This window comes from Phoenix dactylifera, chromosome 8 (assembly GCF_051530095.1).
Source record: "Phoenix dactylifera cultivar Ajwa chromosome 8, Ajwa_hap1_PhDact_Kaust_v1.1, whole genome shotgun sequence".
Classification (NCBI taxonomy): domain Eukaryota; kingdom Viridiplantae; phylum Streptophyta; class Magnoliopsida; order Arecales; family Arecaceae; genus Phoenix; species Phoenix dactylifera.
The window spans coordinates 32,898,763-32,961,600 of NC_143197.1; the positions used below are offsets into that span (position 1 = coordinate 32,898,763).

The 62,838-nt window shown below is 39.0% G+C and overlaps 5 protein-coding genes across 34 annotated transcripts; 3 read left to right on the top strand and 2 right to left on the bottom strand.

Moving 5' to 3' along the window:
- The first annotated feature begins 1,262 nt into the window (after positions 1 to 1,262).
- LOC103704095 (phosphatidylinositol:ceramide inositolphosphotransferase-like) lies at positions 1,263 to 13,690 on the top strand. 6 transcript variants are annotated; one of them, XR_015968470.2, is made up of 13 exons: positions 1,268 to 1,922; positions 2,049 to 2,138; positions 7,423 to 7,509; positions 7,630 to 7,698; positions 9,829 to 9,909; positions 9,989 to 10,060; positions 10,185 to 10,245; positions 10,335 to 10,437; positions 10,597 to 10,692; positions 10,770 to 10,816; positions 10,933 to 11,170; positions 11,779 to 11,956; positions 12,945 to 13,690. XR_015968470.2 is itself a non-coding variant. In XM_008787244.6 (12 exons), exons 1-12 carry the CDS (start codon positions 1,890 to 1,892, stop codon positions 11,857 to 11,859), a joined length of 945 nt encoding a protein of 314 aa, XP_008785466.3. In that variant the 5' UTR covers positions 1,263 to 1,889; the 3' UTR covers positions 11,860 to 12,118. The 6 variants fall into 6 exon arrangements, 3 of the variants coding, with proteins under 3 accessions (XP_008785466.3, XP_088559852.2, XP_088559851.2); XR_003385043.4 differs by having other exon boundaries at positions 10,933 to 11,057; XM_008787244.6 differs by lacking the exon at positions 12,945 to 13,690 and having other exon boundaries at positions 1,263 to 1,922; positions 10,933 to 11,057; positions 11,779 to 12,118.
- LOC120110321 (uncharacterized) lies at positions 12,671 to 25,258 on the bottom strand. 22 transcript variants are annotated; one of them, XM_088703738.2, is made up of 8 exons: positions 24,711 to 25,258; positions 23,942 to 24,371; positions 20,236 to 21,945; positions 19,626 to 19,760; positions 18,860 to 18,913; positions 18,408 to 18,551; positions 13,455 to 13,474; positions 12,671 to 13,390 (listed from the first exon to the last, which is right to left on the bottom strand). In XM_088703738.2, exons 1-3 carry the CDS (start codon positions 24,748 to 24,750, stop codon positions 21,723 to 21,725), a joined length of 693 nt encoding a protein of 230 aa, XP_088559864.2. In that variant the 5' UTR covers positions 24,751 to 25,258; the 3' UTR covers positions 12,671 to 13,390; positions 13,455 to 13,474; positions 18,408 to 18,551; positions 18,860 to 18,913; positions 19,626 to 19,760; positions 20,236 to 21,722. The 22 variants fall into 22 exon arrangements, with proteins under 22 accessions (XP_088559864.2, XP_088559859.2, XP_088559860.2 ...); XM_088703733.2 differs by lacking the exon at positions 13,455 to 13,474 and having other exon boundaries at positions 12,671 to 13,110; positions 13,190 to 13,390; positions 18,326 to 18,551; XM_088703734.2 differs by having other exon boundaries at positions 18,326 to 18,551.
- A 2,664-nt stretch (positions 25,259 to 27,922) lies between these two features.
- On the bottom strand, positions 27,923 to 36,782 carry LOC103704090 (transcription factor MYB1-like). 4 transcript variants are annotated; one of them, XM_088703751.2, is made up of 3 exons: positions 36,295 to 36,782; positions 30,737 to 31,443; positions 27,923 to 28,139 (listed from the first exon to the last, which is right to left on the bottom strand). In XM_088703751.2, the coding sequence occupies exons 1-3, from the start codon at positions 36,701 to 36,703 to the stop codon at positions 28,125 to 28,127; spliced, it is 1,131 nt and encodes a 376-aa protein (XP_088559877.2). In that variant the 5' UTR covers positions 36,704 to 36,782; the 3' UTR covers positions 27,923 to 28,124. The 4 variants fall into 4 exon arrangements, with proteins under 4 accessions (XP_088559877.2, XP_088559878.1, XP_088559876.2 ...); XM_088703752.2 differs by having other exon boundaries at positions 31,067 to 31,443; positions 36,295 to 36,781; XM_088703750.2 differs by lacking the exon at positions 27,923 to 28,139 and adding an exon at positions 28,350 to 29,144.
- An 8,066-nt stretch (positions 36,783 to 44,848) lies between these two features.
- LOC103704089 (laccase-24-like) lies at positions 44,849 to 48,381 on the top strand. Its single transcript, XM_008787240.3, has 6 exons — positions 44,849 to 45,085; positions 45,752 to 45,903; positions 46,038 to 46,285; positions 46,440 to 46,568; positions 46,978 to 47,931; positions 48,026 to 48,381. The coding sequence occupies exons 1-6, from the start codon at positions 44,999 to 45,001 to the stop codon at positions 48,154 to 48,156; spliced, it is 1,701 nt and encodes a 566-aa protein (XP_008785462.3). The 5' UTR covers positions 44,849 to 44,998; the 3' UTR covers positions 48,157 to 48,381.
- Positions 48,382 to 55,762: 7,381 nt separating this feature from the next.
- LOC103704087 (laccase-24-like) lies at positions 55,763 to 59,488 on the top strand. The gene is made up of 6 exons (XM_008787239.6): positions 55,763 to 56,292; positions 56,911 to 57,062; positions 57,193 to 57,440; positions 57,555 to 57,683; positions 57,933 to 58,907; positions 59,123 to 59,488. Exons 1-6 carry the CDS (start codon positions 56,056 to 56,058, stop codon positions 59,251 to 59,253), a joined length of 1,872 nt encoding a protein of 623 aa, XP_008785461.2. The 5' UTR covers positions 55,763 to 56,055; the 3' UTR covers positions 59,254 to 59,488.
- The last annotated feature ends 3,350 nt before the right edge of the window (positions 59,489 to 62,838 follow it).

Consider the following 62,838-nt stretch of genomic DNA (forward strand, 5'->3'; position numbering starts at 1 on the left):
TTTATCTCCTATAGTCCTATGTAACCCAAACTCTTAAAGTTGGTCACAAAAAGTAGTATTTCGAGAGTGAAGCCACCTACACTACAGTGAGGAGTCCAGCAATAACTACATCTTATTCACTCATTTGGCCCAAAATCTTGAACTAGTGGCTGTAAACTGAAATCTATATCTTATTTGGAAAGCTTTTTTTTTTTTTTTTTGCTAAGGTGGTAGCTCAGTGGAACTGGACGTAGTCTTCTAACCGCAGGATTTCAAGTTTGAATCGCCCCGCACGTCGATTAAAATGTGGTGACACTGCTTAGACTTGGGATTCAGAAGCGCTTATTGATCCGCGAGAATGGGCTTGTCCCTTCCTCCCACCTATCCTTTTTTTATTAAAAAAAAAAGCGTCTTTTTGCACCACACCCCGTTTAGGCTCTCCCACAAATATTACCAAACAAAGCATATGCCTGATGGACAAATAATTGGAAAGTTCCGCCGACCATGCCTCCCAGCAGCAGCTAGATTCCAGGAATCCCGGGATGTTGACAACCCAAACGATATTGAAATTTGAATTTGAAAAGGGAAAACCTCAGCTATTTTTCTTATTAAGAAAAATAAAGAAGAAGAAGAAAAGATGGGACGCGTGGGCGACATGATTGGCCGGCTTGATTCCCAGCCATGACCGTGGGCCCGTGGCAACATTTCCGTTGCCCTGCAGGTAACGTAACCGCAGTACGGGCAAGGTGGGGGTCATCCAAGTTGGGTGCACCTCACAAGAGCCAGCCCAAACATCTGGGCCTATTAAACTGTAGGCCGAGGCCCATTTTATTTTTATTTTTTTATTTTTCATGTTGGCTGCTCACACTAGCCTCGGATGAATATTGCCATCAGAGTTCAAAAAGAGAATACACCTCAGAGGTGGGGGAACAGATACATAACAGGTGCAGAAAATTTTTTTTAGAATGATGAGCAGCAAAAGAGATGACCTACTTTCAAGCTCTGGAGGCCTATTTTTTAGATAATCGGTCTCACGTGGAATAATAACTGACCTAATGATTCTAATTGTTGTTTAACCACTGGGAGAATGTGGTTCGGTTGAGCCAGACAACTCAAATGATCTGGAGTCTGGACCCTCCATCAGCTGGGTGTTACCGAATCCGAAGATAGAAAATGGTCCAACCCGTGCCACCGAATTCGAATATTGAAATGGCGAAGGCGGAGAGGCGACGGACACCCTGGCCCGAGGCGTTGGTTTAAAAATGCCAGTTTTTTATTAGGACGGGAGGCCGAAAAGCAGAGAGAGAGGGGGAGAGAAAAAGTAGTCTCTCCTTTCGTTGGTTCCTTTTTACCTCAAACAGCGAATGGGACAAAAGCCGTCGCCTCTGCCTCCACGAGGTCGCGTTAAGGAAGGGCGACTGCTGCCCCCGTTCTCCCACCCTCCGCGGCGTCGATCCGTGTCAACACCGCGTTCTCGAATCTAGATAGAGAGAGAGAGAGAGAGAGAGAGAGGACCCGTGTCCCTCCTCTTCTTCTTCTGCGTCTTTATCTTTTTCGTTTTCCTTTTTTCTTGTGTGTAAATAGGATTAGAAAGGGAATTCTATTTAATTTCGTCAGCCTTTAAAGACCCCGGTCAGACTCGGTCTCCTTCGAGCTCTCGATCTTGATCTTGATTGGAGAAAGAAAGACTGCCGCCGCCGCCGCCGCCGCCGCCGGGATCTTGATTTCGATTCTGATTGAGAATTTGGTTCCGTTTCCGCCTCCGATCGGTCGCTGGTGCGGGGTTTAGAGGATCTTGATAGAAGTTGGCGAAAGAAGTGAGACAGATCGCCTGAGAAGGGGCGGAGGGATGTCGGGAATGATCGCGGGGTGCTGAAAGATTATGGAAGTGGTTTACCTTGGTGGCGGAGATGACGCTTTACATTGCTCGCGAGGCTTCCAAGGTCTCCTCCTCTCCCTCTTTGTCTTTTCTTCCCTCCCATGTATCTTCGTTAGTCCATTCTTGCTTGTTTTTTGCACTTGTTTTGATTCTTTCAATGTATTTTGTGGTGGTTGCTGTTTGATTGCAGCTATGGCGGAAGGTTTGCATGGAGATTTCTGTGGAACTCCAGCTTCTGCTGGAGAAGTGGAAGCTTCTGCTTGCAGGACTCGTTTTCCAGGTATTCTTGGCGTGATCTCTATGGTTATAATCAATTCATAATCGGGGTTCTTTAAAAACTTGAGAAACCAGAGTTGTTCTGGAGAATTTGTGGATGATTCCTTATTCCTTGATGGGCTATTTAATTGATAGGGCTTTTAAGGTTTTAAATGATGTATTGATCATTTTATTTTGTGTTTTGATACATGGATGTTCTTTCTATGTCTGCATGCTTCTTAAATTGCTTGCTGGTACACATATGATGCTGTGTCAGCTGTAGTTCATCTTCTGGAATCTGCACCACTTGTTCTGGATTCATGTTACCATCAGTCTGTAGCCGTTTGGAGGATTGTTTGGGAGGATGGGTAAATCTAATATCGGTCTTTTAAATTGCACAATGTCTTCTCCTGATTGGTCACAACGGTGTCGTTTTCTTGGAAGCTGTTAAATTGAAATTCCAGCTCTGAGATTGCGAACTGTCATATTCGACACTCATTATAATAGTAAAATAGGACTATAAGCAGTACATTTGGCATTTTCCATTTGTTCTAACACACTTGGCTGTTTGAATTGAAACTTCAGATTATCATATGTTTTCATAAGTTGTCATTTATAAACTGATGCTGTTCTTGGCCAACTTGTCATCGGAGCAAGTGGATAGTGTAAACAAGTAAAAGATCTCTTTTAGGAAACTACCGATCTCTTTTGAACCAATTTAAAACTTACTAAATCTTAAGCAAAGAAATATATGAGTTGCTTGCATACTCTACATTCTATTCTTTGTTAGAATCATGCAGGGAAAGTTATCAGATAACCATTTGGTTGTTATGAAAGTTTAGAAGGTATAAGAAGCTTCTTTTGGAGTTTATCCTGTCCAAAAGGTTAATATGTGAGGAGGGAGGATAAATTTAACTTATACTTCGTCTGAGGTCTGTTAGGGGCCTTTATCTACATTTGTACATTATTTTAATCATTGTTGCAATGTTAGGATTAATGCTGGACCTGTAAGGGCCAAAATTTGAAAATAAATCGTGCATGTCTGTTTGATGTAGGACTCAAGTAAATGACAGAACCATCGCCAGAAGTATGGTAATATATGTACAAAATGGAGGATACGAGACAAACTAAATCAGTTTTCAATAGTGCAGATGATTAGAACGTCTTCAATTGACCAATCACTTTACAGGGCTTGTTATTGTTACATCTTCCATTGTGTTTGTCATTGTTTATTATTGATCATAAGTTGATCCTAGAAAACTTTGGTTGGCTAGAATCCTAGCCAAATATGAGCAGACTTGACGGACTCTAGCCAATACGAGGTTTCATTAGTGGGGTTTTTTCGCTGCACTATACTTTTTCACTCTTGAATGATACTAATAAGATGCTGTGGATAGTTATATTTCTGATGATGGACTCCATGCATTAGACTTGTATTTAGTATTTACTGATGACTCTGGGTTTCATTTACCTTTATGTTCTTCTCTCTTGCTTCCAAAAATTTATATAAAACAGGTCTATTTTTTCTTTGCATTATTAAATCATTCAGAATGAATTTCATCATTTGTATCATATCAACAAGTCTCTCCGTCATGACTCATGAGTGTGAATGAGAGATTCTTTTTTTTCTTTCTTGAATAACCTTATGAATGTTCATGGATTGTCTTAGGGGTTTTCAATGTCACAAAGAGCAGAACTCTCATGAAGAATACAATGATGAGCATCTTCAAGTGGACAAATGATCATTAAGATTTTAGCTCTTATAAGGATGATTCCTATGAAGCCCAAGCTGAAGAACCAATTTCATAATGATCATTGCAGATTTGATGTATGAGTATTTAATCTAAGATTTGGTTCTTGAATTGATCGGTCATTGAAAGGTCTAGTTGTTTAAAGATCTTCAAGATTGAAGCTCCTTCGTTCATGTTCAAACAGTACAATGATTGTTTACAATTGATGCTTGAATCAATATTAAGCCAAATGATTAAAATCAATCAAAGCCAAGATTTTACAATCTTATATTACAACATCATGACTGGTCAAATTGAATAACTGGATATGAGTTGGTGGCTAATGGGAAGATATTAAGATAGGATCAATGCAATGTTAGCACATTAACATAATTAGGATTCAAGGTGGAGCTATAGATTTGGGTTTATTTAGGCCCTATTTAGGAGAGCTTTTGGAGGGCGAAAAAAATACTTTCTGGCTCTCCGAAAGCACTTTTAAATAAAATAGGGATGTTTGGTAAAAAATTTGGAAAGTTGTTTTAGATTTTTCAGAAAGCTAAAAATATCTTTTTGAGAGAAGCTCCATTTTGAAGCTTTTCGGAAAAGCACTTTTAGGCCCGATCGGAAAGCTGTTTTTTTACCAAAATATCCGTGATAAAATATAACAATTTTTCTAATAATTATAATATTTTATACCTTTATTATTGTATTATACTATAAATATAATATTATATTATGTTATATCATAATACATTAATATGTTATGTTAAATAATTTAATATTATGTTATATTATGAAAATTAATTTATGCTAATAATTATAATATTTTATACGTTTATTATTGGATTATACTATAAATATAATATTATATTACATTATAGCATAATACATTGATATGTTATGTTAAATAATTTAATATTGTATTAAATTATTATGCTATAGTATATAATATTATATTACTATATTATAATAATATTATATTACATTACAGTAATATTATACTATATCATATATTTATGTATTAATACACATTATATTTTATTATGCTCTATTGTATAATACTATACTATGTCCTTTATGGTCATTTTGTCATATCAAAAGTATTTTCTCAGTTTGTTTACCAAACACATATTAAAGTGCCACGACACTTTAGAAATGTAGTTACCAAACAACAAACAGCTTTTTATAAAAGCTCTACTTTCAAAAGCTCTACTACCAACAGCTCCCCCAAACAGGGCCTTAGTCAATTTGGAATTTCTGTTGCCCTTCTCTTTCTCCCCCCTTCCTTCCATTAATAAGTCATCTGGAAAGAAACTGTACATGACTAGATAATTTAAGGTTCAACATATGTATTTGAGATCCACACATATTTAGAAGACAGAGAGCATGATAGGATTTTTTTTGGGGGCAATTTTTGCGAACAAAAGGCTATGAACACATCATTTGACAATAAGGCTGTAGATAAGGTTGTTTTCTTCTTGTCCTCTATAGTTTGGAATTGTCTATCTAGAAATCCTTTTGGATAATGTGCTTCATTTCTACTTTATGCATGGTGGCCTTTGTGGAGCGGGTCTTAGGTTACCTGGATTGGGGAATTATCTATTTTGATTAATAATGGATTCAATCAATTTGTCCCTCTTTCTTCCTTGAGTATGACATTTAGTCCTGTTGTTGATTCAATTGTCATCACTAAATCAATATAAAAGCAATCAAAATCATGGTTACCATTGACATTCAATGACAAAGTTATCAACATATAGCATCATCTTCCTTTCTTAGAACGGCAATGTTGCTTCATTATATCTTAAAAGGTTGCTATCATCATGGATATAACTTTGACTAGGATGACTATCTTTCTCGATGTTCTTTCTTGTACAACAACCTATCAAATCCATCTCTTTTTGAGAACTCGGGGCCCCCAATGCTAGTCACGTTCTCTTATTATGGCAACTTGTCTATCTTGCCCCCTCAAAATAAAATTCTCATGTGTTTTGCAACCTGTGGCTCTCCTCTCATATCTAGTATTCCCCCGCCTCACCCCCCACCCCCACAAGAGAGAGAGAGAGAGAGATTGTGTGTGTGGGAAGAGATACACATGCAACCCCTCTTGTCAAGTGTAGATGTTCCAAAAGTGGGTAGCTTGGAGAAAGGGATCAAGTTATCAGATGATTTTAAACTCATTAATCAACTTGAGTGTGAACTCTAGCCTGGATATTAATTTGTTTTGGATATGAGGTTAGATCTTCAACATCTTATTGGGTTTTAATTTGTTTGAGGCCCAATCTGTCCTGTTGGGTTTGGGTGCAGGCCTAGTATGATCTGGACCAATTTTACAGCCCCACTCATAGTGGATGTGGAAAAGTATCCAGTGGCTCAATTTATAAGTGAATTTTATCCATGTTCCTTCCCAGCTAGGGGTACTTAACCATTAAGAAAAGTCTTCATTTCTTGTTTGCTGACCAATTTCTGGATGGAGAGAAAAATCCTTCGAACTATAAAAGTTCATCAAAATCCTGTTCACTACTAGTACAAGTTGTATATGGTCTCTTCCACCATTGTTGATGACTTATTACCTGTATTCTTTCAGGACCTCTCCTTTGTTCAGGCCTTCTGTTGCAGACACTGTACATGGTTGCGCCGTTTCTAATTGCTGTTTTTACTTTGTTTGTTAGTTAACTCTAGTTCTACATGCACACTATATACTAGACTGTGCTTAACTTCAGCAGGAACCCCACCTTTTTTTTACAGCATCATCATTTTTTTATGCATATCTTCTGCTCATGTAACGTCCTCACCTTGCTCCTTAATTCATAGAACAAAGTGGGTCTTATAGTTGGATTATATGTAAATTTTCATGTGGCTTTCCGATGTGGCTTTTGTCTATTGAAATGATTGTTGTAATATTGCCAACTGCCAAGTCTTGTTGATAGACATACCAGAAATCAATCTATATCAAAATATTTTTTTCTTTATTTTGAACTAACTTCAGAATTTCAAGCATTAATGTCTTCTATGTCATTGCTGTAATTGAGGGAAAAAAGAATTTCATTTTTGCAACCATAGTGCTATTGGATTTTGATTCACCTAGATAAATATCTGTGTTGAGGTTGTTACTTTTGTTGTAAATATTTGGCAAGTTGGTTAAATTATCATCTTTCTGATGGTGCAATTTAGTGTCGTGGTATGATATTGTTATTAGAGTGCTGCTTCCCAGCACGACTCCTATCCCGACTCAGCATACCAGTCCCATGTGGCAGTACGGGATTGGTGCAGGATATGGGGGTCATGTGGGTGACTGGCAGGCCCGTGTTCCAGCCCACCAAGCACCACATGCTGGGGCTGGATCAAGGATAGAAGTGGTGTGATGAAGCTTTTTCCTTGTTGTTAAGTTCATATGGTTTTCTTTGTCATGTGGGCAGGTAATTTTTGTACGTTTATTTCTTTGACTTGCAATTTCTGTTCTTATATTTTTTCATCTTAATTTAATGTCTTTAAAATTTGTCATGTATTTACTCATAATCTTTTTGACTAAGGCATAAATAATTTGAAGACTTATGCTATGATTTCGTATATCACTAGTATTTTCATGGATTGGCTGCTCGAGGAGTTCATTATCTGCATCGTCCTGGACCAACTCTTCAAGATCTTGGATTCATGGTTCTTCCGGTGTGTATACTATGTGTAGTCTTCTGCTTAAGCTTATTAAATATAATTTTTCCAAGAAGCATAATTTTGTTTTGTCATTGAAGTGATGTTTTTGTTGCCTTCTGTTATATGTAATTTTAGGAACTTGGGAAAGAAAGAGGTTACATCAGTGAAAGTGTATTCACTGGCATCTTCTTGTCTTTTGTGCTGGTATGGTCTCTCATTTGGTTTTTATCTGGTCATGAAGTTTTTTGTTGATACTATTTGCTGCAGTGAGGTTATTGTTTGACTTCTTTTTTCTTTGTGGTTATAGAACAATTGTTCTTAGTTCAATTATTTGAAACAAAATCACATTTGTTCAGTGTCTCTTTTGCTTTGGTCTTAAGTTTTCTGCTACTTCTGTAAGAGACTGTGCATGTGCTTTTTTCATTTTTATTACTTTTGAGTCAAGTACATTCTTGTAGCTTCTGGGCGTTATTTTGTATTGAATCAAGGACCAACTTCCAATATTCCTAGTTATTTCTACTATGCAACAAGACTTATAAGTTTAAAGGCATTACCAAAATCATTGCTGCGGCAAAGGCGAAGAGCAAAATAATATCAAATGTGAGAAATGTCTTACATGATTTGGCTAGAGCATTAATATATGTTTCTATCGAGTATCTTCAGTTCTATATTACTGATAATTGCTTATTTGATATCCTATTTCTAAACTATGAATAGGCAGGAGGTACACACTAAATAGTATTTGTCTGCATGGCTGATGTACGCGTGTGAGGCTTTACATTTCTACAAACATGCTCTTCTTTTAATAGATACACGCGTCCATATTGACTGTGTGCCTAGGAGAGAGAGAAATTATATAAGCTGAATGGACAATATGGTTGTCATTTGTCAATTTCCCTCCAAACAATCTTAAGTGATGAATCATAAACATCAAATGCTTCTTCCTCTTATAAATAATACGCATATGCCCATCATTAGTAATATTTGTATGTATCTGCATATGTTTAGCAGGTCTTGACGTATTTGGAATTAAGAAAACCGGTGAGATTGGGACAAAAGTGAGAAGCATATCTGCGGAAACATATCAAAAAAGGATCTATAAAGCTGTTGAGGCTACATATATAGATGTGTATGCAGGGGTATGTAGTGCCATGCAGGTAATATTTAGATGAGAAGATTGTAAGAGAAGTTTCAAAAAAGAGATTAACATTAGATGGCTTTATCCTCTTGTGTGGAAGCAGTGGAGGTATGCAGTGCAAGCTTAATACTGCTGTATAATGATAGGAACCGAACAAGATTACCAGTATTCTGGTGACAGCATGTCAATTTCCTTTCTGAATGAAATGATCAAAAAGTCTCAAGAAAGAAAATGTCAGCTTAGATTTATTTTGGTGGCATTTTGTTTGTGGTGAAGTTAAGATGGAGGTATGGTTCATCTCAAAGAAAGTGAAAAGACGTACATTTTAGTGCTTCTAGCAGTCGTTACACAATAAATGGGTTCATCACTCGATCCAGCAACCTTTTGTTTCTTGGTTTTAGACTATTGTCTTGGAGTGTCACCAAGAAGGATTCAGTAACCAGTCATACAATAATGAATAGCAGAGTCAATCTGCAGTCCCAAGGCTACCAGCTGATGAGACCAATGAAACAGTTAAACCACGGTGGCAAGGTCCCTACCAAAGCCTTAAAATGTGTTCTACTGCATGAAGGTGACAAACCCACGACACAGTGCTGAGGAAGAAACAAGATAATTATCTGATACGCAAAGGTATGATAGTAAAAGATGTTAGTAATGCTGTGAAATCCCAGGGTCTTTGATGATATATTTGTTTTTGCTAAAAATAATTAAGAATTATCTGTGTGGAAATAGGTCTCCATTTAGCGATATTGAGACACTAAAAAATGGAGGTTTGGCTATATAGATATACCTAGAAAGATATTCGAGCATAAAATTCAAGACACTTCCAATTCTATAAATTAGTTCCAGTTGCCTATATATCTCTTCTTAAAACATCTTCAAAATTAGACTTGAATGGAAGCTTCTGTTTCTTCAACATCTTACAATTTGACATAGTAATTCTGCCAGAATCAGGGAAGTTCATATAGTTGTGACTGGCATAACTTTATTACAGTTGTTGCCATCCTTTTACCACAGTTTCCTCTAGTTTATAGTTCTTGTTGGCTGTAATTTATGCCTTGTTTTGTTTTTGTACCCCCCTTAACCATGTTTGTTTTCTTATCTCTCCCATATGGGAGTGCTTATTTTTATCCAATGCTGGAGTATATCAGTTATGAATTTTGGGTAGTTGTGACATGGTCTTTCTTCTGGTGCAGTGGACGTTTCATCCTTTCATATATCACAGCAAACGCTTCTACACTGTTCTACTCTGGCGCAGAGTGTTGGCATTTTTAGTTGTAAGCTCATGTATCTTTTTGCTGTTTCTTTTTGTGTCCTGGTCATGCTGTGATGTGATGTGGAATATGCCCCAAGCAGGCTTCTCAGGTTTTACGGATCATTACATTTTATTCCACCCAACTTCCTGGTCCAAATTATCACTGTCGCGAGGTGAAAATCTGTACAGCATAATTATCAATGATTAATTAGCATTTCACTTTGGATAAACCTTTTAGTTCATAAAATTTAGCACTGAAACAGTGTTACTTTCAATGTTCTTTTGCATTCCATTCAGGGTTCAGAGCTTGCTAGACTGCCCAGACCAGACAGTGTATTTGAAGTGCTTCTCATTAACTGTAATTATCCCTTTTTTGGGTTTTGACCTATTACAATTAAATGCACTATCTATTATCTATATGTTTGCTTGGTTTGTTTTTGTTTGCAGTCCCACAGGGAGTCATTTATGGTTGTGGTGATTTGATATTTTCATCACACATGATATTTACACTGGTTTTTGTGCGTACATATCAAAAGTATGGCTCTAAAAGGTAAAGGATTGGTATCAAATTAATCATGGTTGGATTGATCTCCTGTGATCAGAATCGAATATTTTGCTGTGTGTTATCATGTGCATTGGGATTAAGCATGTTCACAATTCCCGCTACATGTGATATGCAAATATCAAAATTGTCTTGATGTTCTTGCAGGTTTGTCAAGCTGCTCGCCTGGTTGCTGGCTATCATTCAGAGTCTACTCATAATAGCTTCACGCAAGCATTACACAGTAGATGTTGCCGTTGCATGGTAGAATATGTGATCATGGTGATATTTATTTCTGGCAGCATGCTTGTTTATGTTTTAATTTGTTTGGCATGTTTTAGGTATACTGTAAATTTGGTGGTATTCTTTGTTGACAAGAAACTACCAGGTAAGTTCTTTTATTCTTTTTCTTTCTTTCTTTTCTTTGCTTTTTTGCTTTTTTGGGACAATTTTGTTTTATGCTTCATCATTGAAATTGTAGTTGTCGTTATTGTCATCTTATAGAAATGCCAGATCGAACTGGTGGATCCCCACCATTGTTGCCCTTGAGTGTCAAAGATAAGGACAGCAGGGCCAAAGAAGAGAACCACAAGCTGTTAAATGGGAATTCAGCAGAGACTGCTGATTGGGTATGAATCACTTAAATTAATGCGCCGCTCTTTTGTTGCTGAGGAATTATTGGTCTCACATGGTCAAATAATGAGCTGATGTTAGCTAAACAAAATCAGATTTCTTTCATTAGGTTTGCGCGCTCTTTTTCTGTATATAATTCCAGTTTGAATTTCATTTATGGGTTTTTTATTTGTTGGTCGCTGCTCTTTGTGATTACTGTTGCACTTGAAGATCTGTTCTGCTGTTTCCTGTTTATGCTAACTCCAGTCTAGGACACAGAATATTGCCTTTATAGAATGGGATTCTTTTGGGAGGCTGTTGAAATGGAAAACAATGTGTAGGATTAAACACTGAGAATTCTGAATATAGTGCCTCAGATTTATGGAAAAATGTGTTAAAGACCTAGAGCAACATTTATAGTGGAGCATTTCCGACCATGTAGCATCAGTTATCTTGCTGTTAGATGGACCAGAAGGAGGTGGGTTACCTATTGTATTTATGGAAACTTGCAACGGTGCATTATGATTATTATTGTGTTTGTTCATTTCTTTTTGTTTTGACATATAAATGAGTTTGTGGAAGGGTTACTATGATATGGGATAAGATGGTGCTACATTACCAATAAGTTTGTGCATTTTGAGCATAATCTGTTAATTTGCATAATATCTTTATTATATTTATTGATATTGTGTGATATACTCATGACTTTTTTGTATATAATCTGTATTTTTTCCCCAGAGACAAAGACCGCAACTAAATGGTAAGCTTGTGGAAAATGGGAACCATGTCCATTCTGAAGCAACGTTGAATGGAACATAGATGATGTAATGGCTAGGCAGCATGGGTGCTTATTAGTCCATAACCTCGTAGGAAGCAGAATTTTGCTTTGGCCGGTAACAGTTTTGCTTGTTTCATGGTAATTATGCCTACATATCATTTAGTTTTGTTCATTTAGATTCCTTAGGTAATTTTTAAAGCTGTTAAAGAAGTTTGTTCTTATCTTGGTCAGTTGGTGTAGCAATACGCATGGTTGGATATGTTCTTTAATCATATAACCTTGTTATATGTTCTCTTGTAAGTGTGGTGTTTCCCTATTTAAATCTAGAACATGGAAAATACTGCACTTGATCTTTACCCAAAAGGCCGAGAAAGGTATAAAGCTAGAAAATGGCAAATATTCTCTCTTTAAAACTGGTTGAGAGGTTATGGCATTTGAGGTTTCAATTCCGTGCATGACTGAATTTCATTGTGCCTCCTATTTCTAAGGAACTTTAGGTGGTGTCACATGCATTCTGATGTTGCATGAAGATGAATGCGTCTAGGCTGATTTTGTTCCGTGAGTGATCATTAGTCTCTGTGCGTACGCATCTTATTTGGTTCTCCAACAAGCTAACGTGTAGCTTGTTAGCTGACCCTGTGAAACTAAGCGTTAAAGCCCATGAAGAGCTTTAACCATTGGTCAAGGATATTTTCTGCTAGCTACATATTTATGGATTTGTTTTATTGAATACAAGGTTAAATAATATTTCAGCATCCGTTATCTTTGAGAGGTCCATCGATGCTGATCGGTGGTGGATTTGGACGTTGGGCGAACGATAGATTATACTGTTAGCGTGCACAAAATATTGCATTTTTGTGGGCTAAAGAGTTTTTTTTTTATTGGGAAGAGAGTTGCCCTGCATGAGAGCAACAGATCAACATGTACAACCGCAAGATACTGAAGAGAAATTATTGCCCCACTAAGTGTGGCCGTGCAGCAATCACGCTGCTGGTTGCACCAAAATGTGCATTTGATGAAGCCGTAATTGGCTGCATGCAAGCAGTGTAGACAATAATTTTTTTCTTGTCTTCGAGCCAGTTTGAGCAGTAACTCCCAGTAACAGATTTGTTTCCATGCCCTCTAGTTCCGTGCTGGGGAGAAGACGATGCAATTAATGTCCTACATCTAAAACATTCATGGGGCACAGGAGAAGCCTTGTGTGGAGCAACTTGTGATAGCTTTGGTACGTGTGTGTCGGAGCAGCAACAAGTGGGAAGCACGCCTAGCGCGATTGTCGAAGAAGCAAGTACCTTGACGAGGCACCCACCGCACCGTTAGATGACATACATAGCATTAACTCCTCTGGATTCATAGAGTCCGAGAACTTACCTACATCTGCTGCATTGACTGCCATCGTAGGTGGTTCCCACGCCGCACAGGCTGCACAGTTCGTAAAGGAGGAATGTTACAAACGCTTACTTGAACTCACTTTGTCCAGACCACCTACACACCATCCTCGCTAACATGCAGGCTCCAAAAAGAGTTAGTCTCTTGTCGTGGGCCGTTGTGAGCAGCTCTCAACCTGCTACCCTGTTCGAGAAGAAATACTTCACGTACATGTCTGCATTGATAAATACACTAGTAGTATGCGCACCTTTTCTCGATATTGTTGCTCTGCAGTTCAACATAAATCATGTAAATGAATTTTGCTCGCACTGAGAAACGAGACCTCGTGCGACATGTATAATAAATTTTTTTTTGGTGTTCCTCTTGTATTTGAGAAATTAAAAGAGAGCATTTTCCTTTTTAATTCAAGCCATGTATGGTCGCACTTGCTTGCTTTTCAGCGACACAATGACTTTTAAAGGCATGGGATTTTGGTTGTTTCTACTGCTGTTTGTTATTTGCATGCTTTGCAAAGAGCTATTTAGCTCAAGAAAAAAATGAGTATATTAATTATCCGAAAGCCAATGCTAATTAATAATGGATTGATAGCTCCACGACATTTTAGGCTCACTGGTACAAAAAATGAACAAATATTCAAGTGCGAATGCAGAAAAATATACGTTAAGAACATAATTTCAGACATGACTTTCTGAAGCACAAATAAGTCATAACAATGCAACATCAAAGATCGTATTACGATGCAGGCATAAGTTATATGTCAAAAGGACTCTCAATGTCCAACCCATTACATAAAGGCATATATTGGTTAAGACCTATATGACAGTAAAAGTGCTGAATGTAAGAAATACCATCAGCAAAGTAAGCAACCTGATATATTCAAGCTTTAGAAATTATTTTCTGGAGTAAGCTAAATGTATAACTTTCAGATATTTAATATTTAAAAATAAGGAATAAAAACATGGTTAACAAGATAATTCCCACCTTGTTATTGAAGGCGGGCATGTGGCCCCTACACACCAAGCCTCTTTTCAGATTAAACACATGGCATTTTGACCCTTATCAAGAAAAATAATTTCATGTCCCCAAATTTCTCATGCAATGTGCTCACTAAACCTTTTATAATTTGGCTTCGCTAAAACTTGGGAATAAAAAGGTAGCCCAGTATATGAGACTCCCATCATTGCAGAATCTGCGGAGGGTCAGATATACTCAACCTTATCCCCGCATGGGGAGAGGTTGTTTTTGTGTTTTGAACCCATGACCTTTGAGTCACAATGGAACAATCTTACCATTAAACCAAGGCTTAGTCTCATGCTCTAAAATTTGGAAATATACAAGGGAAATATGAGACCCTACCATGTATTTTCGGAAAACCTTCATATTTCCAAATTACAAGTACATATGACCGCTTGCTGCTTTTGTTCCTTATATCATTTCCAACACCCAGTTTCTAACATGGTAACTATAGTTCAGTTCCTTTTTTTGTTAAAGAATAAAGGAAAAGAGAAGGGGGACAAACTTTTATTTGATGACTAGTCACAATGCTAATACATGACAATTATTGTTTGCTAAACAATTCAATCCATCAAACACACACAAACAACTACTTTCACGTGCCTTCTATTTGAAAGTGCACTTTATAAGTCTATCTCTTGTTAATAACCAGTAAGATACAAAAGGTAACAATACTAACATAAAACCCCAATCTGTTAAGGAGGACATCACATAAATCATGGATTGGACCTATAGAACACACCCCTCCCCCCTCAAGGTCAAATTCTTTTCCTTCAAAGAGGGCTAGGTCTGGTCTAGGGTCTTGTAGAGGAAAGCTAACTGCTTGCTGGCTAGGAGCTGTATGAGTGGTAATGTCCACGTACAACTCCATGAGAAGATGGACAGAAATGGTCTTTTTTGAGTACTTTTTTCCTTTGTGGCAGGATGGAACTCCTTACCTTTTTAAAGAATTGGCCGCAGTGGAATGGTTTCAGTCAGTTAGCTCAATCATAAATAGATAAACCAACGAGTGGGATAGGAACCAGATTCTCCACCAATGGAATGAAGACATAGCAAATCAGATTAAAAATTTTCCACTGTGGTCGCCTTGCTCCTTGGTTTCTTCTTCCATAAACGCTAATTGCAGTCTTTTAGTTTAGTTCATTAGCGAAACCCAACTAATGGAATACCTAAGGTGTGGGGGTTTCTCTCAGGCACCAAACCAGAAAAAAGGTAAATCCCACACATAGACAAATTTAAGCCAAGACTCCTATCTTCGCTAATCCCAGTCATTTATTTCTACATGATCAATTTTCCTTATATCATTTCCAACACCCAGTTTCTAACATGGTAACTATAGTTCAGTTCCTTTTTTTGTTAAAGAATAAAGGAAAAGAGAAGGGGGACAAACTTTTATTTGATGACTAGTCACAATGCTAATACATGACAATTATTGTTTGCTAAACAATTCAATCCATCAAACACACACAAACAACTACTTTCACGTGCCTTCTATTTGAAAGTGCACTTTATAAGTCTATCTCTTGTTAATAACCAGTAAGATACAAAAGATAACAATACTAACATAAAACCCCAATCTGTTAAGGAGGACATCACATAAATCATGGATTGGACCTATAGAACACACCCCTCCCCCCTCAAGGTCAAATTCTTTTCCTTCAAAGAGGGCTAGGTCTGGTCTAGGGTCTTGTAGAGGAAAGCTAACTGCTTGCTGGCTAGGAGCTGTATGAGTGGTAATGTCCACGTACAACTCCATGAGAAGATGGACAGAAATGGTCTTTTTTGAGTACTTTTTTCCTTTGTGGCAGGATGGAACTCCTTACCTTTTTAAAGAATTGGCCGCAGTGGAATGGTTTCAGTCAGTTAGCTCAATCATAAATAGATAAACCAACGAGTGGGATAGGAACCAGATTCTCCACCAATGGAATGAAGACATAGCAAATCAGATTAAAAATTTTCCACTGTGGTCGCCTTGCTCCTTGGTTTCTTCTTCCATAAACGCTAATTGCGGTCTTTTAGTTTAGTTCATTAGCGAAACCCAACTAAGGGAATACCTAAGGTGTGGGGGTTTCTCTCAGGCACCAAACCAGAAAAAAGGTAAATCCCACACATAGACAAATTTAAGCCAAGACTCCTATCTTCGCTAATCCCAGTCATTTATTTCTACATGATCAATTTTCCTTATATCATTTCCAACACCCAATTTCGAACATGGTAACTATAGTTCAGTTCCTTTTTTTGTTAAAGAATAAAAGAAAAGAGAAAGGGACAAACTTTTATTTGATGACTAGTCACAATGCTAATACATGACAATTATTGCTTGCTAAACAATTCAATCCATCAAACACACACAAACAACTACTTTCACGTGCCTTCTATTTGAAAGTGCACTTTATAAGTCTATCTCTTGTTAATAACCAGTTAAGATACAAAAGGTAACAATACTAACATAAAACCCCTATCTGTTAAGGAGCACATCACATAAATCATGGATTGGACCCTATAGAACACCCCCCCTCCCCTCAAGGTCAATTTTTTTTCCTTCAAAGAGGGCTAGGTCTGGTCTAGGGTCTTATAGAGGAAAGCTAACTGCTTGCTGGCTGGGAGCTGTATGAGTGGTAATGTCCACGTGCAACTCCATGAGAAGGTGGACAGAAATGGTCTTTTTCGAGTACTTTTTTCCTTTGTGGCAGGACCGAACTCCTTACCTTTTTAAAGAACTGGCCATAGTGGAATGGTTTCAGTCAGTTAGCTCAATCATAAATAGATAAACCGACGAGTGGGATAGGAACCAGATTCTCCACCAATGGAATGAGGACATAGCAAATCAGATTAAAAATTTTCCGCTGCGGTCGCCTTGCTCCTTGGTTTCTTCTTCCATAAACGCTAATTGCAGTCTTTTAGTTTAGTTCATTAGCAAAACCCAGCTAAGGGAATACCCAAGGTGTGGGGGATTTCCCCAGGCACCAAACCAGCAAAAAGGTAAATCCCACACATAGATAAAATTAAGCCAAGACTCCTATCTTCGCTAATCCCAGTCATGTATTTCTACATGATCAATTTTCTCCTCAAGATACAACAATGTGTTCAGTTTTATAATAATCATGAGCTCCTAACAGCCCTCCTTTCATTTATGTTTTCACCTCAAATTTAGAAGGTGAAGCATCTATCTAGATTATGATGATCCTATACCTTCTGTAAATAATCCAATTTGACTGGCCACTTCCAACTAGAAATAGCCAAAAACAGAAAGAAAAGCACCTTTAGGGTCATCATGATCTATATAGGTCTGATAAAATGTTCTAATGGAGGGTAGATATTAGCTGGAGGCATGGTCTGCCGTACCAATCGATATGGGCCGATACGTACCGGTACCGGACGGAACCGATATGGTACAGCTATATTTTTCGGTTCCGACTATTCGCAACCCGTACCGATCGGTACCGGCCGTATCGACCGGCTCGTACCGGCCGCAATTTTTTTTTGGCTTTTGGCCCGAACCGGCATAGTACCGATTCGGTTTGGTATGGTACCAGTACCATACCGGTATCGGTGCCCACCGGTACGTCGGTATGGTCGGTACAGCGAACCTTGGCTGGAGAATAATTTGAAATTAAAAACAAGGAGAGAAGAAGTCAAACAGGTCTGGCAATCTAACAGAACTGATTATCCTAATGTTTACGGACAATATAAGCAATCTGTGAGGTGATTTATCTTGTTGATGAAAACTTGGGATGTGGAGAACCATGGTTCACCAATCCCTTAAACTTCAACTATTTCCCCCCTCATTTTAGTTGAATGCATGGATCGTGGACAGCTCATTCATGAATAACCAGCTACAACACTCAAACAGGGTGTTAACAACACCATTCATGATAAAGTAACCCCCTCCCAGAAAAAGGGCTTAGCAGAAGACAGAAACCGATACTTCAAACCTCATTTCCACAATTGTTATTACTATTTTCTGACTTCCAAGAATTTTCTAGCTATTGTGTGTTAAAGAGCAAGCTCCAACTGCTCACTGACACCAATATTTTTGTTTAGCTTTTGAACCTAGACAAAGCAGTATTTGACATGTAAATCAAATAATCGTTCTTAACATACCTCAATCTTTGCAGCATATTGTTTGAAAACTCAGAGGGCAATGAACATATCGGTTAAGAGACGAAGGTGAAGCTTCACTAACCCAAGTATCCAACACTCATTGAACTTGTTTTTTTCTGGCACGGCCTTGATTGTGTTTCACTAGTGTTGTTGGGCATTGAGTTAGTGCATCATCTTTGGCAAGATCTTGTCGTTTAAAACTTTTTATCAGACTGACATTTTTTTCCTGTAAAACATGTGTGAGCCCTACCAGATTAACTTATAAGAAATGAAACAATACATCTTTTTCTACCAACACATAAGTATGTCCTATCATGCAATTCATGCCAGGCAACCTAAGGCTCTCTATGTATTGTTTGAGAGAGAGAGAGGAAAACATGAAAGTGAAACTCAAGAAACTGGTAAATCAGAAACAAAAGTTAAGGAATGAGATGACAAAATAGAAAGGCTGAAAAAGCATTTTTCTCTAATGAGATACACAGGAAATGAATGACATGTAGCAACTATAGAATTCAAAATTTATGATCACATTACCTGTTAAAAAGCTCTACCCTATAACTCCATCTCTTGCTCTGCCATTCCGATTATCTGCATAATTAGGTGCAAAAGGCCAATATAATGAGCTAGAGGAAGGGAAGAAAAATTTTACTTTAAGAATCATGACATAAAAATGTCAAATTGCAGTTGCATATCACTGAAAGTTGATGAACAGAAAAAGCATCTGATTTAAGCAGCCAATTTAATCCATCAAAATCAAGTTTAACAATTCACAAAATCTTACAGGAAAATAACAAGAGGTCTCTATCGAAGCATTCAACCTAGTTGACAACAAAGTTAAAACAATACTGTGCCATTTTCTAAATTCCTGCCTCACATACTCCACAGCATTCAATAATTCTCACAGCATCACAACGATGACCACAATCAGACTGAACCACAAAACAGTTTCGGATATTTTTCATATGAAGGTACATTCCTTACCCAAAGGACATTGACTTTGGAAAGAAAACAATGGGGTTGTAGGATCTACATGGCCAACTACAGATTGCTCAGATAAGATCCCTATACATTGTCAAGAGGCAAAGAGGCATACATCCTCTTTCTAGAAACCCCAGCAAACACTTTAAAAAGAGGAATCCATGTGACAAGCAATTAAGCCAAGCAAATAATGGTGCACATCGAACTACAAATGGGAATTCTTTCTTTTCTTTTCTGTTTTTCCTTTTTTCTCAACTATTTCTTTGTTTTCTTGAAAATGTCCAATAAAAAGGATTATGAGTCTGTGAAAGTGTGGGAATACCTGCTTTTTCTCAATACTCGTTGGGCCGTTTTGAGCAGCCATTGCTATATCCTCCACCCGAACAATCAAGAAAACCGGGGAAAAAAAGAATCACCACATAGAATTCCACGAAAACATCAAGAAAGATAGCACTGCCTGAGAGATCAAGAAAATGATGTCAAACATAAGTACTACCAAATAAAAACTACAAGAAAACAAGCAGTTACCAAGAACAAGATCAAAATAATCTCGTCAAAAGGAAATCGCCACATAAAAATTTCGAGAAAGCAAAGAAAAAGGGAGCATTTAAAAACGGGAAAGAAAGAAAGAACGAAAGGTTTTCTGCATTGAAAATCCCAAAATGAGGAGATCCACAAAACCTGATTCTTGGAAATCAAAAAAGAACCGGACGAGCGAAAGAAAAAGCTAAACCCAACCAAACGAAACAAAATTTCCTCAGATGACTAAGCTAGCTTCTAAATACTGATGATCCAAGACAAGAGAACATCATTCGTTAGAACGGAAGACTAATCATCTTCTAGGAAGAAAAATTTAAGGATTCATATCCAGGAAAAGCATTAAAACAAATGCTTGCAAGCAATAAAGAGAAAAACCAAGATTGAGGAAATACCAATACCAGGAGAGCGGACGCAGTCCAGTGCGATGGAAAGAAATCAATCGCGAAGATACGAGAAGAATAAAACCTTCGGCGCCCCTTTTCACTCTAGTATAGGGTTTTAAGGAGCGGGGGATCCGTCGGATTAGATCGTGGATTCAAATATAATGGGCTTGGTTTGGGGCTTTTCAAGCCCAGCTCCAAAGGTCTCGCGGACTCTCAAGTACCGAAGCGGAAGAGGGAGAGTGAGATACACGGTTTTTCCAGAGGAACATTAAATTATTAAGTCACCTATTTGGGCGGGCTCTTTTTGTCGTTTTATATAGCCTTCTTCAAGCCATTTTCTCAAAATTGGACCAGCCCGAATTCTATGCCCAGTGACATACAGATATGTCCATAAATAATGATCCCTATTACCAAGTTCTTTTTTGATCTTTTTTAGCTTTTAAAAAATTATTCTATAGAATATATACTATCAATTCTACTTTTTCAGTTCCCCGGGCTTCATCGCAACCACTATAAACTGTATATCTCAACCAAGATATTGGCATATAATTTCTTTTGGTAACACCTTGGTATCTATGTAATTGTCTTGATTTAATTTAAACTAAAGCCGATTATGAGTCGGGCACAGAAAATATCAAATTGTAAATAGACCCGGAATGAAGCCCAATTAAAACTAAATAGAATTTAGGCCTGAGACCCAGCCTATAATCAGCACTAGACTTCAATCCTCCAGCACATAGCAGTTTGATGTCATCCAAGGCAATCGTCAAAGGTTGGCAACCATCAGAAGCCCTGGTCAGCAGCTTTTCTCGTGTGAAAGATTCTCCTCATCAAAGCACCACAGAACTGGCTTGACCTCACCAAAATAGCAAGGTTTACTTGATACATCAAAACAGACAGGTTTAAAATCCTCCAGTAACTACTGCAAAGATGTAAGCTTTTTTTTTTTTTGACTGAAAGATGTAGGCTTAATTATAAATGGATACTTTTGCAACTTCTAATTATCTGAAGCTTGGAATGTGGGTGGCTGGGAGGACATATAAGCTCAGATTGTCAACTAGTACAGCAGTGGACAAGGATCGTAGGTAAACAATGGCATCACTGAAAACTTAAGCATAGTTATGCTCAACAAATACCCAGAATAAAGTTCATCAAAGGTCTATCAAGGAAAAGAAAAAAGGGAAAAAAAAAAAGAAGAAAAACTCATCAACAATCTAACTCCTGAGAGGCAGAACCATGGTCGTTGGCCTGATCTTTTCCTCTGCTCAAAGAACTTAGTAAGGGATCTTTGACGCCCAACACGAGGCAACTGGTTATTTACTTGCCCTTCAACAAACTCAACAGATCTCTCCCCCCTATTAGCGGGCATCATGGTTCTGTCATCAAATCTTCTTTGTTTTTTTTTTTTTCGTGTAGTGATGTTGTCAGGGTTCCTCGTAGCAATAGAGAAAACTTCCTCATGATGACTTGGGGAACCCTTGCAACTGGAAATGAATTCAGCCCGGAATATTGAAATGAAAAAGCCAGGAGATAACAAGGGCACAAACCACGCATGTAAGCAAGAAGTTGAGGAACCGATTCCCCCGCCAAAAGCTTCGGGTTTCCGATGGCGGTGCAGGTGGTGCTGGAGCACTGTTTGCTTCATTCCCCTGCTCAATGAACTCAGTCTCACCAGTACCAACCACATTCCGTGCAGTCGAGCCACAAATCTCACAGGTTCTGACATAAGATACCAGAATAGATATTTCAAGACAACTTAAAACATCAAAATTCTTAGGCATCACATATGGGGAAGGCCCCAAATTAATACAGTGGAGAACAGGTGTATAATATGACAGTCAACTTTGATTTTCCATAATTTGTATCATGTTTTTTTGCAACAATGTGACAGAAGGGTGAGATGAAATGATTCTAGGAGACTCCATTTTTTTTGGTAACCAATCATGTTTCCTATTTTGAAAATGACTTGAACATTCCTGTTGTGTCTCTATATTCATATAGCAGTCCTAAATCAAGGGACAGCTTGAAATCATCTAATCCTTTAAAGCATTAAAGGAACATCTCGGTTATGGTGGTCAATTGAGTATCCTAAACAAGACTGCATAGAAAGTACTAGGACATTTTTCCTTTTTTTTTTTTGATGAAGGGGGAGGCAAAGCCATCTGTCCTTTATTAGAAAAGAAGAGTCTACCAAAACTAGTTATAGAAAACTTGCAAGAAAGAAAAATATAAAAGAGCAATAAAAAACTTTTACAAAAGATAGTGAGTAAGTAGACCTGTTAAACTATTCGACAAGTTGGACAATCTCATAAGTGATTTAAAAGTACAAGAACATAGATCTCCTCCAAAAATCACTTAGAACAAACCACAGCAGGAATACAGGAAACCCAAAATGACAGCAATAAAATATACATTGTGTAGTCCATACATCCAGGATGGTCAAATTGTCCTTGGACATTTATCATCATAAACAGAATATATCAAGCATTTCATCAAAATTAATTGCTGAAATATAAATGAAAAATATTGAAACATATGATTATGCAAGATATCTTTAATATACAGAGAATAAACAGCGTTCTCCCTACATTTACTTTGAAACACAGTCCATTTGAAGGGCAATCATGAGGCAGCAACAACTCTATGGTGCCTTAATGCTTTTTCAGAATAACAATGGGGATGCCACCAGCCATCTCATAGCAATGATGGAAGATATAGCATGCAAATGAACAAGGTTGCACCTCCCATGGTTAGAAGATAGAATCTCCTCCCTCAGAAGAGGAGCGCAACCACTAAACTAACCTAGTTTGCCAACTCTAAAGAAAAATGTAATAGAGAACTTCCCTATAACCTGAAGATGCAAATATGAAAGGTTGCTGAATCAGTAATTATGCCAGTCAATATATATGATCCCACCTTACTGTTTCATTCTATTGATACATAAATTGAAATAGGAAGAAGGAGACATCGAGATCAATGGATAATGCAGGCCATACATCTTTTAGCACAAAACACATGACACCAATCAACAATGACATATATAGGTCGAGTGCATCATCTGCTAAAACTAAACACCAAAACTCCGCTTTTCTTATGATCAGAGAGTGAAAGAGCAACGGAATGGAAGAAGGAAGAAAACAAAGATACCTTACAATGGAATCCTCAAAACAGGAATTTCCAACACCAGATCACTTATGTCTTTCTTTATCACTAATAACATCATAGATTCGTTACAGCATGATTCTTAATATCCCACTTTATCACTTTAAATTCTTCATTGCTTCTAAGATGGCATAATCTGCCTTATTTCTCCTTTCCTCTCTCCTCTTTCTGGTAAAGAAGAAACGTACTTCTCATATAAGTTTATAAGAACTTGGATACACAGATTAATGCCTGGCTTCCAAGAATAAGCAACAAACAGCATACATTATCTAACTCAGCCATGGAGTTTTAAATTGACAAATTGCAGATACAAAATCATCAGATCTAAGCAGCCCAAAGATCGCTAATACCAGATTTCAATTTGAGGCTATCTGCACTCAATATACATAAAAAGAAGCAAATAATATCCAAACAAAATGAAGCACCACGGCAACAGAAGAAGGAAAGAGAAAAAAAACAAGGACGAAATATTGAAAAGCAAGCAATACTGCAGAATCTATCCTAAAGTTCATAACTCCACAAAAAAAATGCAGAGAGAAGTTGTTTCACTTACTTGTTTCCTTTAATTTTAAACCATGTCTCAGCACAATGCTTGTGAGCAGCAGCTAAATCACCCTTGCAAGAACAGCCCAATACAATTGGGATGCCCGAATCCGGGGCATCGCTATCCAAACTGAGATGACAAATCCTGCAATCCCTCTCAACCTTGTCTTTATTTACCTTAATCTCGGAACTCTCACTCTCCAAATCAACCTCGACCGAACAATCTGAGATGCAAGATTTCCTGCATGTTTCCGGAACTCCATCTATCTCAAAATGAGAAGCACTCGAGAACTGATGCTGATCATAAGCTGAACCAGCACCAATTGAGTAATGCCAGGAGTGGTCCTCTGCATCAGAAAAGCAGAGGCCATCATCGCTCTCATCTGAAAAGGGGTGGTGTGGCCCTCCCTCTATATCGTCACTGTGATTCTCTCCCTTTGCTGCCATTTGCCAAAGAATCCAGAACCAGAGCCTTGTTATAATATGGCGATGAAAAGCCTCAACAAGAGGCGGTCTTTGGAGATTTCAATCCGAAGCAAAGAACAAAAAATTCACGAAACACTAACAATAGACTTGTCGGATGAAAATCTCAGTAAGGTCTAACAAGAACCTGGATGCAAAATTTGATTTTTTTTTTCAACCCATTACCCAGGTAAAAGAAGCATAGAACTATAGATTTCATCGAATGAACCAAGAAACGTTTGGTGTGTTAAAAAAGCAAACAGACCCGAAAAGACATAGGTAACGCTTGAAGGCCTACCAAAGAATTAAGCACCTACCAAAAAAAGGTTCTGAGAAAGGCCTTTTCCAACTTCTCATAACAGCAGATAAGCCCAAGATGAGTTCCAATGCAGAAATTCTGAAATCACAATCAATGGATTCGCAAACCTATCAAAAAGAACGAGCCCTTTCGACCCTATGATTCGCAAGTTACTAACACGAAAAATTATCACAAAAAGTTCACACCAAGATGAGATCTTTGAGAGGTTTTCTCAACCCATAGCCTATCAGAAGAGAGGAGGGAAGGACCAAGAAAACAGAAAGAAACGAGATTTTAACAGCGAAGGGGCAAGAGACATTCTTCTTTTCAAAAAAATTGAACGACAAAGACAACAAGAGAATAGAAGAGGGAAGAAACCTACAGCTTTATTTTTTTCGGATTTTACTTGACAAAGTGAGACATGATAACTAAAGAACTAGTACTAGTACTAGCACCGTAGCGCGGTTGGTGGAGCTCAAGAGAGAGGGGGAAAGCTGAAGGCGGAAGCAAAGAAGGGTGGGTCATATAGTGGGAGGATTTTTGTTTCAGCTGTCTTCTTCGTACAGCCGTAAGAATTAAAATATGATTAGAATAACGGAAACTGATTTGCCTGTGAAGTTAGTATCCGAGTCAGAAAACCTACGGCGATCAGCAGCATTCATGCATTGGTCTGCACTCCATCCTTCCAAACCTGTCCCCTTTCGATCATCATACAAATAATAATAATAATAATAATAATAATAACGAATTTTTGAAAAATTTTATTCTGTCCGTCTGGTCAGAATCATTCGACTTTTCAGATACCCTGTCGTGGACTGAGGGGTGGGACTGGCCAGCTCGTTTGAAAGGCGCAAATCGACAGTTGAAACGCGAGGGGAGATCATGAGGGAGGCTGTGAGCCTCTTCAAGATTCGGATCCCTTGCTCCGGTCGGACGGCTGAGGTTGCATCATGGCATCACGGTTACGGCCAACCCAAGAATATTACGGGGTGCGTGCGGCCCGAGTATTTCGCTTTGGAATTTGGAACTCGATTCGTTTTTCCAGCAACAATATAGCAGGGGTGTATAAGTTGTACAATTTACGAATGAGCTCCAAGGAAAAAACAAAAACACAGAAAAAAAAAAAGAAGAAAAAGAAAAAAAGTGAGGAGAACATGGCTTAGTCAGCTCAGATTCAGGCACTCGGCAGAAGGTGAAACAAATGAAAGTGGAAGTGGATTAAATAAGGACAATCTTGTATTGTAAGCAAAGGAATCATAAAAGGAAAAAGGGGTCCACGATTTACTTATAGCTTGCACGATGAGGTGACTACCTTAAATCCAGCATTGAACCAACTAACAAATGTTTTTGGTTTAGATGTGTGCACCAATTCCATCGTTTACAACGCAAACAATTAAAAATTGTATAGGTGGAGATGCTTTGCATCGTTTTCATGAGCTGCAATGGCGATGCAAGCCAAGAATGAAGACTTTATCCATCACACACAACTTCAACCCTGGAGTCTCACGTGAACGGGAGCTGGTGAAGAGGAGAAGGTACGTTTTTCTTTTCGAGTGTGGTCGTTGCACCAGTAATCTGGCATTCAGGGGTCTAACCGAACCAATGGAATCGGCCTACTGCAAGAGATGAAGGATGGGTCCTAGCGTCAAAAGAAACTCCACTGGAGTCTCGCATTTGAAAAAAAATATTAGCAAATTTCTTAGATGCTTTTTGGAACTGCATCCACTATAGGCTGGGAAATGGTGAGCTCATTCTTTTTCTCGTGGACTGGTAATGCGCCTCTTTACCTTCTTTTCCCTCTTTTATATGCGAGATGCCAGAAGCTCAGTCAGTCTGTTGGAAGGGAAGGGGTTGTTCCCCCTAATTTTCAAGGAAAACAGAAAAGCTCAGTGGTTTATTAATATTCTTGTTCCCATCCAACCATCTTCAACGCTAGATTTGCCCTTGTAGAAATTAACCAGTTATAATCACTTCTCAGAAAGCTCTCTGTACAAATTCCTCCCCACTGGTGGCCTTTCTCTGTCCTCTCTACAAAGCTCTTTGAACCTCGAATGTATCGCAGAAATGTAAAAGCTGCATTTGGCTCACCCTTATATGCAGCAGAGCCCTATACCATAGTTTCTATATGGTTAGCTACATAAAATATCATCCAATCAGCTGCATTATAACATATGTTGCCTCAAAAGAAGCCAAGGAGCATATTGGTGGCCGAAAATCCTGAATAAAAGGATGGAATCAGATATCTGTAAAAAGTAAATCTGAAAGCTGCTTGATAACTGTCAAAAATTCTTTCCCTAAGCAAATGGGAAAAGCCCTTAGATCTTTGAAGCATATTTTAAACCCTTCTAAGTAGTATAGAATTCCATCATGAAAATTAGGTATAGTATCAAAAACCCTGACACCATCATCAGTAATTAGAACACCACCGGTGCTCCTAATAACGAAACCCACTTCAACAAAAGCATTTTTCTTCCGTACGTTTGCCATCGAAGTTAATCTTAAAGAAGCAGTAAGATGGTGGCTCCCCCAGAAAATATATCATATAAAGAATCACAAAAACTGCATGAAAAAAGCCACGGATTTCCGGCAACTATGAGTCCATTAATCACCTTCTTCCCTTCTGAAGGTAATGAACATCAGAGAACCACCCACCCCCTATCCCTTTACACACAATGGGGAACAAGCATATCCCTAAAGACATCCAGTTAAGGCTGGGAGAAACCCTCCACCGTATTTGTTGGTACGTTTCCCGAGAAAAGCTTCTAAATCTAGATCCACCGTCTTCTCCTCGCTTAGCTTATCAAGTCATGGGGGGCCTTGTGCAAGTCAAAGAATTTGTTAAGCTGTTTAATAGATTTATACTCAACCTGTAACCTAACCGTCCTCTGTTTCCCTTGTACAGATTTATTATTCTTTTAATTAAAGCTGGTGAGGGCCTTGAAATCTTGGTCGTTAGTTTTCTATACCGGTTTTGAACTCTTTTAACATTGTGTACACGAGATTGCTCAAATTAGTGCAGTCTCATTCAAGGATGGGATGTATCCGAAGCGGTTTATAAGCAATCTTCTTAAAAGTCTTAAATAATAATAATAAAAGCTAAGAATCCTCGTGGTCCCGGTGGTGCAGGCAATGAACAAAGGTGATGCCAGTGTAACAATGAGCACATAAAAAGACACCAGACTCATCTGACAAGTTGACTAAACCTTCTTCTGCATCTTGCATATGACGACATTTGACCAAACAAGCAATATCATCCAATAAATTAGAATATGAGAACAAGAGCACAAGAATTAAGTAGTGTAGATGATAAGCGATACATGGATCAGCGCGAGGCAGCGCATACAGCTTTCCACAATTTCATTTACCACAAAATAAAAAGTTCTTTACATTGCAAAATATATGCCAATAACTATATGACCCAGTGACAACCTGTTTAAAGCCAAAGCGACTGCAACCACAGTGAACAATTCATTAGCATAAAGAATTGGTGCAATTCAAAAAATCTGTTACAATACAGGGAGAAAAAAATCATGAGTCTGATGAACCGTTCCTGCCGTGCATAATGGGCATTGATAACATTTTTTTTTTCTTTTGAGAGAGATAACAGATTAGATCAAGATCCACTCGAATTCATTAAGTACTCTAAAATATATTTTCATTCATGAAAAATTGCTCCTAACCTTTTCTTATTGGAAGCTTGACAAGCTGAAAAGAATAACACAATGACAAATTTTACAAGTTAATAGACATATAAAGAACCACCATCATCTACTTTCCATGCACAATCTTTTCCCGGCAATGCTAGTTTCATGTCAATCACAAAATTTTTCTTGAAGGAATTTGACAGGCTCCTAAACACGGATCATAATCCATGTCAAACGTTGACTGCACGTTTCATTCCATTCCATAGTCCAGATGAAAAGGAATAAAGAGACAACTATTATCGTCCAAACAGTAGATTAAGCCAAATAAAGGAGAGGAGATAGTGATGGAGAATGGCGAGAGCAAAGAAGGGAGGGAGTAGGGGGTATAGCAATAGGGAACTCGAGAAAATCTGGACACACAAAGAACATGACCTGGTTGAAAAAGGTGCCAGTCAAACTTCATGGCGTTTTCGATCTTGATCAAGACCTGCACACATGGTTAATTGTTGCAGTGGTCTGAATGACCTTGGATTCATCTAGTATTTGAGTGCATAACTGGGATGAGGGCAAGGCACCAAATCCGCATGTGAAGTTACTCAAACCTCGATGTTTTTGAGCAATAAAAAGTAGGAACAGCAGAGTTACAGAACATAAGTAAAGATGAAATTGATTTCCAACAGAGGACTCGTAGCTAGACAAGAAACAAGATGTATACAGAAAGAACACCATAATGTGACAAGGTTTGTGTATAATCTTTAAGTCTCTCCAAAGCCAACATACACGAGAGCTTTCACAGACAAGATATGTTTCTGAAAATAAAAAAACAGATGGTGTTCAGAGCAACTTCTAAACACATGGAAACTGATTAAAGTGTAAATTGATTGTCATCTCTACCATAATCATATGAAATTCAGTCCCTATATTTCCATTTCAAGCAATGTTTTCTCTTTAGTTTGCAACTCATTAACATAATTTATTACTACTGAATGTAGATGAGCTTAAAAATTTGCTTAAACATGTTCCATATTATTGCAAATGATAACTATTCCAAAATATTCCACAGCTTTGGTGCACAGATGATTCAATGGATTTTGATCTACATAGCTAAAAATATTGTAAAATTATGTTATAGAGGTCAACTAATTTGAACCTATGGTTCTTTGCAGCTCAAAGTAATTATAAATATCCTGAAGAGACTATAAGAATTCTTGTCCATAACAAAAAAGAGAATACACGCTTCGAAGTAAAAAATATAAACAACACGAAATACATTCATAATGATTTTAACACCCCGCAAGTACATAATGCATGGTATAAAGGTGCAGTTGCACAAAGCAACAATAATTGAGCACCAAGGTACAAGTGAGGAACTTGCCAGGAAATGAATACTTCAACTTATTTACTTGATTACACATGTTAAATAAATCTTTAGGCCACTATAGTTCCGAATTCCAAGCTTATTGGACATCGCTATGTATTAATTCTCCTCGTTTTCGCCATTAACATTTAAGTTCAGCACACAAATTAAATGTGCTGAGGGCTTGAAACCACAAAGTCGTTCTAGATATTAAGATCACCATGACATGATTTCAAACCATACCCATGCATTTGAGCCAGAAAAAAACGACAGACCTTCCTTCAGTGAATAAAAGACAAATATCCAAACGTAAAGCAACCAGAACAGACAAGTTGTTAGAACTTGCCCAATGCTTAAACTCCACAAAAGTTCTAAAATTAATATAATGTTCTCTTAAACAGATGCTCTTGATGTAGAAGGTTCTCTAAAAGAATCAATTTCTATGCTCTAGAGTGTTTCATACTAGGAGTGATATATACACACATAACACATCGATCAAAGAGGTCAAAACCACACATCGATGTCTCCGTACTGCATTATAAAAGGAGCATATTTCCTCTTATAGAAGCTGAAAGAGGGCATATTTCTGTTTGTTAACTGTTCATGTATTATCTTTACAAAAACCAAAAAAAATGTATCATAGTTCATAACGGACATCACGAAAATCAAAAATATTTTCTGCCCCATCAAGATCTCTAGGATTGTCCTAAGCAACTTGCTAGTTTATTGTTCTATGGATAAACATCAGTTTTACCATCTCCACATTGAATCCTAATCCCCTCTTACCATATTTCAACTGGAACTTTGCTTGGTTCATGCATCTCAAGTTCAGCTACTAGATGAAAATGCAACCTTGCAATATGTGAAAAGACTTCAGTAACCATGAACTCATTAACTTAGTTTTACTGTAAAGCTGCAAGTGATTAGTTTTATTGGAAGGTTGCAAGTGATCATCCTTGTAATCCTCTCTTGTACTCATTGCACATGTCCCCCTGGCGGAGCTATCTGACCAGGTGAACCACTATATATACAGCTGCTACTGACCTGCAAGCCGCTTTTAAGCCAGGCAATGCTGCTTAAATCCGAGGCTACTGAAAACAATTCTTGGTTTGAAATGGGTGGCAGCTCCACAAATTCAACAAACTCAGGGCCCAGCAAAGAGTTCCGAGGATGTCCATCATTCTGAATGCTACAGCAGCCATGCCCACATTGGGGTGGCACCTGAGGTTCACTACAGTTACCATCAAGCAATTTGCAGACTCCACTGCCAGCTTGAAAGGCTTGGGATAGCAGTCCATGCAACTGAACTGGTCCTGACACTAAAGAACCACTTGACAGATCAAACGCATGATTATATGGTCGGAAGGCACTTACTCTAGCAACTGGTCGGAACAGGTAAGGTGGATCTTTTACTTCAGAAGGGCCATCTCTGACTTGGACTATGTTTTCAGAATTGTCAGACATGTTCCCCCTCGAATTAATGTCTCTTCCTTCCAAGGACTTGAAGGAATTAACATCCCCAATTGATGGACTTCCTTCTGAAGATTCTTTGGCTTTCTCTGCACTAGCATCTTGCACAGCATCACATGTTGCTGCTTTGTACTGCTCAGCCTGAAAACATCTACGCCTCAGTGTGGAATTCCAGTGATTCTTTATTGCATTGTCTGTTCTCCCGTCCAAAAGCCTGGCAATTGATGCCCACTTGTTACCATGGATTGCATGGGCAGCAATTATGATACGATCCTCTTCCTCTGCAGCCAAAAAATAAAAAAAAAATTGCAATATCACTTTTGCTTATCCATGACCATAGTTATACTTATCCATAGCACAAATTAAGGGATCCAAGTATACTATACAATAAGACATAATTTTCTAACAAGATGCAATTGCTCATTATAAATATATACTAGTTATCAGCATAGTTGATACACATGATGGTTAGCATAAGATCAAGCACCTTTAGCAAAGAAAAAGTTCCAGAAGATACATGCTTGTTACCATCAACAATGGAACTTCCATTGAGTGTGAGAGCACAAATCATGGTAGTTTAGTGCATGAAACAAACTGTATACATATTGCAAGGCAGGTCTTCATTTATCGGTTCCAAATACCAACCAGGCATAGCCCAGCTGTTGGTACCAGCTTCTCTTGGTTAGATGTTTAAAATTTTGAGCTTCATGTGGATTTCAAGCCTCAGATACAGCTCAGATTCAGAGAATGCAGGAGACTTCAATGGATTGCATGACACTTTAATAGAAGTATCGATGCTGTGATGCCAACAACACAGGCATTGAACCACCAATGAGTGGAAGGAAGCTTGAAGGCATTCATTAAAGGCTTCCCAGCTGACAGATTTCCAAGTTCTTCTTGAACTTGTTTTTATTTAATAAAAATGACGATGAAGTCAGTATCAAATCTGAAACAACTAAGTCAAGTTATCAAATCCCTACATGGAAATTGTAATGGACACAAAATCCTTGTCTATTCTTCCATCATGGCAAAGATAAAAATGTTTCCATACATACTGTTGCTATGCTTAACATAAGAAATATGTCTTGTTGTAACTTATCCCTGTGCAGACCTAATGACCAAGAACAGTTATGTCATGCCAGCTTCAAGCACCCTAGGCCCAGCGAGATACTTGATATGCCATGTTGGAGCTTATGGGCTTGCCTGATCCTATAATGCCCTCATACAACTTAGGAGGCTACCTAACCATAAAATCAATCCTTAACATTTTTGTGCTTTACTAATAATTTAAGCTTAGAACAGTAAGGATGGATACTAGAATCACCAAGTTCAAACGAAAGCAGCATGGACTAAAAATGAGAAGATGAGCCTATGTAAGGTATTTCAGCTAAATGTGTTGGCTAGATAGCACCTTCACCATAATCCAACTATATAAGAGAGAAATAACTCATACTATACTGGGTCTCTTGTGCACAACCGAACATCAAAAGTGCAATTGTTGCAAAGGCCTCAATTTCTCATGCAAAGACCATCAACTTCAATCACAGTTGTACACTATATTCTTATAGTGAATTTAATAAATATCAAATTGATGTGACATGATCCTTTATGGTTTATAACTGGACAGTATAATACCCAATTTTTGGTTAGGGTTTAAGTTGCTTTAGGAACTCATATGGCCAAAGGACAGGCCCTTACACCAGCACATGGTAGGAACAGAACAGCAATTCCACAACAGCCAGTAGCCACTGAAACTAGCAATTTGATGGTCACCGGAGATTGCATGAGTACTGTATCACCTTGGGATAGTTTGAGGACTCCACAATCACATCGCAGTCCTGCAAAGGAGTTCTAGTGTCTTTTTTGTTCTCTGCTCTTTAATTAGAGTATAAGCAGCATTAGGATAACTATTTTGGGAAGATGGCATGAGTAGTTATGGAGAAATTCTTGCAATGATTTGAAATCCTATTTGGGTTAGAATTAGCAGAGCATGTAGTTTTAGTTATGGGTTAACCGAGAGTCTTGGATGCATTATCAGTGTCTTTTAGAATAGCCTTGGTATTTGTGGGGCCAATTGGAGATCCCTATTATGCTTACTTTTTTATTGAAAGATCTACCATTATGTTGCAGTAGAAATGGAAAGTCTACAAAAAGGGGAATAAATAGATTGCGGAAGTAGTAGAGATTTTGCAAAAAAAAAATTCTCTTTTTCCTACAGACAATATTGGTAAAAGGAAATTGAACATGCGAGTTTGACAAGCATGTCTTTGGAATAACAAGGGTAGTATCATGAGGACAATATAAAATATAGAAATTTCTATTGATGATGTCGAGAATCATCTTTAGAAGTTTAAATTTTTCTTGGAATAAATAAACTGACTAAAGACACAAGTCTGAAACATTTTCTTTTTAAAATGATTGTTTCCTATCTATATCATAAATTCAAATCTTGAACTAATAAGACCGTTAAACTTAGGAATGAAATCCACTTTTGAAAAGACTTTATAATCTGCAAATAATTTAAGCCTATAAGGTACAAAATGGTGAAATCTTTTTTATTTATTTAAAAAGGAAAAAAAGAGTTCACTATTTTAAGTTAATAAACTACCAATTTATGTCAACATACTTTAATTAACGTGCCACCAGATATCACAGTTTTAATGCGTTGTTCATGTAAAATGTGTTTATGATGCAAGCACAGTGGCCCTTTCTTGATAGTGATACAACTCTGTCATGAAGCTTTCTTTCCCTACCTATGTATATAGCATGTGTGTATGTATATGAAACCTTCTTCCATAGGTACAATACTTACAAAGTGACTGCAGCTTTGTTTCAACAAATCATTGCAAAGAAACATCATTTTTCAATCCTTATGAAAGTAAGGAGAATTTTTCGCAAGATATCAGGCATGGAATTGTGGAAACATATTACTGAGATTGTGAAACACTAGGAAATATCCACTATTTTTTTTTGATTCAATACTATCTGCAAACAAGAATCAATGACTAGCTCACAGTCCGTTAAAGTTCTTTCAACCTCAGTTTTCTATAAAAACAAAAATTAAAATTCTTTCAACTAATAAACCTTAATAAAACAATAAAGGACTTACCATCATTCGAGCAATGTGACGCCATGATTATCTATAGACGAACAGAGAAATATCTACTTAAAAGAAACTACACCAAAGCTGATATGTGTGTGTGTGTGTGTGTGTGTGTGAGAGAGAGAGAGAGAGAGAGAGAGTTCACCTTGTTCCCATCAGGAGAATTTGATGCAGGAAAAATGCATGGCAATAAATTGGAACCGATGGTTAAGAAGAGACCCTAATGCGAGATATGAACATGATAACAAAGAAAGCAAAAAAAACATTATGGATAACGCATTAGAAAATGCATAAAACCACAAGGAAACTCCAAGAGACAAGTTTTAAGACTAGGTTCCCGCAGGGTACTTGAATTGGGGTGAATTTATTAAATATTTGCAGATTTAATTGATGAATATTTATAAACAAAATCCTCTTTTACTAGTACTTGCTTTCTTGCAATAAGAAAACAAATTAAAGATTGCAATGTATCACAGAAAAAAGTGGTGTTTTTATTAAGACCGTTGAGGAGAATCTTTAATTCAGACCCCCTTCCTCTCCTTGCTATGTCCATCTTCAATGCTCAATTATTGGGGCCCAGTTCCTAGAATTTTCCTTTCTTTCAGAATTGGTTTTGGATTGATTTTTCAAAAGAATTGCTACCACTTCCTAATTTGATTGTTGGGGAAACTATTATGCGAGCAGGAATATGGTTTCCTAGTAACAATGGATTTTACAAAAGAAGACTAGAGAAAGCTTGGTGACTTGCTTAACCTACCTGAAGTTAGATATCAATATATCCCAATCCTTAAATCACATGAGGCACAGAGAGCCAATTCAAATGTCTACTTCCCGCAATATCTACATTCCACTACCTACGAAATGATTTTTCCCCGAAGGTACAATACTTCATATTTACATCTCGAATGCCCAAACATCCTTGTGGTTTCTTTTAGCACAACTCTGCTCAGTTAAAGCTAAACGAAAGGATGTAGTAGATAAATTGACTTTTTCCCCATCCCTAACTCTCGAAAATATGCCTTTCTCTTTACAGTCATCTCTCAGAGCATTGAGTCGTTACCTTTCAAACATCAACACTTAAAATATCGAATCTACAACCTTAATTGATGCCAATATGATTCAACATTGACTATAGATTACCAAATAATCTGCTTCATATCAAGATAAAAATTCAAAAGGACAAAGAGATAACTGCACTATAGAAGTCTCCTTCATTTAAGGGTTGCAAATGATGATGATACCATTGTCAAAGCAGGTTAAGGGGTGTTAACAACTTGGGCTAGGTGAACCTTCATTGAGATCTGCAGGAACTTGGCCTAACACAAAGAACCACCAAGCCTAAGCCCGAAACAAGCCCACAAAATAGCCTAATTTTTTTCATTCTGCATTCACTGATCTTGTGTAACATTTCATGCAGCCTTAACCCCATGTGATTCACAAAATGGTTTTCTCTGGGTGACTTCGTAAGTATTTATGAAACCCAGTCGTGTGCAGAAAGAAAAGTAATTTCACAATGTGTAAACTACAAAGCTTTAGGGTTAGCAACATAAGCAGGCATATTAATCTTGAAGCAACACCTAAATCAACTCCAATAGCCTCTTCCTCTGTCTTCCACATAAAAAAGGCACATCATATTCCTCTTCTTGATGTAAATAGTCAACCTACTATCATGCGAGCTACATCAAGTTTCAGACGAGCCGCGGCTGAACAGGTTCGCCACCATTCTATATGTCGCGCACAAGCAGGGGAAGCAAAAGTATCCATATCTCTTAAAATATAGCCAAAACCCTAATAAGACTAACAGAACATGAGCATTTCCATTTCCATCTTATCTACAGCTGTTTAAAAAATCAATATAATAGTCTTAAGAAAAACCCTTCAAACCCACAGCCTTAGGCTTCAATCTACTCTACCACCATTTTTATCCAAAAAATCAAATGCCGATTATCACCATTGGGAGACACGACTAAAACGATTATGTTCAGATATGATAGGCAAGCAAATAACGGCAGGAAATAGACGATAGTACCAGTGAAGGGCTTGCGTTTGACGTAAGGGTCGAGTTGGTTGCACCACCGGAGACGGCACGATTTGCCAGAGCGGCCGGGGATCCCCCGTGCGATCAGACTCCAGTTCCTCGCCCCGAACTTTTTCACCAGATTGCCCAGCAACGCGTCCTCCTCCGGCGACCACGGTCCCTTCACTCGGTCATCCGCCGGCGCCGCTCCCCCACCACCTCCGCCTCCACTGGCTGATCCTCCCGCCGCCGCCGCCCCAGGATCTTTCGCTCCTCCCTTTGCAGCCGGGGATTTAGAAGCAGATTCCTCTATGACAGCAGATGGACAAGGAGGAGAAGAGGCAGGAGGCGGAGATAGCAGCGGAGGTGGCGGCGGAGGAGGAGGGGTGGAGTCGGCCGCCGTTTCCGGCTCCGTCTCCATGGCGGTAGGTGCTGCTCCAAAACCGTACCGACCCGCCTAACCGCAAATTCGGCACTCGCAGGTCCAGGGTGGGGGTTCGTTTTCATAGGGCTATGTTGGGTGGTTCTATATACACCCACCCTATTGCTCAGGACACCCCCCAAAAATTAAAAAAAATTTAAATACTCTCTACACCCCCCCCCCATTTGCTAAGGACACCCCTAAAAAATTAAAAATTCCTAAATTACGTCGGGGGGGGGGGGGGGGGGGGAGGTGGGGGATGGGGAGGAGGAGGAAGGAGGACGGGGAGGTGGGGGATGGGGAGGAGGAGGAAGCGGGCGCAGGGGGGAGGAAGACGAGGCAGAGGAGGCGGAGGAGGAGGACGGGGAGGTGGGGGATGGGGAGGAGGAGGAGGAGGGGGAGGGGTGATGGGGGAGGCGGGGAATCAGGAGGGGTAGGAGGGGGGAGGCGGAGGAGGAGGACGGGGAGGTGGGGGATGGGGAGGAGGAGGAAGCGGGCGCAGGGGGGAGGGGGGGAGGAAGAGGAGGAGGAGGGGTGATGGGGGAGGCGGAGGAGGAGGAGGAGGAGGCGGCAGTGAGGAGGAGGGGGAGGGGAGGAGGCGGCAGTGAGGCGGAGGAGGAGGAGGAGGAGGCGGCAGTGAGGAGGAAGGGGGGGTGTACTGAGAAAATTTCAAGGGCAATATGGTAATTACACTAAAAGTTAGTTTGGGTATTTTTTTTTTGGTTTTTGGGGGCTGTCCTGAGCAATAGGGGGGGTGTATATAGAACCACCCGGCTATGTTCTGGAACCTTTTAACCGAATCCCAGTTTTGCCCTGAGAACTTTCGACAAATAGCTAACGAGTAGCGCTGATCATGGGCCGGGCCTCGAGAAATAGCTATTTAAATCTCACATTTGCTGCGCCCAAAACTGGCCCATTATCAGCTCTATAAATTAGTCCGCCAATTGGACCGGGTAGGCCCAGTTACCGGGCTTCTGGGTTCCGCCATTTGAATGGTCGACGGGGAAAGTCTTGTTGTAGATTCTGCCTAGGTAGGCCCACACTCCCAATGCCAAATTAGCGAAAGGAACCAATCAAAGTTTGCATATATTAAGATATTAATCTGCTGAGTACAGTGAGGATGAGGACACTTGGTTTTGGTAAATCTTGTCTCCGTCGTGCACAGGGACAAATGGATGACCCGAGTTACCTTATTCAAAAAATTAAATCATAGAAAAAAAATGAAGAATCTCGCATGATGTTTTGTATTGTCGCCAGGAATGGCCGTGCCTGAGCTGCAGCAGCCAAGCCTGTTTGATAGCCGGGTTTTGTCCTAGTACGAAGACCATAAGTGTCCCGTCCGTCTCGCGGCCGAGTCAGACCCAGCCAAACTCTTCAATTGGACGAGTAAGGCGTCCGGATTAATTTCCCACAGCCGTGACGGCGGTGGTGTACGTGCGCATGCTCCATATGATGCGTCAGGCAACTGTTTGATGTAATGCCCCTAACGTTTTGTCCTCTGGTAGGCAACTTTTTGTTTGTCCCCTTGCATTTTATGGCTGCAACGCATGGTTCAAATGATCTAATGCTTGTGCAGGCTGTAGCTTTGCACTCGACACCTGGGGAGTTGCTTGTGATGTTGCCGCTCACTGACCAGTGTGTCGTTTTCTGAATCTTAGGAAGTAGAGGATGAAGCAGGCCTGCAAACTTTCCACAAACTATGAGCAACTTCTTTCCTTGCATATTTCTGTAACCATCGTGACAGTCGCTGCAAATGGCATCATTAGATCATCCCTCGGTATCTGGTCATTGCTCAGGTCTGTAGTAGTGTTTGGGTGATTTTTTTCTCTTGAGAGAGAGAGAGAGAGAGTAGTTTTTGGGTATTAAATACGTGGTCTTCTGCAATATACTTCTTTTTTTGCTTGTACTATTGCGGAGCATGCTCTAGCATTAATAAAAAAATGTTCACTCGACATTGAATGATGAGATATAAAAAGAAAACATGGAACATAAAAAACAAGGGAAGCATGAGAGGTGTGAGTCATCTCAACGATCAAACTCGGTTTAAAAAAACCTTCCTTATGCAACAGTTTACCATTCATTGGTTAAAGTTGACTCTCTACAATACTAACTCAAGCTAGATTAAAATATCAAATCTCAAAACAAAGCAATCCATCCTCGTCAGTAAACAAGAAATATTTGGGGTATGACTGAACGACGAGACTGAAAATTTTATAAAATTTAAGTTGGACCAGCATAACTAACAAAATCATAAGATTATATTCTATTACTGCATGAGAACGTACATCCTGCCAAGTGTACACTCTATTGTCTCTGTTTCATTTCATTGTTTTAAATTCTATTGCCTCTGTTGCATATCAAATTTTCAAGCTATGGTTTTCTAAGAAGCAACGACAGTCCACTATGGCAGCCAGTGAAGAACAATTCTTGTAAAACCCAGGGCTTGAACTAGTGCAGCTGCTCAGCTACAAGTCTACATTGCCTACTTCATTTAACAAAGCCCGGCAGGGAGTAAACACTCATTCATGTTGTGCCAAAAAAGAATTGAAAACTGCAAGTTGCAATTTTAGTATCAAGGTGGAGTATTTCTTGGACTGGTCAACTGCTGAAACATTTTGCCGATCAACAACATATATCATGAGTAGTCAATTCAGTGCCAAATTTGTTATCATGAAGTAGTACAATTGTCAATACATCATCTAAATGTGGAAGCACATCATAATATTCCATCAAGTGCATGATATAATACTCCCCCTATTGGCCTCATCAGTCAGTTGAATTGCAGGCATGCATTGAGAACTTCCCAGGATGCTGCCTGATTGTTTTGGCTAGGAGGAAGGGAGGGGTAGGGGGGGTTTGGTGAGGGAGGAATGGTTAAGCATTTCTCTTAATTATTAACAATTCAGTGTCTATCTCTTAGAATGCAATCACCAAAACTAACAAAAGTGCCAATACCAGATGGATATGTCTTAGAGAGGGATATAAGACTTATCTAATGATCTGAAGCAACCAGTGGTTCCATATCCTCCTTGTTCTTCTTCTTTTTCTTCCTCCACTTTTTTTTGGCTAGAGAATTTCCATATCCTATTTATTTGCTTGATGGGAGCACACTTATATCTCTTTCCAAATAGGAAAATTGTGATTTTATGTTCACTATAAGGTTAATACATTTCATGCAAACCTTCCTTCCCCTGCTTCAATTCCTAAAATGGTGTCATCATCTACTATTATGGCTTGATATACATTATTGACCCCTTTTCTAACAACTTAAGTTTGGGAGTTAGTAGTTAGTTAACATGGTATAGCCCTTTAATGAATAAATAAATAAACAACATGACACAAAGTTGGAGGTCTTGGGTTCAATTCCCCATTCATGTGCATAGAATGGTTGGTCAACATCTATAATGCCATCATGATTGCCCCGAGCTTTGTATGTATGTGGCAGTAAAGATCAAAATTCATTAAGAAAATGAATCAGGAGAATATAAAGCCATTCCTGACAGAAACCAATGAGATCTAACCCACAAATTACAAGTCAAAGCGACTGTAGTGGAATATGCTACGCAGCCCGAACAAATCTCTCTACCCTCATGTTTCAGAGCAAAGATCGAAGCCAACATATTTCTTTTGATGTTATTACAATACCATCGAAGTTGATGAAGCTGAGGTATCATGTTGAAAATTTTTAATTTTATGAATGTTTTACTAGATCACATTGTGTTGGCCTATCATGGGTATTAAGAAGTAAAATCACTATAACTGATACTAAATGAGTCATATGCACCTAGATGCAACTTGCATATAGCTTGCAAATTTTATCTACCATGGTCATACATAGCCTTAGAAAGGGTTGAAAATGGATTAGATGAGATACTAGTATATCTATATCTATTTTAGTCAACGAATATGAATAGGGATATGAATATTAATTAGATGCTAAAGTTTATATTTATATTCATTTTAAATAGATAAAAATCAGATATTCACTGCATACATATAAATACATATATAAATTGGATAGTTAAACTTTATGGACAACCATATCGAAGATAAATAATTTTTTTCTGAAGTTAATGAGAGCTATATAAAACTAAATAGGATTGCAAACAGAATATTCAATTATAAATTGGATAATTGTCGATGCATAGCCATATATGCCTTTCCTTGATAGAAATGGATGTGGATAATGCTATCATTCGGGTACTAAAATTTGTATCCATGTATCCAGATATATTTGAATACAAAAACGGATTCGAACGAACATTATTTGGTCCATTCAGAATAAAGGTAAAATGATTTCTTACAGGCAAAGGAGAAATTAAGTATTAATATGGACACAAGGTGAATCCTGTGCTCGGTGAATGTTGAACAATGAGAAGATCAGTTAAACATAAATACATATGGGAAAAGGAGGGGGTTTGATGATTGTTGATGGAGACCAGAAACACTTGAAATATGCCAACTTCCATGATCACCTGAAGTACTAGAAGATCAGTCTTGCACAAGGGGATATCTTATTTGAATGAGATTTTCCATATCAAATTTGGAGGCCGGCTTTGGGGTCTGAGATCCTCTAAAATCATTAAGGAGATGTTTTACATTTTAGTTTTTTTTTTTCTCTCTTGATTAAATATTCAACTTTTGTTTTGATTTTTGTATACTACAATCATGTATTTGTATGTGCCCTGTCCAATGAAGAACACAGTTCCTTGCCGAATTTCCAGTACCTTTTTCTTCAGCTAATGCCTTCGCTATTCCTAGTAGGAAGTATGGCGTGCTCAGAGTCCCTTTATGTTTCTATTAACAGACGAGAATTAGTTGTTTGGGTGCAGCCATCTCTGCTCCTAGAATTCATCCTAACAATTGTAACATTTTTTTTTCCTTTTGATCAAGATGATGGGCAAGCCCACGATCTTCATTTCTTTGAGAACAATTATAGCTTTTGAATTCCCAAATTTTAACTGGAAACTGGTACTGCATAGTCTCCTTCATTTCGGCGAATGTCTTGGTCCGAACTAGACAACAGGAAACCACTGTAACAGCACTACTCCGTATTTTGGAGGCACCTGAGGAAGCTAAACCTACCAAGTTTGCTTTTCCATCGCATAGTATTATTAGCAACTTGCAAGAGTACGTATTGTCATAGAGAGATCATAGCTCCATCCAAGCCAGCTTCGATCTAAAGGCCATGAATATGAGATTGCTGCTACTTAGGTACTATGATGTTTCGAAGCTAAATATATTTTAACATAACCTATCAATAGAAGTTGTTGATCACGAACACAAAAATTAAAATTAGTCAGCAAGTACAAAATCTTTGAGAAATAAGTTTTCAATACTATGATCCGCCTGTTCAAAAGCTTATTACAGTTTCTAATTATTTGACTGGTTCACAATACTTCCCTACTTTGGCTGCGTCAACCTAAGATATCACAGATTTGCTGGTTTTTTTTGCATAAGTTTGCAAAGCGGTAGCCTAACAGCTCATTACATAATCCGGGTTAAGTCAAAGCATAAGATATGTCCTTAAACAGTCAACATCTATTGCCTCCATATAGGATGGTTTCAATTTCTGCCTAGGCCTATGTGGGACTTTTTTTTTTCCTCCACAACTCCATTGATTTTTCTTAGGGGTGAGAGTGGACCAGGTAATATCTATTCAGATCAATTTTCGTATCTGAATAAGTCCAGATATGGATAAAAAATTAAATATCTAACTAATATTCATATCGGTATCCATATCCGTCAAAAAAAAATAGGTATGGATGTGAATCGACAACTGTTCAATCCGTATTCAAATATCTGATTCTATTTGTAACCTTATTTAATTTTATGTAGTACTTATGAATTTGTACTTATGAATTTTTAAGAAAAAATATGATTATATTAATATATTATTAACTTTATTTACTATCCACTTGGTAATATTTCTAGTTCTATGGTCATAATTAAACTTTAATTATTTAATTTATATTTGTATTTATATCCATACTTCTGATACCTAATTTGTAGCTGTATCGATTTAAAACAAATATGGATATCATGACTAATATCCATATCTATACATGTATTCGACACATACTAGTATCAGATTAGTTTCTAATTCGGTTTCAGCCTAATTTTTCTTAAATACTTAAGACTAGTCTTTCCTAAGCCTGTGAAACAGCCAGTAGGGCGGGGGGGTTGGAATTGGTAGTTACGACTCTTCGTTGAGAGTGGTGATTGACGGATTCATGCACGTTCCAGTCTTGGATCAGAGATACGTATAGATGGCCTCATGGCCTTCCTCATCTGGCATGAAGCATATAGATGTCAAATTCTACTGGTCAAGGAATTTACCAAGTCCCAAACTATCTCTCGTCTCTTCGTTGAGAGTGGTGATTGATGGATTCATGCACGTTCCAGTCTTCGATAAGAGATACGTATAGATGATCTCATGGCCTTCCTCATCTGGCATGAAGCATATAGATGTCAAATTCTACTGCTCAAGGAATTTACCAAGTCCGGGACAACTCTCTCTCGTCTCTTCGTCTAGAGTGGTGATTGACGGATTCATGCATGCTCCAGTCTTGGATTAGAGATACGTATAGATGATCTCATGGCCTTCCTCATCATGGCATGAAGCATATAGATGTCAAATGCTACTGCTCTAGGAGTTTACCATGCCTGCAAGTCCCAACTATCTCTCTCTTTCGTCTGAGATACGTAACTATAGCATGGATATATAGCTATCTGACCAAGTTTGTCGGCTGTGTGATACGTAAAAAGAAATAGCTGTGCGAAAGGTAAAAGCCTCAATTACTATACCGGCAACACGCAACCGCGTTAACCAACATTAGCCAATTTTACCTATTCTTGGGAAATTTATCTGATCCCTATCAGAATTGCTATATATCGATTGACTTGTTGATCTGTTTCTTAGCTCACACGTATTTTATGCGACTTGTTTAAATCCTGCTTAAGAAATCCCTCCAAGAAGGGATGGTAATCTATGTTATCGTTATGACACTCTTTATTTCTTCTATCCCTGGTTTAGAAATTTCAACTTCTACATCGTCTTCACATATTTAATTAATTCCTTTAATGAGTTTTTGAGTTCACCTAGAAACTATAGGCAGGAAGACACGTCTGTGACAACGGTCTCCACCTAATGCACAGTATCAAGTATCAACTCTTACAAGTCTTAGACAAAGAGTGGGAACCTTGAGATCCAAGGCACATCCACGGGAATAGCTTCGACTTTAGAAAATTGCCCAACCAAATTATGTCATGCGACAGCTAATAGGCACTTACCAAAACCTCTAACGACGAAGGCGTTCCAACCAACGGAGAAACGAACGTGCATACCGTGACGATATAAGGAAAGGTCCAACTGTTCAAAAAGTACTTTGGGGAGGTGGTATTATCTTAAATCGATCCCAAACCTATTTTTTAATGGATATGGAGATTCTGAGATGCATTTGTTGAGTCAGAGACGAAACAGAGCTACTGGAAGATACAACTTAATTTAGACATCTAAAACTCACTTGCAGAAATCCTACCAAAACCCGGCAACGAGGTTGGTGCTTTATGTCACCAATCCTTGCACCAACTTGTGAAATGGTTCCAATCTACTGTGCCATGTGGTATGCCAATTCTTCTAGGAAATGGTTTTCTTTTTCTTTTTCTTTTTTTTTTCCTGATGCCGAATTAGGTCCAGTAGATTGTAGTGGTAGGAAAGAACAAATGCCTGCTTATCAACTACAAATTGGAATTGACTGAAATAGAATCGAATGTTAATTAAGAACACAAAAACGAACCCATGGAAGGAATCCAGAAGCCAGAGACTGCATGCAGGTCGTCGGTTTAAGAAGCGCCCAGGAAGCCGGTGATAGAATTTTCAGCGCTGCCAAAAGTCCATAAGCCTTTTTCTTAAAGTAATTGAACTCTGCCTTGGTCGCGGAACATTGTGCTATTATCTAAAACTTAGCTAATCTGTCTTGTGTTGGACAAGTCGGATAGATAACGTCAAGCTGGTTAAGGTGGGCTCTTACGCAAACGGAGGTCGAAGACATCCTCGTGTAATAATCTACATATTTTTGGTGCACCTTCCACGCGGTCAAATGTCTTCTAGACACAATTATAAACTCTATATAAGAGCCTCGCTCGCCAAATAATCTCTTCATGCAACTTCGATAGTTTTGCATTGGTAGCAACTCCTCAGAGAAGGCATTTTCACCTCCCACTTGCAGACTCCTTTCCATCTCATAAGACAGTCCTCAGATCTTTTCGTTATCCTTCCTATTGTTCTTAGAAATGGCACGGTTGGTGCTCATATTGGGAATTGCTCTCGCCCTTATCGCATCCATGGCAGATGCTGCAGTTGTCGAGCGCACGTTCCGAGTAATTTAGCCTTTATATTCTCTTATCTTATCTTTTTTCGTTTTAAGTTCTCTGGTGCTATAACAAATTTTGTCAAATAAATCCTTGAAAAGTTCCTCTTTTATTTGTGATAAAAAAAAATAATCATTGCATTCTCATAGGTGGAGGTCACATATATGCATGGCAAACGTAATCTTTCTTTTAGAAAGTAAAATTTTGATCGTTGCTTTGCTTTAGCTCACATGTAACATTTTTTCAGCCCCGGGTAGACTATGCCATGTAGATCTTGCAAGCAGAAACTAGAGATAGGAAAAGCACGGTTTGACCATCTGTAAATTTCAGGAATTAGAATTCCAGGATAGTATCTTCATGCTGGTGCTCCCTTGTGGCCATGTTTCTTTAGTTTCATCATCCCCAGTTGCCAACTTATTTGAGTCCGAATTTTCTTGGATCCAAGATATAGCATGTATCAACTCAACCGATATATGTCCTTGGGTTTACAGACAATACGGCTCCTAAAAGCATACCATTTCAAAGTCTTGTTTTAGTTAGTTAGGAAAGATATTTAGTGATGTCAGTTTTGATGTAGACGGTGCATTGTTTATCGTGAAATTAACATTTCTAAGTTTGACGGTGATGATTTCTGCGGCCTACGATAATTAAGTCTGACGGTGTTGTCATGCTTAGGTTGGCAACCTCACGGTAAGTCGATTGTGCGAGAGCACAGTGATCAATGCCGTGAATGGCCGGCTTCCGGGCCCAACCATAGATGTCCACGAGGGCGACACGGTGGTGGTTCATGTCATCAATGACTCGCCCTACAACATTACCATCCACTGGTAAGATAGTATTGTATTTTTATGTTTTTGTAGAGAGATCAGAGAAGAGAAAGATAGTATATATTTTAGCTATTTCAGAAGATTTATATCTCAGCAAGGCAGCTGGTCTAAAATTCTCATTATTATGACTGCAGGCATGGCATATTTGAGATACTGACTGCTTGGGCCGACGGGCCAAATATGATAACGCAGTGCCCGATACAACCAGGGCACAGCTACACCCAGAAATTCACCATTACCGGCCAAGAGGGCACTCTGTGGTGGCATGCCCATGCCTCGGTCATCCGAGCAACAGTTTACGGTGCTCTCATAATCAGACCCAGACAAGGCACCAAAGGCTACCCTTTCCCCAAACCCGATAAGGAAGTACCCATCCTACTCGGTATATCCTTCTACCTCTCTCTCTCTCTCTCTCTACCTAATCTCGGAAGAAAAATGAAGTTGTTTAGCCTGGATGTCTGACCTTTCTTGCTCCCTAGTTAATTTCTCTTTACCAACTCCACAACCTTTGAATGACCAAAAACATCAACGTACAGGTGAGTGGTGGAACGCGAACGTAGTTGACTTGGCCAATGAAGCCTTTCTTAACGGTACCAGTCTCAGTGCCTCCGACGCATTTACCATCAATGGAAAAACCGGTGACCAGTACCCATGCTCAAAAGAAGGTAAGTGCTTAGTATATATTGCAAGGATAGCTGATACTTTAGTCTCGATCGTATGTGAATGTATATATCTAACTGATGGGGGGTGCTTTTGCGAATTACAAATTAGCCTTACAACTGGATGATTGCATCTATAATTGCATGTCTTCCTAAAAGTAGATACGAGAAATACTGAAAACTAAAATGAACACCAAAGGAATGGGCAATTTCTTTATTTAATCAGCCCGATTGGAAGAAGCTAGCACCTCCATTGCAGGTTTTATAGTGCGGCCTGCACGACCTTGAATACCAATTCCTTAGATATAAATATCTCGTTCACGTTGAAGTCGGATTAATTCCATGCAGTGGCGTACAAGGATGGAGCATCAAGCATGTATGTTAATGACCAAAATACCCTCTTGTTGACTTGCAGACACCTACAAGCTGGAAGTGGAGAAGGGAAAGACCTACTTGCTCCGGATCATCAACGCTGCACTCGATAACCAGCTCTTCTTCAAGATCGCCGGGCACCGCTTCACCGTGGTAGCCGTGGATGCTAGCTACACCAAGCCCTACGAGACCGATGTGATCGTCATCGCCCCCGGCCAGACCGTCGATGCCCTCATGGTGGCCGATGCGACCCCGGCACGCTACTACATGGCCGCCCTCGCGTACGTCAGCCGGGATAACAGCTCGAATCTACCCTTCGATAACACAACAACCACGGGCATCGTTCGATACAAATCCGCCTCGCCATCTTCGCAACCCGTGATGCCGACCATGCCCTCCTTCTTCGACAACGATCTGGCCTTCCGCTTCTATTCCAGCCTAACCGGTCTCTGCAGGCCGGGGGACGGCACCGTCCCTCTCCATGTCGACGAGCACATGTTCGTCACGGTCGGGTTGAACTTTGCTGCTTGCCTGCCGAGTCAAGTGAACTGCATCACGCAATCGCTCGCCGCCAGCATGAACAACGCGTCCTTCATGTTCCCCACCACCATGTCGCTGCTGGAGGCAGATTATAAGGGTGTGGAGGGGGTTTACACGGACGACTTCCCCGACTACCCGCCGGTGTTCTTCGATTTCACGAACGCCTCCGTGAACTCAGATACAGCGCTGACGTTCACGACCAAGTCTACCAAGGTGAAGAAGGTCAAGTACAACACGACGGTGGAGATGGTGCTGCAGAACACGGCGATAGTGGGGATCGAGAGCCACCCGATGCACATCCATAGTTTCAACTTCTTCGTGGTGGCGCAAGGGTTCGGAAACTACGACAGAGCCACGGCAGAGAAGAGCTACAACCTGGTGGATCCACAGGAGAGGAACACCGTCGCCGTTCCGACCGGCGGTTGGGCTGTCATCCGATTCACTGCCAATAATCCAGGTACGCCAGCCACCTCATTGGTTCATGGAGACGATAACTCATTGCATTCTTTGTTAATTTGACTGGTCTATGTTTTTCTCATTTGATGGTACAGGTATGTGGATCATGCACTGCCACTTCGACTCCCACCTGCTGCTGGGGCTGGCGACGGCTTTCGAGGTGGAGAATGGACCCACCCCTGAATCCACCCTCCCCCCACCACCTCCGGATTATCCCGCTTGTTAGAAGAAGAAGCTGGAGGGGACCGAGGACCACTGGAAAATAAAGATTAATATAGGATAGGAGAATGACAAACGCCTCACAAGTTTATTCTGTCTTTATTCTATTGTTTATTGAAGATTCTCCAATGATTTGTGCTTCCTACCTACTAACTGTACAAGAAAATAAACAGTCCATTCTTTGTAATAAATATTTGGATCGATTATCAATAAGCAAATGTTTTCTTTTCTATACACCATTGGAGATCACGATAAACTGCGAGCTCATTCATTTCTTTTTTTGATGGAAAAGGAGGCAGTGAAATACTTCCCCCAGTTTTATTAGCGAGTTCGTTCATTTCACATGCCATTTGAGTATTTCTTATGGTAAGCGCTTTGAGCTCCACCCAAAAAAAATCTAAAACTGGCATAACGAGCAGGATCTAAAAATACAAAAATTAATGCCAGATCGGTAGCTTCAAGTATGATGGTGGTGACCTTCTTGCTGCTACAGCATCGATCCGGCCCAGACTGGATTATATTGTATGAATTAGAAAAAGGTCAGAACAACTCGCTTTCCAGCAAAACTTTGCTTTTTCACAAGTCACGGAACCTGAATTTAATAGTACCTAATGATTTTGATGTGGGGAATGGGCTTTGGAATATGAAGCGGGAAAAATTTGTATGCACTCAACCACGGACATGTATAAAGAATCTTTTGATTGCAAGGAAATACAAGTCAAGAAGATATTCACCTATAGATCGATGTGATGTTTCATGATATCCATTTAAGCAATTGGTGGCATGATTAGGTGCAATTTTTCTAGAAGTTGTCAAGTATCAGTCATCTTCTTTTTACCATTAATCATTCTATCATTCGGATGAAGTACTGAAATAATGCGTCGGCTACTCATACACCAAATTTAATCAAACATGATCGGGCAGCGTAGCCTTTATTTATTTTACAAAAACAAGGGTTGGATGAAGCTGATCTACGATGGGTAGAGCAAGGAGATGAGACTCAACAGACCAGGCCTAGAACTTGCACATACCTACGTGGGAGGCTGGATTACGATTCCACTTGGACGGTACGTTGATTTCAAGCCTGACTGTATGATTAAAGTGTGGCTTGATGCCTGTTGGCTACGGCCCATTTACTCTAGGTTTTGGCACGGGCTCAAGTTTTCAAGTACTCCAGATACTATAGTCTCAGTCAAATAAAAACGGACTGCTATGATCTGAATGGAGAAGTATTCGGTTTAATTATTCCTACCTAAAGGTTAGACTAGTTTTTACCAAAAAAAAAAGGTTAGACTAGTTACGGAGCTCGTCTTGGTCGTTATGTGGCATGTCACTGTTCAATCAATCATTCTCGAAAAAACTTATATTTCTCCTTGTTGCTTTCATCAAAAAAAAAAGAAGAAGACCCTTTCTCCTTGTTTCACAAAGGCATGAGGAACGTTTTTGTATGACCGTCTGGCGTCCATTGATCTCTGCGTGCTAGCAAAATGGCAAAAATTGAAAAGAAAAAGGACAGGTCACGGAAGAAAAATGGTGCTGCATTTCAGCCTCATAATTTTGACACGCCTGGGTTTGGGCTTAGCTGTTCCACAGGTATTGCTTTTGGGCCGGCCTAGCAGATGCTCGTTTGCATTTGTCAGGTAGATGTTCGATACAGTGCCTCTTTGGGGGAGTATCCAGTGTTACATGTCCTTTCATGGACCATGCTTTGCTTTGGCATTGTGTTTTTGGCTTAAAATTGAGCCTCGAATGCTGATCAACACGCTATTTCCCAGGAAAAGATAAAACAACTTATAGCTACCCAGGCAATCTTTCACGCCAAAATATGTAAATTATATGGTCTCCATATTTTGGACGTTGCTTGGCTGTCCATGCTCATTGACTTGGTAACGTATTGCTCTCATCTTCATGTTTGCCGAATATAGCTGACTATCCATCAGGCTACGTATACTGCATGCATTGCATCATACGCGCGTAAGCTGATCATCATGGTGGCTTTTTGAATTGGAGTTTGCAGTAGGTTGTAGATCAAACAGCCACGACAGCCTGTGCCGTCTTCAAGTTGTCAAACTTACTAGATGTACGTAGCTTAAGGTTACCCACCACGCCGGGGAAATAGTACTAAAGATCATTTAATTTCACGATTGAATTGGTCCAGCTCTTTGAGGGCACGATTTGGATATTTTAACTGCTCCTTATACAAGTCCTGGAACTTTATTAGGAAGGCGACATTAATCAATCATCATGTAGTTTCTCATTAGGAAACAATGTAATAGTCAACCAAAGCACAGAATTAGTCATGTTATTTAGGACTCAACTATAAGCAAGCTGTTGGTTTTTTCCAAGGAGATGAACCTCTGGATTCTGGCTCGTGACGTGTTTAAATTTTCCAGGATGTCACCTAACGCCATGATCTCCCGGTAAAAGTCAAAAAGTGGAACATATCTTCTTTTTTTTTTTACTCTTTTGGTAGAACATGCATGTCTTCACAGTTCAGTCTCTATCAATCACATCCACGGTGTTGGTTTCAGCCGTCCAAGCGAAGCTGTCAGCGCACTTCACCTAAACCAAGACGACTCTCCGGGGTGGGCAGATGCTTGGAAAAGGAGAGCAATGGAAACTTCAGATGTGTCTTCGGAGAACCATCTGGGCTTCCACTCTACAAATGAAGGGAGCAATGGACCGACATTTAACTCCTTGGATGCATATATATGATGGGCCTGCCCTTCAGTTTTACGCAGACAGGGCATAGGATCGTGTTCAACATGATAGACATGCAGAATTCTAAATTTTTGAACAAACCAAAGAGGTTATACTTCGCACGCAAAGGTTTAAGTTTGGATATATTTCTTAAAATATATTTCTCTTTTCCATTAATTGGTGTAAGGGTGATTTTGAGTTGTCGATGCCATCACTATTGCTAGGATTCATGACATCACTATTGTTAGAAGCCATCAGTAATATTATGATTGCAATCAACACTGATGATAAATATTGGTTCTATGCAGCATAGACTAAACAATTATATCCTTTGATTCCTCCACATCAGCGGCACCAATCCAGTAGCAAACTAGGCGGCTGACTTGTACCAAAAAAAAAACCTAGGCGGCTGACTGGTTACGGGCCAACGTTCTCCCCAGAATTCGGATATCCATGGTCCTTATCCTTTATCTCTTCTTTGGTTACCTAATAAATATGGCCATACTTTCTATTGTTTTTTTTTTTTTTTTTTGCTAATATACTTTCTATTGTTCTCCAGGCCAACTTGGTTATCCATATAGACACTATTAGAGAAAAACTTTTCTTTTCCTCTTTTGCAAAAAACAATTATTGACCAAGGCTTGCAACTAACAAGCTTGCAAATGCTTTTATTCATTAAATTAGCTTCCTTAGTACACGTTAAAATTTTAATAGCAATCTTTGGAGATGGACTAGAATATGGTTAACTAGATTTCAAGTCGGATCTAGTTAGCTTTGACCAAATACTATGAATCTTAGTTATTGGATATGATCTATTATCTCTCAACTACTTATATCTCAAAAATAAAAAAAGTTTAAAAACTCATAGCCTATATATCGAGTGCTTAAAATTAAGTAGTTTAAATACAATGAAATAATGCATATTTTTTTGACCACCTGATACACAGGTTAGAGATTTCCAAACTATATGATTTTTGATGTATAATAGTTAAGTGGTAGCAGACTATATTCATTGGCTTGAATCATCGATGTCAAGCCCCCATCATTTAGTCGGGACCAACTGGATTTAACTTTAAATCCAGTCAACCAGATTCTAGTCTACCCTGCAATCTTAGCACATTTTTATTTTGTGATCTAATGTATTGATCATCAATAGAATTAGGATTAGACGATTGATCAACTTTTATAAAGCCTCAGAAAAAACATAATCATTGACATATATCATTTATCTATTTAAAAGTTGGTTATGTCAAGACCAAGCACATGAATGCAATGGCCATGATGAATTGGATGCTTCTGCCCTACAACATTTCCAATAAAGTAAGATTTTATCCTTGCATAGGGGTGGTTATTGGGCCGGGTCGAATACAAGTCAAATTGGATATGGGTCGGATCAAAAATTCGTCAACTCAAATCTGACCTATTTATTAAAGTAACAAGTAATCCGACCCAACTTGCATAACTCATTCAATAAGCAGGTCAAGTCAAATTAAACGGATTAAATAGGTTAAGTGAATTTTTAACAGATTAAACAGATTTAAATAGGTTAAACAGGCCAGGTTAAATAGAACAAAAATAGGTTAAGCAGGTTTTAAATAGGTTCAATAGATTTTAAACAGGTTAAATGGGTTAGGTTATGATGGGACTTAATTATTAAACGGGTTAAAGGTTTAAACCTGAATCCAACCCATTTAATAAATAAGTCTAGATGAGTTGACCCGTTTATGATCCAAATTTGTTCATGTCTAATCCAAACCTACTTAAAGCACATCATTCATGAATCTGGTTGATGGATCGATCATACATTGCCCCTACCCTTGCACCCATCAAGAAAAGGACAAAAAAAAGGTACATACTAACACATGCATGCCCACACATGTACACATTCATTCAAGAGAGTTACAATAAAATACTTGCCAATTTAAATCAAAATGTTAACAAATTGGAAAAAATTATTTTGCCAACCATCTTTAGATTAGCTGGTTGGTACCCCTCTTCTAAGCCCTAGTGGCTGTATCCCTACTATATTCTCCAAAAAAAAAAAAAATCAACAAATGATAATAGGGATTTTGCTAGCCATTGCTTCTGTACAACTGTCTGAAACATTCAGACATCCTTCCATGACCCTTCATAGCCTCACTTATTAAGATGTCAATAAGCAAACAACCTTTGGCTTTTATCATGCCTCAAGCAATATATGTATCCTCCTCATCTTTTATCTAATTTATTGAGCTGCTACTTCCCTTAGCCACAATTATTTTCTATGATTTATTCCATTTCCACCTTGATTCATAGATATGCAACCATCTTACTTTGTGTATTTGTTTTTCGCTATACATTTACCTGAGTTATCTTACTTTTTTTTTTTGTGTGTACACTACAAGAAATCAGAAAGTCTCTAATATTATTTTAGCGGTAGTTAAAGAAAAACCAAAAAATAACACTTTGACCCATATTTATGATAAATTATCAGATATTAGTTTGTAAGTCATCTTTATACTTTGAACCACATTTATGATAAATTGATAGATATTTCTTTGTACCATATTTTTATTTTTTTCTATCCAAAAGACAAAAATAATCTTTGAAGACATGATTAGTCGATACAAAATAAAAATAATGGATAAGAATATAGATTAACATCGAGTTTAATTCTAATCCCAAACAAGGATGCATGAGATCGATTTGGCCAATGATATCAATCACTGATCTGACTAGATTTATATCAGAAATTATATATTTAGATAAAATATATAACATAAAGTGATAAAATTTATATATTAAAAATTTCCATATACCACTCTTTAATTGCAGAATAAATAAAATTATCTATATTTTAAAGGACTTGTAAGAAAAAATTTATACAAATATAGAAATATATTAAAGTTATTGATATTTTTATATATTTTAAACAAAATAGTTTTGAAAATATCTTAAATAATAAAATGAAGTTATTCATTTCATTTTTGTTGGAGGAAAAAGGATTGAATTTTTTATAAAAAATAATTATTAAAATATGAAATATTACCATATATTTCAAATGAGTATATTTTGTAATGAGAGTAAGCCTAATAATAAATTCTAATTTTAATATATTAGAATGTTATCATGGGGGCTAATTAAGTAGTTCCTGTAGATAGTATATGAAATTGTTTAAGTGCTTTTTATCTGGATATTATTCGATCAACCAACTTTAAATCTTTTCATTTCATAAATGCGAGGATATAATGGGAGGTTTATTTCTATTTGTTGTGGCATTTTTTAACCTCATGGTAAAGGTGAAACTGGATCGGATAATATCCGTGCAAATCTATTTTTGTATCCAAAACTATCTAGATATAGATAGAAATTTGAGCATCCCACTAATATCCGTATCCCTATCCATATCTGTAAAAAAATATATAGATATATATAAATAATTATTCCATACATATCCGAGTATTCAATTCTATTTGTAATGCTATTTAATTTTATATATGTATATAAATATATATATATATACATACGTCTGCATGGATAGGGACATATACCCACTGCACAATTTTTTAGGCGAAGAAGGAAAACTACTCGTGGATGCTGTTGATTTTGTTATGCACCAAGTTTTTTTCTTATTGTATATTCTTTTAATTATTATTCCACAGCTTTGGCTGGCTTGTTGCGGTCACGTGTTTGATATAATTCACTTGAAAAGAAAAACGACAAGAGACAAACCATGGACCATTCATCTTTCTATGGTTGATGGGTTTATTGAGTTCCAAACAGTCTGTCAATGGGCAATGTCACTTCCGTCGATAGCTTCAAAGGGCAGCGTCCAAGAGAAATCCAACAAACGCATGCATGGAAACTTCTATGGACATGCTTGAAAGGAGTTTTTGTCACCTAGACCTACTTCCTATCCACAGATCAACATGAGCATTTCCATTTCTTACACGAGAATTACATACCTTAGGGTCCAAGGCAGATCCATGGGATAGGCGTGCCCCTAAAATTATTATAGTTTGATAGTACATATGAAGGAAAAAAATGACACGCTTCATATCGATCGGCTATTAAAAATCCTTCACTCCAGCGGGCAACATTAAGAAGAAAGTGATCCGTAGCACAAATCCACTATGAATACATGGATCGCACCAACCTCTCTATAACTTGTGGCAGGCCAACAACGAAGGGGAAGCGTCTTTCACCAAGACACGGCCGCTTTACTAGCATGAGAGCAACAAAGCACTCACCAAACCCGGGAACGACTGCGACATCCTACCTCCGAGGAGCCCATGAGACGCAGCTTTTTAAACAAATGGGAAATTTATGACAGGATGACGAACGAGGCCATGGACCACGGACCTCAAAACGACTAAAGTGATTCCAATTTCCATGTTTTCTAGACTTTCTAGAATATCTCTTATCCTGTGCTTCATTTTCAAGGGAAGTCGAGCTCGTCTAGCTACAATTTCTTTTATAATTAACCAAAAACTCAAACACAACTGAGAGAATGGCTAAGGCTGGATCATTAATTGAAATTAATTTCACCAAGATCAGAAACAGTGGAGCGAAGGAGCCCTCTTAGAACTTGGAAACAGATCATTGAACAAAAGAAAGGTGCATGGTTGGAGCAACGGCGCCAAGGCGCACTCTCGGAAAATCGAACAGAAAGAAGAAGTATTATATAAGTATACAGTGTTTTTAGAAACCTTTACTAATACGATCAATAGCAACTCTTTTGTCTCCATTGTGGGCCCCAACTCCTACTACTTCCTCGCAGGTCCCCCCAGCCCCACTTGTCCCACATTTTCTTCAGCTCATTCCATGTGCGATAGGAAGAAGAATAGCTAATAATTATTTATATAAGAATAACTTGCTTGTCAATCTAAATTTTGGTAGTTGGTGAAGAGGAACTAAGTGGGAATTTGGCCACCACAGATACCTTCCTACAGCTCATAAGTCTATTAACTCAAGTAATACCAATGGCTAGCTAGAAGCATTGAAGCTTTCAGTTTCATGCAGCAGACATGATGTTTTTATCTAGAGTTTAACCTCCCACCTATAGCAAAGCCAGAAAATGAAGGCCCAGCTAATGCTTGAATTGAAGGTTTTGTTTTGTCAATATCGCAATGGAGCCTAGCATGCCGTGTTACTTGCTCTCGGGTTAACCATGGAGGAAGACTCGCCTTTAAAAATATTAATAGTAATGCTTCCAAACTCTTGATATATGTCCGAGAACTCAACGGACACATATATAAAGCCACGTAAGGGGCTCAAGAGACTGATTGGTTTTAGCCAGAAGAAAGCCCTCCGAGCTCCTCACGTCTCCCGGCCTCCACGATCTCTTCTTAATTTTCTTCCAATCTTGTCTTTGGACATGGTACGGTCTCTCTTCTTCCTAGTGTCTGCTCTTGCAATCATTGGATCCGTCGCACATGCGGCCGTCGTGGAGTACACTTTTGAGGTATAAACCTAATTGCTTCCAAGCACGTTGTTTTTGCTCGTCTTATTTCAATTCAATGCTTTATCTTTTCTCTCCTTTATGCCACCCGAATTCCCGTTTTGTACGAAAAAAAAGTTCGAGGAAAAAAAGGACAAAACCTCTCGCATGTTTGCATTTCTTTCTAGAAATTCAAAAACAATGTGCTTTGGATGCTTCGAGCCGGCTGATGCATCTTGAGGTGCGTCTAACATATTGGCCCCACTCCTTGAAAACAAGGACGTCTAGCGAAATACAAAAGCCAATTGAGAGTCCTCAAGAAGAGAGATTGCCGAAACGAATTTAAAAGAGTTTGTTTTCATTGGAGCGGGATGTTGTATTTGGTATACATGTTATGCAAACATTCAGTTCTGGATGAGTTTGCTAGCTAGCAACTTGGTTCCTTTGTCGAACAAGAAACTCAAAGCCCTCTGCACGTTGCAGTTTGTTCTGCTGGAAATTCTCCATTTTTTCTGCACAAAGACATAAGTGGTGCCCACATAGACATTATTTTCATTGTTCTGGCAACATTAATTATTAGTTAGCATGTTCGCGATGACATATTCCGGATTCTGAAAAGGCTTACAATGCCCTGTTGTGTAGGTGGCTAACTTGACCATAACTCGGCTGTGCAAAAGCAAAGTCATCACAGCAGTAAATGGGACGCTGCCCGGTCCAACCATCGAAGTTAACGAGGGTGATACGTTGAAGGTTCACGTCATCAATATATCGCCCTACAACATGTCGATCCACTGGTAAGATTGTGTCCTAACCATATCATCATTGGAATATTTACGTTAATTTTTGCAAAGAAGGGGTGGCAACTGAAGTCTTACTATGCTACCAAACTCTCGATCGGTGTCCCGTCCGTGGCGGTGGGCGCAGGCATGGGGTGTTTCAGATGCTAAGTGGTTGGGCTGACGGGCCTGACATGATAACTCAATGCCCAATACGACCCGGGAAGAGATACACTTACCAATTCAATGTCACTGGCCAAGAGGGAACGCTGTGGTGGCACTCCCACGTCTCGGTCCACCGAGCTACAGTCTATGGCGCCCTCATCATCCGACCCAGAGGAGGACGCCAAGCCTATCCCTTTCCCAAACCTTTCAAGGAAGTCCCCATTCTACTAGGTACACGTACACGTACATATTCAAAAAAAAAAAAAATCGCATTTTAGTTGCAAATTCTCTTTCAGAATAATCTTCAACATGACTAATAATATGACCACCGATATCTACGTCCAGGCGAGTGGTGGATTGACGACGTGGTGGACGTCCACCACCAGGCATATTTAACGGGTGGCGCCCCCAATATTTCCGATGCTTTTACCATCAATGGAAAGCCCGGCGACCTCTACAATTGTTCCAGTACAGGTAAGTATTCGATACAGTGGAGGCTAGCACTGTCGTCTATGTCTATTATGCATGTCAAGCTAGCGTTGATTTTGTCCGCCTAGCTCATGAACTAGAGCAAATTAAAGTTGGCCGCATGAACAAATCGCAACGATGATTAATCTTCCTTCTTCAATGCAAAAAAAAAAAAAAATCCAATAACATTGGTTGGTTAATGTCAAATATTAATTCATGTGAGTAACGAGAAGTTAATATTGGATTGGCAAGCAGAGATCTATAAGATGGAGGTGGAGCAGGGCAAGACCTACATGCTCCGGATCATCAACGCTGCACTCGGTAACCAGCTCTTCTTCAAGGTGGCTGGACACTCCTTCACAGTTGTCGCCGTGGACGCCAGCTACACCAAGCCCTACAAAACTGATGTGGTGGTCCTCGGACCTGGCCAGACCGTGGACGCCCTCATGGTCGCCAACGCCCCGCCAGCCCGCTACTACATGGCCGCCCAGGCGTACATCACCACGGCCCCTCCACCTCCCCCTCGTCCACCCTTCGACAACACCACCACCACCGGTATAGTCGAGTACAACTCCACCAACCCATCTTCGCAACATGTGACGGCAACCATGCCCTCCTTCTTCGACAGCGGCATCGCCGACCACTTCTCCACCAACTTAACCAGTCTGGTCAGGCCAGGCGATCCCACCGTGCCTCTCCAGATGGATGAGCGAATGTTCGTAGTTTATGGATTCGGCATCGCTGCTTGCGAACCGGGACAAGTGTTATGCAATCAGACTCAAGGAGCGCTCGCCGCTCGCATGAACAACGTGTCCTTCCAGTCCCCCACGACGATGTCCTTGTTGGAGGCACATTTCAAGGGTGTCAACGGGATTTACACGTCCGACTTTCCCCAGAAGCCGCCGATGACATTCGACTACACAAACGCCAGCGTGAACGCTGCTCCAGCTCCGCAGCCACTGATGTTCACGGCGAGGGCTACGAAATTGAAGAAGTTGAAGTACAACTCCACCGTCGAGATGGTGCTGCAGAACACGGCGATCCTCGGAGTCGAGAACCACCCAATGCACCTCCACGGCTTCAACTTCTTTGTACTGGCGCAGGGGTATGGGAACTACAACGCGACGACGGCAGTGAAGAGATACAACCTGGTGGACCCGCAGGTGAGGAACACCATCGGCGTTCCCGCCGGCGGTTGGACGGTTATCCGATTCACCGCCAACAACCCAGGTACGTACCCCTTTTTTTTTTTGTGTCAAAAACGGTATTTTAATTCAAACAACTGCAATCTGCCAAGGTACACCTACTTCGGAATGCTATCCAGTACCTACTACATGTCAAAATCTATCCATTTTTCTGACTGACCCCGTCAAAATGATGGATTAGCTAATTAATCGATTCTCTTGTTGTTACTGGGTCCCATGATATTTTGATGACACGTACAGGTGTATGGATCATGCACTGTCACCTTGACGCCCACCTGTCGATCGGGTTGGCGATGGCTTTCGAGGTGGAGAATGGACCCACGCCGGAAACTACCCTTCCACCACCCCCTCCGGACTTTCCCAGTTGTTAGAAGAAGCAGATGAAGGAAGCAAACAGCTGGGAACATGGTTTTCCTAGTTTTCTTTTGTCGTGCCATTACACAGTGTCATTCCTTTTCTTTTGATCTTTTTTGTAAAAAAAAAAAAAAAAAAAAAAACTTAAAGATGGGTTTGATGGTTCCTTCAGAGCTCAAAATAAGAGCTAGGGTTTAAAAATGATCATTTTGTGAAATGTGTGGACTGCCAATAAAAAGCCAAGTTTTCTTATTTCTGGGCCATTTTGGACTTCAATGGTGTGACAGATGATATAATACAGAAGTTCGAACTGGAAGCAATTCGAGCTTTCCCATTCTTCCTTCGTGCATTTTCTGAGTCAGAGAAGTTAGGTTCCTCGCTCTAAGAACGAAAGAGATTGGGTTCCAACCTATTTCTCTGGAAAAAAAAAAGCACTGAAGGGTGCCAACTCTCCTGACCGTGTAATGTTTCTTGGGACGCACCCATAATGAGCAACATCCAGATCGCCTGCCGAGCGCAATAGGCCCGTGGATTTTTTTCCTCGGCATCATTTTCCTTTCAGTAAATTGATAGCCGGTCTCTTCATCTAGCGGACCATAAGTGTATATATAGAGAGATAATCTAAATGTGTGCATGGACAATATAACTATGTACGAGAACTCGTACAAATATATGTAATATAAGTTTATGTTTTTGCAAATCTTATATAAGTGTGTACGGGATTAAAAATTAAATGCTAATAATTAAAGGATCATGCATTAGAGTCAGGTTAAAAAAAGAATGATCGGGTATTAAGTTCCATCGTGAATCACTTCATGTGGCAGTTGGCAACCCTTATGCAAATGCACATCTTTATTATTAAAACACTCGATCAAAAAATAAACACCGGTGAGATTCCATAAAGATACAACATAGATATTATAAAGAAATTAGCTATATAATGCTATGATTATTTGACTTCTCAAATATGAGTTGTGTGATAAAGGATGCTTGGTTGGCGAGATTTGCACGTCACATGTTGTCAACATTAACATTAAATTTTAAAAAAGTAAGGTAGAGATGGGTAAGTATTTCTCAAGATCATAGTTGATTGAACATGATTACCCACATCAACATTACTTGCAGAATTATATTTTTTTAAAAAAAGCAACCAATCATATCTTGTTAATTTAAGCTTCATGGAACTTGATAGAGCCAGTATAACTAATTTGTTTGACTTAATTTTTTTTTAAAAAAAACAGGTGCCCGGTTTATGCATTGCCACCTAGATGGCTAGATGTCGACTTACCGCTAGGCTTGACGATGGGTTTCAAGGTGGAGAGCAAGCTAACCCCAAATTTGACCCTTCCTCTCGAGAGATTATTGGACGGACCGGGTCCGGTGGACCAGTCCAATAGTCACTCACGACGTTACCCCCCCACTTCCCTCTATATTTAAACTAGTCAAGATCAAAACAGGGGATGGGAATTCATCCTGTCGCCACATATATGCCTCGGGATTTGGACTGGTCCATTGCATCTGATCCATCTAATAATTTCTTCTCTCGAGGCCCCTTCTTGACTTTCCTCAATGTTGCAACAACAAAAGGAAAGGGACATCTGCAGAGAAGATATAAAATAAAAAGAATATGAAAGAAAGGAAGAAACCCCCTCTTTCACATGTTTTTCCATTTTATTAAAACTTGTATCTAGACACTTACTATTTTTTTCCCTTGGAAAGTTGATATCACGGTCTCAATTTAATCTGTACTTATTATGAATCGGAAATACAAAGAGCCCATTAACCAATGAACTACCAAATACTTCATTTGGAAGTAAATGCATTCTACTTAACTCTTAGGTTATTACTGAAATGTGAAATATTTAAACATGAACAAGCAAACCTGGCCATTTAATCTATGTAATTAAGTACTACAAATGTCGCATATTTTAACATTTTTTTCTTTCTGAGTATCAGTAGGCAAGGTTTACCGAAATTCATTAAAATCATGAATCACTGTAAAGACAAGATGCAAACCATGGACATTGATACCTAAATCCCAATAACCTTAACAATTGGACTATTAACACGCTCGTTTATACTTCAATAATATCTCAACAACAATATGGTTAAAGATAGTCCTTCATCAGATTTCTGAGGGTTTTGTGGTATTGAGGGAGGCTACGTCCAGTTTTTTTTAGCCTAAACAGACTGGTGAACCAAAAAAACAAAAGAAAAAAAAACAAATATAGTGATCTAGTAAGAGCTTCATCTTTTCCTATTTACCATGGCCCAGCGAAGCAGTGGAGGCAATGTTTTAAAATCCAACTAGACGGTGATTGCAAAAACCTGCCTCCGCCTGCCCTCATGTGGGTCCTGTATGAGAGCTGGGCCAGGCCCGTTCTGCTCACCTGCGTGAGCCTCTCTCGCGCGAAGCCAAACTGAAATCCGATCGGGCATTCTACCAAACAAGTAGCGTGCACTAACTGACTCTGGTCAAGGCCTCAACCTCATTTCCAAGAATCTTCTGATGTTGTGCAGTGCATATTGCAATCGCTACATGCGCATGCAGCAGGCGAAGTTTCATACGTAATCAAGCAAATGCTGCATAAAACCCATATAATTTTATTCCATTATTTATCCTCTCTCGTTTTTTCAACAGGTGATTCTATTATCACGTTATATTTTCTTTCAAATTCCTGTAATGCCTACCATGCTTTATTGCATCGGTCCAAATCTACAATGCCTTGCTTGTTACAAGTAAAATAATGCTAAATGTATCCCGACTTAAAGCGACATAATTTGTCATAACTCAGAATCTTACTTAAAAAAGTTAATCGGAAGGTATTATTTAGATTTCTTAGTTCGGTATAAATATCGAAGATCTACCCAATACATAGCAGATATTAAACTAAACGCATGTCAGTACTGGACCTCACAGACTCCTTAGGCTAAGGGTTCCAAGTCCATTCAAATTCAATCACAAGTACCACAAATATAACCTAAACTCGTACGATAATCCTTCCGAGTTTATATAGGCTATGAGTCAGGTTTGCCTTGATACCGTTTGTCACAAGCCAAGGCTTGAGATTCTACGCTTGCATTGGCAAAGTACCAATGCTTCTGTGAGTCCATGTTTGTCAGTGATGATTTACGTTTAACACGTGCAAAACTAATGCACATCTATTCAGTATCCTGTATACAGGACTGACATGAAAATGCTGCATGTGTATCAGCAGGAAATTTCCAATATTCTGGTAGACTGACTTACAACTTGTTTGCGAAGCATGGAATCTGTTCTGTTTGGAGGAAGGGAGCTCCAGACAAGTACTAATAGCATATTTATCCTAAAATGTAGCTAACAGTATATTTCTACAAACCATAGTTACCTAATTAAATTTTAAGAACATAAAACTATATGTAGTCCTTCTGAAATTGGCTCGAAGGAAAGCTTGATTTTTATAAATGAAAGCACAAGACAAGAATATGAAGATATAATTAAAACACCCCTGTTAATTTGTTTTCCCCTCTAGATATCAGCCCTTAATCGAAAAGATGGAAGAAAAAGGAGGTAATGTAAGAAATGAATGAAAGCGAACTTTAGCAGATAAAGCCACTGGTTA

Excerpts from the sequence above, each read along its gene's own strand:
- LOC103704095 (XM_008787244.6), top strand. The coding sequence starts at position 1,890 with ATGACGCTTTACATTGCTCGCGAGGCTTCCAAG. Across the intron at positions 10,061-10,184 it reads CAAATTATCACTGTCGCGAG|GGTTCAGAGCTTGCTAGACT; the intron begins GTGAAAATCTGT and ends CATTCCATTCAG. Across the intron at positions 10,693-10,769 it reads GTAGATGTTGCCGTTGCATG|GTATACTGTAAATTTGGTGG; the intron begins GTAGAATATGTG and ends GGCATGTTTTAG.
- LOC120110321 (XM_088703747.2), bottom strand. The coding sequence starts at position 24,750 with ATGAGAAGTTGGAAAAGGCCTTTCTCAGAACCTTTTTTTG. Across the intron at positions 24,372-24,710 it reads TTTCTCAGAACCTTTTTTTG|CAAAGGGAGAGAATCACAGT; the intron begins GTAGGTGCTTAA and ends GGCAAATGGCAG. Across the intron at positions 21,946-23,941 it reads TTTAAAATTAAAGGAAACAA|AACCTGTGAGATTTGTGGCT; the intron begins GTAAGTGAAACA and ends ATCTTATGTCAG.
- LOC103704090 (XM_008787241.6), bottom strand. The coding sequence starts at position 36,703 with ATGGAGACGGAGCCGGAAACGGCGGCCGACTCCACCCCTCCTCCTCCG. Across the intron at positions 31,444-36,294 it reads CAAACGCAAGCCCTTCACTG|AGGAAGAGGATCGTATCATA; the intron begins GTACTATCGTCT and ends TTTTGGCTGCAG.
- LOC103704089 (XM_008787240.3), top strand. The coding sequence starts at position 44,999 with ATGGCACGGTTGGTGCTCATATTGGGAATTGCTCTCGCCCTTATCGCA. Across the intron at positions 45,904-46,037 it reads TACAACATTACCATCCACTG|GCATGGCATATTTGAGATAC; the intron begins GTAAGATAGTAT and ends TTATGACTGCAG. Across the intron at positions 47,932-48,025 it reads ATTCACTGCCAATAATCCAG|GTATGTGGATCATGCACTGC; the intron begins GTACGCCAGCCA and ends TTGATGGTACAG.
- LOC103704087 (XM_008787239.6), top strand. The coding sequence starts at position 56,056 with ATGTCCGAGAACTCAACGGACACATATATAAAGCCACGTAAGGGGCTC. Across the intron at positions 56,293-56,910 it reads TCGTGGAGTACACTTTTGAG|GTGGCTAACTTGACCATAAC; the intron begins GTATAAACCTAA and ends CCTGTTGTGTAG. Across the intron at positions 58,908-59,122 it reads ATTCACCGCCAACAACCCAG|GTGTATGGATCATGCACTGT; the intron begins GTACGTACCCCT and ends TGACACGTACAG.